A 72,089-nucleotide genomic window follows, 5' to 3' on the forward strand; every position below is an offset into this window, starting at 1 on the left:
CGCCTCAATCCGGGTGGTGGAGGACGAATCCCAGCTGCCTCCGCATCTGAGACCGCCAACCCACGCATCTTATCACGTAGCTTGTTGAGCATGGTGCCACGGAGACATAGCGTGTGTGGAGGCTTCACACCATCCACGCTCAACTCACCACGTGCCCCACTGAGAACGAACCATATTATAGTGACCACGAGAAGGTTACCCCATGTGACTCTACCCTCCCTAGCAACCGGGCCAATTTGGTTGCTTAGAAGACCTGGCTGGAGTCACTCAGCACACCCTGGGATTCGAACTAGAGAACTCCAGGGGTGGTAGCCAGCGTCTTAGGACAGTGATATTTTGACATTTACCTATTTTCCAGAACATTCCAGATATATTCAGTGCTGTGTAAACTTGGAGTAACTTCTAGAACTTTCTTGAACTTTCCAGTAATACAAATAGTAATATAAATACAGGGGCCTTAAGTCCACCAGTTCAGTTTAGTTCCAGCTGCCTAAGTGGATACATATCTGCATTTTTCTGAGATGGCATCAAGAGGCTGCAAGAATCTGGCAGATGCATTTTGCTATGTCTGCGGCCAATTTATCAAGACAAGAGTGAAAAAGTACTCCGTGGAAGCATCTGCTAAGATGTGTGAGGCCTACAAGGCATATTTCGGCATGCCTGTCGGGGATCAAGACAAACCCTGGGCACCTCATTTCACCTGTGAGCTGAGGAGAGAAACCCATACTACCCCAACCAAAAAGACCTCAACGACTTGATTAGAGATCTTGGTCTCACCAATTCCAATGTCGAGCTTATGATTTCTAGGCTCAAGCAGTGGAACTTGTTGGATGAAAGTGTGCAAGTCGCAGATCAGAGGATGCGTCACCAACCTTTTTCCAGCTTCTTCCCCCGTCAAGATGGACTCTGCTTCTGCCACAATGTGACCAGTCTGTTTGAGGCATTCGGAATCGCCTGTAACCAGAATGAGTGGCGCCTCCTCATTGACAGCTCATCCAGGAGCCTCAAAGCCGTGCTGCTCCATAATGGTAAAAAGTACCCGTCTCTTCCCCTGGCTCACTCGATGCACCTCAAAGAGGATTACAACAGCATCAAGACCTTGCTGGATGCCTTGAAGTATGATGAGTACATTTGGGGGCTGATTCGTGAAAGTGATTTACAGTATAATCGTAAATCTCGAAAAACTACTCACTTCTAAATCATCTGTAGTAATTTTTGTATTACTTTGGTATAAATACATGTTAATTTGGATTCATATGTTGTTTTTTTTCTGACTTTATGTAAACGAAAAGACACAAATTCGCCCGTTTTCTAATTGGAAATAGGTAAATTTCAAAATATCACAGTCCTGGTCACAAAAGCAAAGTCTGTGGGGAATAATAGCCATTTTCTATACTTTTGAAGCATAAGCAATTAGGAAATAACACTTACTACTCAGGAACAAAAATTGTGTTACATAGTGTTATTCTTTTTAGAAATAATAATTTTAATAAATGTTAGAATAATTGATCATCAAAAAATCAAGACATTGTTCATTGCTATAAGTCTTTCGTAAGCCACCTGCATGACCCATGTTTGTATATATTTATTTTTTCCATCACATTTGTTAAATACTGAAAATGTTTGATATTTATTAAAAATAGGTCAAGGTTGGTCAAGATTACATTAAAAAAACAAATTTAAATTCAGCAGTAATATCTGACAACAAAGTTATCATAAATTGTGCTTCTTTAGCTCAGATAACATAAAAAATAATAAATAAATAAAAACACATTTCTGACTGGTTCAGCTAAAGCGCATGCACGTACACAAGCTGACTGACAGGTGATGTCTGAATCTAAAATGTGATTGGATCTCTTACCTTTAAGGCAGGACTTTCTTTTGGTCTTTGTTTGTTTAAATTTAAACTGCTGTTGCACTGTGTATTCCCGCAGAATGTGAATCAAAACCACACAGGTATGTGTATCTGTGTGCCTCTTTTTTCTTCCATGAGTGCTGCGAGGTAAGCGATGTTTCTATGATAATGGTGCATTGCACTGTGATATCCTGGTGTCTTCTTGTAAGTTGTTATTTCTGTTGTTTAAGTAAATGAGGAACGAGACTACTTTCAGTGTTTCAACGCTATCACACAAGGCCTACCAAACAAATTAATTAGCTACTAATTTATTGCGGTGCCTAATATATAATGTAATCGATATGTAATCATAATGAAATAGTAATCGATTGTATTATTAAGATGTAGTCTGTTGTACCCAACACTGACCATAAGTAACTTTATCTCACATCTCCAGTGATGAAACCTGTTATAATTTACACTGCTTTATTGTTCAGTTGCTTGTCTTATTTTTAGCAGGTTCTGATAATGTAGCATGATTTAAAAATAAAAAGTGCAGAAATGTATATATGTTTTAGTATGCATCTGTGTAATACACCAGACATTATTGTGATTATAATGATGATTCATAAGGATCAGTGTCTTAAAGGAATAGTTCACCCAAAAATGAAAATGTGCTGATGATTTACTCACCCTCTTGAGTTTCTTTCTTCATCAAAACAGAATTTAAGATTTTTAGGATTTCATTTCAGGCCTCCTCCTTCAAACAATGCAAGTGAATGTACTCCATTCTTTGACGGTCCAAAATGCATATTTAGGGTGCATCAAAATAATCCACACGACTCCAGTCGCTTCATTGTTTACAAGAGAAGCTGTAGATTTGTATTTTATATAAGTGTATTGTTCAAAATGGTCGTTTGGCGTGTGTATCCTGGATGCTTCAACCTTCAGAAACCCCAAAGAAAATGCACGCCGGGAAAAATATTAACTTTTCATCGATTGCCTATACATGATCATGAGCGATTGAAGCTCTGGATTATCGCGCTGAACCTGGATATCAGTACACACCTACATTCTCTCAAATATTGGAGAGCGTACAGTGAACATTTTACCCCTGAGGATTTCAGACCATCGAAAGAAACAAAAGGTCGATATCTGAATTCGTCGGCTGTGCCAGTGCTGTTTTTCCAGCAAACTCAGGTATGAGTGAAAACTTTGTCATTGTCACGCCTCCCTCAACGCTCTGCTCCTCATCACCCGATTTCTAAGGGTACTTTTACATGACAACGATGTACTAAAAACAGAAAAAATTTTCCTCTGCGTTTTCGAAAAGTTTTGCGTACAGACGACAACGGTGTCAAAACGATCTCCGTTCACACGGATCCACAAAAACGACTAAAAGCTCTGTATTATGCATGCCGGGCCAGTAGTTGGCAATGTCACTTTGTAAAGAAACTAAGCACCTGCGCACATTAGCATTCTTCCACAGTGCGGTGAATACAAACAATGAAGATGACGAAACCAACGAGCAATTTTGTCTGGACGGACGATGAGTTTGCTTTATTACTACAATTACTTTGCTGGAGAAGCGTCAATAAACTCAAAATCTTGAGCAGCACAAACACAGTCCTGTAGTCTGCCATTGTAGTTTTTAATGTCTCGCTTGTTGTTTTGAAGTACTTGCGTGCGTGCATGCCTATAGACTGAACTCAAGATTATTCAATAAACTCTGCTAATTTTTACCATCACTTCATCTCCTGCCTTCTTCTGTATTCCCCCTGCTGACTCTTGGGCTGGTAGGAGAGTAAGTTAATATAAGCTGATGATGTTGACTGGTTTTGGATATCAGATAGAACTCTGATATATGGATATCTTCTGACGGAGAGAGAGGTCTTGTGTAAACTGGACCTAACATGTATTTTCACTGCCTCATGTTTTCATATTCTAAGCATATCATTGAATACTGTACATGGCATCACATCTCTGTCTATAGGCTATATACATAAGCGGTGGGTGAATGAACTGCAGGGTAAATGTACATCAAATAAAGTAAATAATAACATTTCAAATACAAATAAATTTTTCCCATCTGAATCCACACATTAATTTCAATATTTTCAAATTGCAGGTTCTGCCTACTGTACAATGTTCACACTCCATACAAACACTCAAATGAATAAATTGTTGATTATTGTTATTTGCACAGACACCAGTATTCATATTGATAATTATACATCTCAAATTAATGCCTATCAATCCATCATTCTTTATATAACACGTAATACGCGTGCGCATGACGTCATCGTTTTCATAAATTCGCGTCTTTGTATGTTTACACGGAGATGATAACGGCATCGTTTTCAAAAACGTGCACTTTGAAACCCATTTTCAAAAGTTTGCGTTTTCAGGCCCCAAAATGCCGTTGTCGTGTAAACGAACAGCCAAAACGCATAAAAAGTTTTCCATTTTTAGTTGAAAACGTTGTCGTGTAAACGGCCCCTAATTCACCGCACCTGCACTCAATTCACTCACTCATCACTGCCTGCGTAAATAAGTTTGTGAAGCTTCTCTTCTGTGTGATATCACCTGTACCACTGATCTCACTGTGTAAACCCTGTGAATCTCAGTAAACGCTCTCGCACTTGGTTTCACTAACTACAACTTGTGTGGCTTGAATTCCTGACAGTCATATAGCCTATATATCTACTTGTGCTTTTTCTTTAGCATAAATAACGCAATGGCATTGCTCCAAAATAAAGGATGGTTATTTACTGCAGTAATGTTTTTTTTATTTATTATTATTTGGAAATAATTTTTTATTTTATATTGTTTTGGACTGTTTTGGTTTGTGAACGGCACTTGGTCTGTGGTCTGTGCAAGTTTCTCTTGTAAACAATGATGCGCTTCCTGACTCCTCCTCCACGTGATGCGTGACCTTACCAACGAGCTTACGTCATCCCTCTCATGAGCGCGCCACACAGAGATGTATGGAAGCAAACATTTGTAGTTAAAAAATATATAAGTATTGTTTTGTTTATAAAATTAATCAATCGTTTGTGTTCAGAAGAAATTTATTTGTCGATAAAAGTGTCGTGTGGATTATTTTGATGCACCCTAAATATACATTTTGGGCCGTCAAAAAATGGAGGACATTCACTTGCGTTGTTTTGAGGAGGAGGCCTGAAATTAAATCCTAAAAATCTTAATTCTGTTTTGATGGAAAAAGAAACTCAAATACATCTTGGATGGCCTGAGGGTGAGTAAATTATCAGCAAATTTTTGGGTGAACTATTCCTTTAAAACAAAACAGTTTAGTGATTTGTAATGTGTATCTTTCATATTCCTTCCCTGCAGGGGCTGTTTTGGTGTGAATGAATATTGAAATTGAGACAAACTGACTTAGGTATGGAGAGTAATTGGACTTCTAATAACAGCAGCAACATGAGATTATGAATATATGTTTCCAAACAAAATAGATGTTGTCAAGGCAATAAAAAATGAGGAAGAACCTGGATAAGGATGGACCCCACACTGTGCTAGAATATTCACATCAGGTTAGTGCAGTCTTGTAGATTCTGTTTATGTTGAGCGAATCAAGCGATATCTCTGTATATTCATTAGTAAACATGTCATGTCCCACACATGTAGAATAAAGTCTTACCTTGACATATCATAAAGCCATACTGTATAATTTCACATGTCAGAGTTCTGTCAAACTGATTAATCTGAAATGTTGCCTGTGCAAAACAATGGACTGTATGGGGACAGACCTTTTTTGTAGATAATTACAATAAAGTAAGGTTAAATCTACCAGAAGATGTTGAACACAGACCCTGGGACTGAGAATTCTCCAATAGAACTCAAACGAAGAAGAATGTAAGTTATCTTTATTTTTTCTGTGTGAGAAAATGATATAACCAAAATTTAATAAAGTGCTTCATTAGACCAAAGAGCATCCTTTTTCCTGGGGAAGATGAAGTCGAAAAGTACTTCTCAAAAGCTTATCAAAGTAAAATGTAGGTTTCGGTAGCTTTTCTGGGTTACATTTTATGTGAACAATATAAAAACATGGATATTATATTTGCTTATCTCTCTCTCTCTGTATACAGATCACAAGAACTGCCTAGTGCACCAAACATCTTTTACTCATTTATTCCTCACTCCCAGGGGTATTTGTTCACCCTTGAAGTCTGTCCTGGCAAAAATGAAGCCAAAGAAAATGTAAGTTTCGGCTGTGTTTGACTTTTTTCCCCCCCTGTAAGTAATTTATGAAATGTCTATTATATTGCCTCTCACTCTTTCTGTACAGACCAGAAAACCTGTCTAATGCACAGAAGATCTTACACACATGGGTTCCTGACTTCCAAGGTGATTTCTTCGCTAAGAAGATACCAAAGCAGAGGAAAGCGTAAGTTCAGTTGCTATACGTTTGTTTTTCTATAATCAGTTTAGAAACTGTCAATTAGATCTCTCTCTCTCTCTCTCTCTCTCTCTCTCTCTCTCTCTCTCTCTCTCGTTTAGTGTGTGGACCAGAAGAACTGCCTAGTGGACAGCACATTTTTCACTCTTTTCTTCCTAACTCTCAGTGGGATGTCACCACTGTGAAGAACATCTTGGCAAGACCAAGGAAAAAAATAAGAATTTGTTCATTTGCAATTTAATTTATTCAACCTGTAAAATGTTCTGATATCCTTTGTTCTGTCTTTCTGCAAACCACTCCAGTCACATTTATTTATTAGAGTGAATTAACTTCAGATAATGTCGATTTGTCTGTCATTAACTTGGGACACGATTCTTTTGAATTTGTTCACCAAAAAGGTTGATTCACCGATTCGTTAAGTGACTGTTTTTTGTAAAAAGAGTCTTGAAAGGAATGGTTACCCAAAAATGGAAATTCTCTCATCATTTACTCACGCTCATGCCATCCCAGATGTGTATGTCTTTCTGTAGGTCCATACAATGCATGTGAATGGTGATGAGAACCTTGAAGGTCTAAAAAGGACATAGAGGCAGCATAAAAGTAATCCATATGACTCCAGTGGTTAAATCCATGTCTTCAGAAGTGATATGATAAGTGTGGGTGAGAAACAGATCAATTTTTACTGTACATCTACACTTTCACATTCTGGTGTGGAAATGACTTCCACACATTCAGCCACATACTGGTCGGGGCTGGTCAAAGGTGGAGATTGATTGTAAAAAAGGACTTAAATGTTGATCTTTCTCACCCACACCTATCATATTGCTTCTGAAGACATGAATTTAACCACTGGAGTCATATGGATTACTTTCATGCTACCTTTTTGTCCTTTTTGGATCTTCTGAGTTCTGGTCACCATTCACTTGCATTGTATGGATCTACAGAGATTACATATTGTTCCAAAAACCTTCATTTGTGTTCTGCAGAAGAAAGAAAGTCATACACATCTGGGATGGCATGAGGGTGAGTAAACGATGAGAGAATTTTTATTTTTCTATCCAACTTTCCATTTAAACCACTGACAACGTACTGAGTTGTTATGACTGAAACAAGTGTAATTATACTTTATTAATATTTGCGTGTCTACAAATCTTCCAAGAGAATTTAGCAGTTTAAGCATTATATGAGTTGTTCCCACAAATCAAAACAAAGGATATCTTTCATTTTGTGAACTGCTGTGGATGACTATACAAAAAAGACAACAATATGGCTAAAAAAATTATTCGAAGTTCAATTACGTCCTGATGTCATTGTAATGTCATAAATGACTTTTACTCATAACTTATCCAGCACCTTTCTCTTGTTAAACAAGATTGCTGAACTAAAAGAACAAGCCGTCTCCTCTCGTTCAGCAGATCCTGATCTTTGCTCGTCCTGCACTTGACACTGCTGAGGCACCCCTAAATAGTATCTAGCAACGCCTGTGTTTTAATGTTATGTATTTATTTATTAATTTTGTGTCAGCTGCTGTGAGGAAAACAAAATCACCTGACATGCAACATCACCGACCAGGAGACTGAAGTTAATGTAAAGTTTGCCCCTGAAAGAGATTGAGGAAGGGGGAAGCGGTTGAGGAGAAAAGAAGGGCAGGACACGTTTAACTCGCTTGTTTAGGACAATTCTGACTAGACTCTCTCACTCTCTCTCTCTCTCTCACACACACACACACACACACACACACAGAGAGAAACAAATGCAGCTATTAGGGTGGGCAATAAAATAACTACTGTGATTATACGAATGTATCGTTTTTTTATTTTTTATCTGTTGTTTGATCCCTTTAATTTGTTTAGAATGTGCATGTATATTGCATCAATGCAAAGCTTTCCTTTTGTCCTCTCTGCAAACTGTGATAATTGGAAAACATTGAATTAATTGCATTTTACCTGTTGCAGGTGTTTTATTTATTTTAGTTCAATGTAGTTGGTTTATTTTACTTTTATTTAAGATCATTGTGAATGTTTTGTGTATGTGCACTGAACAAAAAAAACACAAAATTAACAAAATTGTAATTTGTCTAAAGGACCTGATTTTTTTTTACATACAAAAAGAAAAACTTTTCATGCAATAGTTGTTTTGCGGTTTATTCTACATGCATATGATTTGGGGATATTATGGCTGAGAAGAGATTCTGTGCAGAAATTGGGTTAGATGAGGTTTGGGTGTGGCTCAGTTATGGGGTTTCTGGTTAAAGGCTGGTGTTGATATGGTATACATAAGGCTGAGATTCGATACTGATATTATACATGTTCTGGCCCAGTGCAGGGCTGGTTATGGGCTACTGATCGGATGAGATTTGGGCCAGTTATAACCCATACGTGGCCCCTTGTCTGAAAATCCGGATCTGGGCCACTGGAGGGCCGTAATTCATTGCTGTATGTGGCCCGAGGGAAAACAGATTATGTGGACCAGAGCTGGGCCTGACAAAAATTGCTATGTGGGAGGAATCTGCTGATGAACATTAATATGGTTATGTTCAGTATTGCCTCTGGTTCAAGCTTTGTAAAGGGGTTTATTTTATTGCACTGTAATATTCCATTGTACCATTATACTGTATATGCACTTAGCTTTTATAAGAAAGTGGTGTTGGTGGCCCTACTTGGTTTTCAAATAAAAAAAATTAAATGTTTAAGGTTAAAAAAGCATAATCTCGAGCATTGCCTCTGAGTCTGAATTTAAGAGGCAACCACCTGTGATTGTGTCCTATTTTCCATAATTGCAGATACAGGAATTCTAGAATGCAAACATCACTTGATTGCCTGCAGCTGAAGTGCAGACAGTTCAGAAATTCTGAATCAGCAAATGTTTACATTATAATTTTGATGTTAGGATAATTGTGTTATATTTTTTCAAAACTGGATGAAAATTAGCAAGGTTATATCAACTTACCTTTAATCAACTTGTGTGGTATCCATGGGACATCTGCCTACAAAATTAGCATTTTAGTGAAATAGTGAAAATATTAGCTAAATGAAATGTTGGTTTTCTGAATGTTCCGTCTCATTTGCATTCCAAAAGAGGAAACGTGTAGTTTCACCACTTTCAAGGAAAGTATGTAGAGCATGAAAAGAATATTAACTCCCAATTTTTTACAGAGCAGTTTCATTCATTAAAGGCAGATTTTCTGTTTTGTTTTCATCACCAAAATTCCAAGACTTGAAAGCAACTCATCTTGGCAGGGTTGGCTGGCTGTTTCCATTAGTTCTTCCCCAGTGTTGGGAGAGATTAGGTGGCTTGCAACCATACTGCTGAGAACATTTTCATGCTGGGCTAATTCTCAATAAATTCACATAGAAAATTAATCTCCAATGCCAGCACACCATAGAAATTGCCTCTCCAAGAGCTCTCTACTGAGCAGCACTAAAATCATATTCATAGCTAAATTTGCTGACTCTTTGTTAAATCTGGCGACACTGTCGCTGCAGTATTTTTGTAATCTTTAGATGAATATATGGGGTGTGCATACATGCACATATAAGTATTCTACCAGTAAATAAACATTGTTCCCATAATCTTGTAAATCGTCACTGCAGCACTGATGTCTAAACATCATATGATGCAACTACAAAAGACATGCAAAACTGTGTGTTGTTAATAATTATGCTTGGCTAACCATGGAATTGTTGTAGGTCAAGCCATCCATCTACGTGTTAAAAACAACAATTGTGACAGTAAGTATGCCTTGCATAAATAAATATGATGTATGATACAACACAATGTTTGAACTTACTGAATTGTATTCTGATTTTCCAGACTTTGGGTGCTTTCACACTGGCAGTTAAGTTCGAAACAGAGCACGGTTCGCATGAAAAATTGGTAATGTGAAAACTGTCATGCGGACCGCACAGCGGTATCAAAACCGAGACTACCTGTAGGAGGTGGTCTGAGTTCGGTTGCAATAGAACTTTAGCACGATTTGCGTGAATGTGAATGCAACTCGGACTCGGGTGCGCACTCGATCAGGAAGTAAAGTAACCTGCGCATGCGTTTTTCATTCCTGAAAGTCCCAAAAAAGTAATGACACCACAATGACATACAAGTACAATTAACACCTTAAATACTGTCTGTCTGTCTATCTATCTTATAAATACTATATAGAAATACTATTATAGGTTATAAATATAGGGTATTATAGGAGATGACAGTGGCGATAACTTCACCTTGGACATGAGCGTAAGTGTGCAGTGTAAACAAAGATGCAAATGAATTCCTTGCAATCAGCTGTCTCCTCAAAAAACGCCGTTTGCTAGCAGCAGCACGCCGCCTTCCCCTGGACATCTGATGATTTACGCCATGAAGCGCACATATACGCAGTTGTCGTTCACTCTGCTGTGCATAATGGCACCAAAAAAATATGACGAGTCGCGTTGTATTCTCCATGCGTGTTTGTGATGACGTAAGATGAACGCAAATGGACCGGGGTTCGATAGAATCAAGTGAGTGTGAAACCAGACCAACGCTGCGGGGGGCACCTGGAACAATCGCACTCGGAATCGATCGGACCACAGCAAACGTCTCCAGTGTGAAAGCCCCCTTAAGCAACAATCAGTTATTTTTATACAGTACTGTACAAAAGTCTTAGGCACATAAGATGTTTCACAAAAGCATTTGTCTTAAGATGGTTATTTATATCTTCAACTTTAGTGTGTCAATAGGAAATATAAATGTTAGACTCCCAAACATTACTTTTGCAAATAGAAAAGATTAGAATAGAAGAACAGGGAGCCCAGCAACAGATGTCATGGCCCCCACAAACCCCCCACTGAACATCGTGTCAGTCTGAGATTACATAAAGAGACAGAAGCAATTGAGACAACCAAAATAGATAGAAGAACTGTGGTGAATTCTCCAAGAAGCTTGGAACATCCTATCTGCCAACAACCAAGAAAAACTGTGTCCAGGTGTACGTAGGAGAATTGGGGCTGTTTTAAAGGCAAAGGTGATCACACCGAATGTTGATTTAGCTTTTTTATGTTTACTGGTCTTTGTATGACATTAATTGATAAATTAAAACTATTTATTTCATTATTTTTGAAGACATCCTCACTATGCAACATTTTTCACAAGTGCCTAAAACTTTTGCACAGTACTGTACATAGTCCATTTTCCTACATATCCATACACTATAGTGTTTACAAAATTCACACACCAAAATAAATTTGTGAATGTTGTATCCTTTTTTTGTCTTCTGGTAAGTAATATCTACATAGATTTATTCATTGATCATTATTAGGGGCCAAGCACCAAAGGTATTGTTGAGATATGAAAAATAGCTTTTTATTTTATTTTTTGCTTATAACTTCTGAATAGTTTGGCCTAAAATTATGTAGATGGTCTCTTTAGATTCCTTGGGCCATACAGAGTCAAATGATGCCTAGTTTTCCTATGTTGGCCAAATTGGGCATTGGCCATTTTGAAAATTGCATTAAATTGCTGTATTTTTCAAAGGCATTGGCATATGTCATTGGGGCCATGTCTTGTAGGTATTCAAAAAGTGGACAACCTAGTGGTCAAAAGATACAAAGAAATGCTTACAACTTTACTTGGGCTATTGTCATGAGACTTATCATTAGCTTCCTTAGGTCATGCAGAGTACGTTGATACCAAATTTGGTATACTTCCTGTCCAACATTTTGAATTTAATTGAAAACCTACTTTTTTAACTCCTCCTAGAAGGTACGGTGGCAAGAAAAAGTATTTGAACCCTTTGGATTTACCTACATTTATGCATAAATTTGTCTTTAAATCTTGTTTGATCTTCATCTAAGTTACAATAATGAACAAACACAATCTGTTTTAACTAACACACAAATGATTGTATTGTTCTTGTTCATATTGAATTCATCATTCAAACATTCACAGTGTAGTTTGGAAAAACTATGTGAACACCTAGGCTAATGATGTCTATAAAAGCTAATTAAAGTCAGAAGTTAGCAAACCTGGCATCCAACTAATGAAACGAGCTTGAAGATGTGGGTTAGATCTACTTTGACTTATAAAAAGTTCTCAAACATTTTGAGTTTACTATTCACAAGAAACATCTGCTGATGAGGACTGTGCCTTGCAAAAAAGAGATCTCAGAAGACCTACAATCAAGAATTGTTGCTTTGCATAAGTCTGGAAAGGGTTTCAAAAAAGTCTTAGAGCTTAGCTATTCATGTGTCCACAGTTAGACATATTGTCTATAAATGGAGATGATTTAGTACTGTGGCTACTCTCCCTAGAAGTAGCCGTCCAGCCAAGATGACTCAAAAGTCACACTGCAGAATGCTCAAAAAGGTAAAAAAGAACCCTAGAGTGACAGCCTTGAAAGACTTGAAGGAATAATTGAACTGGTTAACATTTCTGTTCATGAGTCTACTATACAGAAAACATTAAACAGGCAGGACACCATGATGGAAGCCGCTGCTTATACTGGGAAAATGTTTTGTGGACTGATGAAACTAAAATGTAATAGTTTGGGAAAAACACGCAGCACTACATATGATGTCAAAAGGACACTGCATACCAACATAAAAACATAATCCCAAAGGTGATGTACGGTACAGGGAACATCATGATTTGGGGCTGCTTTGCTGCTACAGTATATTCAATCTAAATGTTTTCCATAAATGTTTTACGGTGCTTGGCCCCGTAATTGCTGCTAGCAGCTATATTTTGTATTTGCTATTATTCTCTTATCCCCCTTTCCTATTATTTTCTTATCTTCCTTTTTCTTCCCTCTCTTCCTTATCTTTTGGAAATTATATCTATATATTTGCTATTCTTTATTTGTATTTACCATTTTGTATTTATGTATTTATAATTTCCTCTATATTTTCTGGTTGTTTGTAACTTTCTTGAGTGTAGTAGGGTTTCGTCTATGTCATTCTGTATGTATAAACACAATAATAATAATAATAATAATAATAATAATAAAAATAATAATAATAATAAAAATAGTTATTCCAGTCCTTTTGAGTACCCTTCATGGACAGTTGATTGGTTTGGACAAATGAACTGTTAGAATAATGGACTAACAATGGAGTATCTGATCCAGCAATCATTAATTATTGAATTATCACCAATGCTTTAAGTTTCAGGAAGCACATTATTAGATAGTCTGTGGCTGAAGTTATCATTAAATGGTTTGATGATTTGATTTGAAGTCTTGCACTTAAGCTGCTACTGAAATGCAAGACAGGTAATGTCTTCCCTGCTCTCCAAAGAGACTGGCAATGGACTGGAACAAAATCATTTAATCTCTAAACTCTCATATTACCAAAGCCAATTACTGTAATAAAGTCCCTGTTGTGTTGCATTTCAACTGACTTTTGATGAAAGATGATTGTTGAAAGCTGCAACCCAAAAGAAGGTTTTCTACTGCCTTTAAAAAAACACCACACTGATGAAACTACATTTTAAATGTAACTAAATTGTTATTACTGTCAATTGTTAAATTACTGTCTGGGTTGTGTTTGACACCTTTGGGTAATGATACAAGGTTAGGGTCTTTTATTTTGCAACCCACCTGAACAATGCAATAGAATGAAATGTTAATTTGAAGAATGAAACATTAAACCTCAGTGTGGAAAGAGAAACCTATCAGAATGTGCTTATTAAATTAATAATAAATTATACTTATACAATAACATTGCCAGGTTGCAAAATAAAGCAGTATAAAGTTGTATTTTTGTATCGCCAAAATGACTGGAGGTGCCTTATATCGGAAGAGGTCCACATTCAAGGTTGATGACGGCACCCTAGTTATGCTGAAAATTAGGTGGATAAGAGAGAAAATATATAAAACAGGGGTATCTGGGGTATGGTTTAAGGCATTATGTAACTGGTTTTAAAATGGCTTTGTAAAACTGTCAGTATGCATTGACATTTTTTGCAGCTATGTGGAATTTCGAAGTTGTTTTTCTGTGTAATGGACTTTTGTGCAAATAATAGAGAAGACAGCATTACAATGATAGAGGATAATTACATCATTACATTTTTTTTTTATTTTTTTTTTTTTCATGAAACCAAAGACCAAAGGGTTTATCACAGTGAATGTTTGGAATTACACCACTTCTGGTTGCCTGAAAAAATTAGCCTTCTCTCTCTGTAACTTAAGACCTTTTTGACAACTACAGTGCATAGACTATAATTACTACATATAAATACATGATTAATCCAGATGTTATTTACCTGCTTATCCTATTTTTATGTGGAGGATGCATCTTCTAACAAGCTTTTCCTCATTTCTGCATTTACAGGGATTCACCTGATCAGTGTTATCAAGTCTGCTTATTATAAGTGACTTAGGGCTTGTTTCTTTCACAAAATTTTCATAAAGTTTATAAATAATGTACTGGCATTTCAAGTGTACCTTCGTGTTTTGGACTAGCTGGTACATGGCTCCCAGAGCATACTATATACTATGTTATGATTTCTATGCTGATCAGTTCCACACACTGAACAAATTTGATCTTATTTCTGCTTATTTTGGTGAGGCAAGTTGCTTTTTTTGGTCTTGTTTTTCCAGACCAGGCTGCTTGTTTTCTTGGAAGATCTGGCAGCACTGCAACTGGTAAATCACCAAATCTTAGCATAGAGTAGTCTGTCATTTTAAAAACAATGTTATTAACCGTTCATTTATTTCGTTCTAACTGGTTACCATTTGGAAAGGAGACAGCGGCAGACGATAACCAGACCAGAGCAAGCACATTTTTTAGACAGGAGTTCTGCTATTTGCAGCGATTACATCTTCTAGCGCTTCTTTGTGACAGCAACAGCTCAACTGTGAGTGTTGCCACACTGTGGACCCACTAATTACTCTATATAATTCCAGGTGCATGTGTAAACTGTGCAGTTAGGCTGCACACATTCAGAGCTCAAGCACCCTGCTCATGATGAAATTTGCGTCACATGTACGCAGACGCCTAGCATTCGCGTCTGACCGAAGTATACTTTTGGCTTTAGACACATTTGGCTTAGGCACATGTTCCATTGAGTTTCTCCGTATTTTCTTGGTTTCCTTTATACCATGCAAAAGTTATCAGGATAGGTAACTTTACACAGATAAGGTTAGTACGGGATTTTATCACACTAGAGTCATGTTAACACTTATTATTTTTGAGTACTGCCACTGTAATTTTGAAACCGTGTGAAGTAAATAGTTTGTGTATTGGATCCATTTACTTACATTTTGTGCCTTACTGAACACAATTTTTTTTTCTTTAGAAAATTAGGGATGAGTCTATATGATGTTCAGTGGTAATCAACATAATGCCACAAACACTGTCAATAGAGTTTAACTTGTATTAAACCCGAAACATTCCTTGTCAGAATAAATGAAGTCTCTAAGCAGTCCTGGTTTTGGTGATATTCAAATCTTTGATTTGCAAACTGTTGTATTCTCGTCACTCTTCTCACTTTCATCATTTTGTCCCATGATTGATATACAACAAAGTGCCCCAAAACTCTTTTGTTTCCTCTCACATTTTGAAGTTCAGCCATCTCTATCGTGAGTGTATTGTTGTGCTTGACACCCTCCCTAGTTCAGTGGTCAAGGCACTGACCAGGGAGTCTGTCATTTCTAGGGCTGACTGTATTGCAAAATCGTTCCAGTGCAGTGAAACTTTTTCACCCTAAAATTTCCCAAAATGCATATGTTCTCTTACCGGAAATGTCATCATATCTTCTGAAGTCTGTCAAGTCATTAGAGGACTAGCGCAATTGTTGAATTATTTACACTCATTTACTCTTTAAAAGAGATTTTGTTTGTAATTATCTTTCATCCACAATGTGCATTAAAGGCAAACAATCTTTTAAATATTAGAGTTTGTAAGAAAAATATTAAAAAAATACACTCTTTTTTAAAATTTCTTCATTTATGTCATTAATCTTTCATAACACTGTACGTTTGAATATCTAGAGCAAAAATGCACAATAGTGTCTTTCATACAGTGATGTTAATACCAGCTGCTTTTTAATGCGTGACCTCGTAATTGTGTCGTAGGTGATTGAGCCATACTGTATGTGGCCCAATGTTCAGTGGATCAACACCCTTGCCAGTGCCCAAATTTGTGTTCACAATATACTGATTCCCAACATAGGGAGCGAGATGAATCACACTGTCCAATTTCATCAGCCTACAGAACTTTGGGATTATCTCAAACTCTTTGACAGCAAATCGTTAATCTTATAGCTTTGTTCACTCAGCATCAGTACAGAACATTTCTGCCAATGTTACAACTTCTTATAACACGTCTTATTGCTGAAATTTCGAAAATGTGTCCTATTCACACAAGACCTTTAAAAGGAAAATGCTGTTAAATTTACAGTAAAGGCAGTATGTGTGAAAGCGCATAATGTTGAAAAACTTCAGTTATACGAAGATGAATATTTTCAAAACTGCTGTGATTTGTAATCCTACAAACAACTAGTGGTCTAATGACTGACGACAGGAGAAGACCTTATTGCAGGAAAGCTTTTGAAGGGAACTGGAAAAGTGTGCTAAAGTGATGAGAGAGCAATTCCCCTAACATCTCTAAATCTGACATTTAGAGGATGAAATGAAGAATGTAGCTGACTACAAAAAGAGAAACTTTCCCTGGGGCTGCACTCATTAATTAAATAATATAATTACAAGGTGATAAACCTGGTTTTTGGTTCAACACAAAAGATGGCTCATATCCTTTTCTGCAAATGGAGTTTGCTCTGTCATATTCTTAGTGACAGTAAGCAATCTCAGGGAGCAGGAGAGCGACAAGAGCCGGTGGGGGGGGGGGGGGGGGTGGATAAATGATGGATAAAGATAACTAATGTCCTTGAGCCTAAGTTGGTCTTGGAGAACAAGTGGGATGTTGGAACTGTAGAAGTTACATTTGCACACTGATCAAAACTCAGTTTGGCAGTAACTCTTATAAGCAGAAACATGAGGAGTTTGCTTGAAGGAAGATGATCCTGTATCAGTGGAATAGAGCAAGTCTGAGGAACGAGCTGTCGCCATTGCAGAAAGCTGACTGTCTATTCTGTTGCCAGAAATGAAGGGTAATGAGTGGGCAGGAAACATCTGGGAGAAAGGCAGCAACTGGGTAAGCCATTGGCTAGGATAAATAAATCATTAGCAGCACAGTAGCATTGTTTTTCATTCTCCAAAACATTGCATTCCCTATCTGTCACTCACTCGACATTGTGTCGATGTAGTGACACTAGGGGTCACTCTTGGGAGCCTAAAACACCTCTGGTCTTTGAAAAAAGGACAATGAAAATTGACGAGTGGTATTTGCATACCACTCCCCCTAATATATGGTCCCGATCTTTCAGCTCTCCTGCCCTCACTACCCTCAATGGTGGGGTGGCCAATGGCTATTTGGCGATCCCCCCGGTGGATTAGGCACTGGCGGTGCACCTATGCCCACAGAGCACCACCACCTGGCACGAGCACCCAAAGCTCCCGTCCAAGGCCTGTAGGTTTACATCGTCCCTGACAGCCAAAGCCTACGGTGCCACTGGACAAGCCGCCTCCGCCCTACCATGCCAAGGCTCTCCTGCAGGTCCACCAAGCCAAGGCACTAAAGGAACTGCACGAGGGTAGTTCCGCCCCGGGATTGATACAGGAGCTGCGCACGGTGACCGACCTCGCCCTCCAGGTCACGGCGCAGTCTCTCGGGCGGGCGATGTCCACCTTGGTGGTCCAGGAGCGCCACCTTTGGCTCAACCTGGTCGAGATGGGAGAGGCCAACAAGGCACGTCTCCTTGGCGCCCCCATTTCCCAGGTTGGCCTGTTCGGCGACACCGTCGAGGACTTTGTCCAGCAGATCCCGCACCCTGTCTGCTCGTCGCCAAGGGCGTCCCCCTGTGGTGACTGCACCAGCTCCACCGCGGCCTGCCCTTGTGGCCCAGCCCCGGCGTGGAGCCCAACACCAGAAGCAGACGCCACCTGTCTCACGGCCGACCGCCAAGAACCTGCGAAAGGCTTCGAAGCGCCCCTGAGATGGGCGACCAAGGGATGATGAAACCCACTGCTCTGGAGCTGGTAAGCAGACCACTCCATCCCCCAATGGAGGGCCGGGAGGAGAATCTTTTGTTACCTTTTCATTTAATTTCGCCGCATGCCCAAGTGGCTGCGGTACCCAAGAGTTCAGCAAAAGAGCGGTTTCCTTGTTCCCTACGTCACATACCCGGTGCGCATGGCCATCATCACGACCACCATCCACCATTCCATTTTGGCAGGTTTGGCGCTCCAGCGGCGGTCTTCCCGCCCCTACGTGCCCAGCTGTGGCACAAATCCGCCCCCAGTGTGACGGTCTCCACGGGTCACGAGGACAGGCCTCTTCCTCCCCTGTCCCAGGCTGTTACGGGGGTAGCCACAAGGAGCCAGGTAAGTGCTTCGATGTCCCTGAACTCAGCACGGCCACGACACGGTGTGGCACCTCAGGCTCTGCCCCGCCGCAAGGCCCCACCCGCCGGTACGTCCAATGAGACTGTCCCCTTTGTCCCCCTCTCCCGGAGCTTGGATGCGTGGCTTGCGCTTTACAACCCGTCGCGATGGCTGGTCCGGACGTCCGACTCGGCTACGCGATTCAGTTCGCCAGGTGTCCGCCCAGGTTCAGCGGCATCCACTTAACCTCGGTGAAGGGTGAGAACGCCGCTACCTTGCGCACGGAAATTGCTACCCTCCTACGGAAGGGTGCGATAGAGCCTGTCCCTCCAGCCGAGATGAAGAAGGGGTTTTACAGCCCCTACTTAATTGTACCAAAGAAAGGCAGTGGGTTGCGGCAAATCTTGGACCAGCGAGTTCTGAACCGGGCTTTACACAGACTCGCGTTCAAGATGTTGACGCAAAAACGCATTCTAGCGAGCGTCCGGCATCAAGATTGGTTCTTGGCGGTAGACATGAAGGATACGTACTTCCACGTCTCGATTCTACCTTGACACAGACCCTTCCTGTGGTTTGCATTTGAGGGTCGGCGTATCAGTACAAGGTTCTCCCTTTCGGCCTGTCCTTGTCCCCTTGCGTCTTCATGAAGGTCGCAGAGGCAGCCCTTGCCCCGTTAAGGGAAGTGGGCATTCGCATCCTCAACTATTTCGACGATTGGGAAATCCTAGCTCACTCTCAGTATGTGTTGTGTGCACACAGGGACCTGGTGCTCTTGCACTTCAGCCGACTAGGGCTTTGGGTCAACTGGGGAAAGAGCAAGCTCCTCCCAGTTCAGAGCATCTCTTTTCTCAGCTTGGAGTTGGACTCAGTCTTGATGACGGATGTTCGCCTCATGAATGAGCACACACAGTCAGTGCTGACCTGTTTGAAGGCGTTCAGACAGAAGACAGCGGCTCCACTGAAACTGTTACAGAGGCTCCTGGGGCAATATGGCATCCTCAGTGGTGGCCACTCCGCTTAGGTTGATGCATATGAGACCGCATCAGCACTGGCTCCAGACTCGAGTCCCGAGATGGGCATGGCACCACGGGACACATCGCGTGGCCATCATGCCGGTCTGTCACCGCATCTTCAGCCCTTGGACCGACCTCACATTTCTACGGGCAGGCATTCCCCCAGAGCAGGTCTCCAGGCGCGTCGTGGTTATGACAGACGCCTCCAAAATGGGCTGGGGTGCTGTATGTAACAGGCACGCAGCCGCTGGCTCCTGGACGGGCCCGTGGCTGCGTTGGCACATCAACTGTCTCGAGTTGTTGGCAATTCTGCTCGCCCTGCAGAGGTTTCAGCCGTTGATCCAGGGCAAGCATGTGTTAGTTCGGACAGACAACACGGCAACAGTTGCATTAATCAACCGTCAAGGCGGTTTACGCTCCTGTTGTATCTCACAACTCACCTGCCATCTCCTCCTCTGGAGTCAGCAGCACCTCAAGTCACTGCGAGCCACTCACATCCCAGGCGACCTCAAGACTGCAGCGGATGCGCTGTCACGACATGTTACCCTCAGGGGAGAGTGGAGACTCCACCCTCAGGTGGTCCAGCTGATTTGGAGTCGATTCAGGCAGGCACAGGTAGACCTGTTCGCTTCCCAAGAATCCTCCCATTGCCCGCTCCGGTACGCCCTAACCGTGGCACCTCTCGGTATAGATGCGCTGGCACACAGCTGACCCCCTGGACTACGCAAATATGCATTTCCCCCAGTGAGCCTACTTGCACAGACCCAGGGAGGAGGTTAGGGAGGACGAGGAGCAGGTTGTCCTGGTAGCACCCTACTGGCCCACCCAGACGTGGTTCTCGGACCTCACGCTCCTCACGACAGCCCCCCCCCCCCGGCGAATTCCCCTGAGGAAGGACTTTCTTTCTCAGGGGCAGGGCACCATCTGGCACCCACGACCAGACCTCTGGAATCTCCATGTCTGGCCCCTGGACAGGACACAGAAGTCTTAAGTGGCCTACCACCCGCGGTGGTAGACACAATCACTCAGGCTAGGGCCCCCTCTACAAGACGCCTGTATGCCTTGAAGTGGCATTTGTTCGCTAAACTGTGTTCCCTGGATGACTTCCTCCGAGCCCTATGGCAGACGAGTTTGCGGAGAAACTCGTTGCCGGCTCAGTACATGTGCTAACTAAGCCCTGTACTGGGGTAGGTGCTCTGCATATGTTGGTTCCCCATAGGTAACCCCATGCAATGTATATCTTCTGCTAATTCGTTTCCCTGTTGGTAAACTCTTCCTTGGGCAGAGGCCCCTCTTCCCCAGTCACCATGTTTGTAGAAACTCTTCCTCGTAGGGTAGGACCTACCATGGAAATTCTCCACTTCCGACAAAGCTCGGCAAGACCCTGTGTCGTATTTCCACTCAAAATACCCCCCCCCCCCCCCCGTGGTCTCCGCGGTGTCCTCCCCTTGGGAGTGACACCCCCCCAACGTAGACTTGGTGGCCCCAGTCGGTTACACATTTCACTCTTTTTTTGGGAGAGAAAAAAAGTGAGGATAAGAGGCCACGACTGGGCTAGCCTGTCTCTATCTTTTGGGCAGTTGACTTGTCCCCAAAGGTCTGTTCGACACTCATAACAGCGTTCAGGGAGGTTACGTGTCAGCCTGGTGCGCTGGCTATGAGGCACACAGTGGTCTGCCCATCACACACCACCAGTTCATGTAACACAGTTCAGCCAGTTGTGGTGTTTCGTTTTTTGACCCCTAGTGTCACTACATCGACACAACATCGAGTGAGTGACAGATAGGGAATGTCCTGGTTACTTGCGTAACCTCCATTCCCTGATGGAGGGAACGAGACGTTGTGTCCCTCCTGCCACAATGCTGGACTACCCGTTGAAATGGCCGGGATCTTGTCTCGGCTCCTCAGCACAAAACCTGAATGAGTGGTTTCATTCCAGCTCCTTTTATACCCGTATGTTCGGGGAAGTGGTATGCAAATATCACTCTCCAATTTTCATTGCCCTTTTTTCAAAGACCAGAGGTGTTTCGGGCTCCCAAGGGTGACCCCTAGTGTCACTACATTGACACAAACGTGCACGCGCACTCTATTTATCAACATCTGGAATTCACTAACATACACAAGTTGTACTAACAAATCTGGGGAATACGAAGCATTCATGAATCCAGCTTTCGGGAATCTCCATTTTATGCGGAAATTACTCTATGAATGAGGCCCATAGTTTGCAGTTCATTACTCAGCTGTCCCATTCATTACCCATCTAAATCCTGACTTTAATTACGGCAAAACTGCATGAAAGTGCGATGAAATTAATATGCTTCACCTTGGCTTTGAAAAGTATCCCATCCAGCAAAAACTCATTGAAAAGACAAATTTGCCTTACAGCAACGTTAATATTTCATTGAAAAGTGAAAGGTGAAAAGCCGTCTTTGTTAGATTGATTTTGTACTGAACTAAGAATAAAGTCTTCCATTCAAACGGACCAACTTCACACTACAAACCCAGCTGCTTCTATATATATATATATATATACTTACCAAGTTCAATGTGTGTCTGTCGGTTTCATAACGTACATTAGAGAGTGAGAGTCTTGTCTGCCTTTTTCACTACCCCCGCCCTTCTCCTCCACACCCACCTGCAACTATTTTGAATTTTTAGTGACCAATCAGTCAAAACAAGCCACTCTGGCGTTCTGTACTGCTATCACCCGAAATTCATATCCTGTGTGTGTGTGTGTGTGTGTGTGCGTGTGCGTGTGTGCGTGCGCGTCACATTTTATATTTCATAACAATGCTCCACATTTCATAATACAAATCAAATCACTTTTTTATTGTCACACAACCATATGCACAAGTGCAACAGTGGGTGAAAGTCTTGGGTGCAGTTCCGAGCATCATGACAGTGATGAGACATATACCAATTTACAATAAACATCAGATTTACACAACACAATTTACATATCTAATATACACATAATTACACAATACAATAATAATATACAATGTACAGTATACAATACACACAATATAGAATACACATAATATAGAATACACATACAATAAAAATAGTATTTAAAGTATATATAAAATATACAGTAGGTTGTATTGTACTGTATTGACATTCAGGCTGTCGGTTGATAGTCAGTTGCCAGTGCATTGTTAAGAGAGAAAATAATTTATGACAGTCTGGTGTGAGATAATAAGATAATAAAGTGCAGTGCTGATGTATATTGATCATGAGAGATCAAGAGTTCAAAAGTCTGATTGCTTGGGGGAAGAAGCTGTCATGGAGTCGGCTGGTGCGGGTCCTGATGCTGCGATACCGCCTGCCTGATGGTAGCAATACATTTTATATTAAAGAGCAGTAACGTCAAGTTAGTTGAATGGAATGTTTTAAACATATTTATATTTATATAAATATATTTACGTTTTTGAACGGCAGTAATTATGTTCAAAAATGTTCAGAAAGACTAATTTGGGTACACAACACAACACACGTTTTCATCGAGGTATAATTCCCAACTTGCTGCAATGTGATCTTATTTTGCTATCTGTATTACGGCTATATGTGGTCCGAAACAGATGTCCATTTTGGGATACATTTGGACCAAATCAGACGGACTAAACAAAGCCCAATGTTCAACGACTATTTTTGGGCTTACTTAAGGCCATGACGGGCTGATCAGATTTAGCCCAAAAAACTAAAATATGACATCTGGTGCTTTGTAGGATAAACTTTTCTATGTTTTTATGCAGTAGTCTCTGTATTACAAGGAATAGGCTACTTCAGCCTGAGGATACACTACATTATGCAGACTTATAAAAAATACCTGTAAGCTTAAAGAGAACAGTACTTCAATATCTGTATAAGCCTAAATACATTTACCTTTATAAACTGCAGACTGCCATAAGTCAGAATCCAGTGCAGCTGCTTTTCATATTCTGATGATTTGATAACACAGAATAGCATGGATGGAATGTTTTTCTGTGCCAGGCAGATGGGGGACATTGTAAAGTACTGCATATGCAGAGGCATTTTTTACGATAATGGCATACATCTACGAGCAGAAGGAGCCAAAATCCATTGCGTCAAGGACCCTTTAGAATGGACGGAGAAGGGAGGCTGAGCCCAGGCCCTGGGCCAGATGATGGAGAGTTTCATGATTAAATAGCTGGGCTTCCTGGTACTACTGCCTATGACCTTGGCAATGTTATTCCAGTCATTTGTGCTCTTTCATACACAAGAGCTCTGCCTGTCTTCTGAACCCTTATTTGCTTTGCAGCTGGGGTCCATTTCCTCATAATTGTTCTCTCAACTGAACTCTTGATCCATCTGCGTGTGTTTTCTTGTGATTATTAACGCACTGTTGATCGTATATATTTTCAAGGTTTCAGATTTGCAGTGGTCAAGATGGATGACCAAATGTTGGCTGTTAGATGGAGTAATTCTCCTATGCCAGGACATTAGGCTCGTTTGAGATGCCAAACACCTCGCCTTGAATGTAGATGAAAGTAAGTGGCTACAGTTAGGGGAAGAAAAAAAAAAAAAAAAAAAAGGCTGTTAAGTCAGATAATTATCACTTCTCATAGTTAAATAGTGATATGGATGTTCTTTGTTAACTATAAAGTGGATGCATGACATGTCATATGTACTGAAAGTAATCCAACGTACCTATACTAATAAATTCCAAAGTCAATAATTCAGAAAACCAAATAAAATGAATTTTGTTAGTTGAAATAATCAAAACTAATATAACTGGAAAAAACTTAAACTATATACACATATATTTATTTCTATATTGGCACAAATAGAACGGATTACGTTTTATGAGGGAGTTTTCAAAATGTCAGCTGTGGTTCAAAATCAGCGTTGGGGAAGTTACTTTGAAACTGCAGTTTGACAAGCTACTCATAATTTAAAGTAGTTAAGTTACAGTCAAGCTACCCTTTTGAAAAAGTGGATAGCTATACTACAAGTTACTATCAAAAAGTAGCTTGCTAGTGTAACACTGACTCAGGCGGAGTGGGATCCTTGTGCGGTTTATTAACAAGTTCAGAGTACAACAGGCAAAGGATCGGGGCAGGAAGCAAAATATCAATAGAGATGGTCCAGGCAAACACAGTAATAGGCAGGCAGCAGAGAACTGTACAATGTAAATCCAAAGCAGAGTCAAACACAGGTAGATCAACAGAGTAAGCAATAACGCTCAGAAATGTAGCCGGGGCAAACAAGACTTCAATGAATGAACACACACCGGGATTAAATAGTCTGAGTGATATGAGGCAGGTATAGGGTAATCAGTCCAGGCATGTGGGCACTTGGGAAATGTAGTTCAATGTTAACATTCAGGTGAGTGAGACCTCCGGTGGTCGATTGAGGAATCTTCACCGGCGTTCATGACAGAGCCCCCTCACTGCCGTGAACGGCTCCTGACGCAAGAGCACATCCGACGTCAGGGTCTTCCTTGAGGTCGAAGGACCGGCTTCTCTGGGTGAGTCCTATGAAATTCTGTGATGAGATTGGGTCGAGGATATCATCCGCCTTGACCCAGGACCTCTCCTCCGGCTTGTACCCCTCCCAATCTACCAGATATTGGATCTGGCTTTCCCCGACATCTGGAATCTAGCACGATCATGGGTGAGGGGCCTGCGTCACGCCTTCCTCCTCCACCCTCGGACCACCGGCAGATTTCAGCAGAGAGACATGAAAAGTGGGAGAAATACAATAATTAGCATGTAATTGGAGGCAATATGACACAGGATTGATTTGTCTTAGGATTTTGAACGGACCCACATACCTGGGACTGAGCTTCTTGCAAGGTAGACTGAGACAAAGGTCCTGGGTTGAAAGCCACACCCACTGTCCTGGAACGTAGTTGGGACTGGGACAACGATGGCGGTCCGCTTGCTCCTTTCCCTTGTTGATGGCACGCTGTAGATGGACATGAGCTTGATCTCAAACAGCCTCACTATGCTGAAACCAGTCGTTAACAGCAGGTACATCAGACGGTTCACCAGACCATGGAAATAGAGGGGGTTGGAACCCCAGAACACACTGAAAGGACATTCATTTTGTGGAGGGTTTGAGGATCGAGTTCTGCACATATTCTGCCCAGGGAATAAAGCGGCTCCAGTCGGCTTGATTCTGTTGACATTACATGCGAAGGAATTTGGCGAGTTCTTGATTTAGACGTTCCGTCTGGCCATTAGATTGGGGGTGATAACCAGAAGTGAGACTTATACTGACATTAAGTAGTCAAAAAAAAGCTGTCCAAACCCTTGAAGTAAACTAGAGGGTCCCGGTCAGAGACGATGTCTTCAGGAAGACCATAGTAGCGGAACACATAATTGAAAAGATGTTCTGCAGTTTCAAAGACTGATGGAAGCTTAGACAGGGGTATTAGTCGACATGCCTTAGAAAAACGATCAATGTCAGTTAATATGGTGGTGTTACCTTGGGAGATGGGCAGATCAGTGACAAAATCAATGGTGATGTGGGACCAAGGTCGTTGTGGAATGGGTAGAGTTTGTAGCAACCCTGCTGGTAGTTGTCTGGGGATTTTTGCTGTGGCGCAGGTGTGACAAGCGTTCACGAATGTAATGGTGTCTGCCTGTAATGTCTCCCACCAGAACCGATTTCTTAACAATCATACTGTGGTAGTAATGCCTGGATGGCCAGAGACTGTGGAGGAGTACACCCAGCGGATTACCTTTTCTCATAGAGTAGGTGGCACAAACGTTCAGTTGGGCGGACATTCTGGAGGGGCCGGGTTCTGTGCATGTGCCTGGGAGATTTCAGACATGATGTCCCACTGGACTGGAGCTAGGATCAGAGAGGATGAGATGATGGGTTCTGGAGAGGGATTCTGAGGAGTGGAGTCAAATTGACTGGATAGTGAGTCGGCTTTGATGTTCTTTGATCCTGGATGATAAGCGATTGAAAAGTTAAAACGAGTGAAAAATAGTGCTCGTCTGGCTTGTCTGGGGTTTAGTCTTTTGGCTGAGTGCAAGAATTCAAGGTTGCGATGATTGGTTAATACCAGAAATGGATGTCTGGCCCCCTCCAGCCAGTGTCGCCATTCTTCGAATGCTGCTTTCATGGCTAACAGTTCACGATTGCCCACATCATAATTCTGTTCAGCAGAGGAACATTTACGTGAGTAGTACGCACAAGAGAAAAGCTTTGGAGTATTACCTTAGCTTTGAGAGAGGATAGCGCCAATACCAGTGTTTGATGCGTCTACGTCAACCACGAAAGGTACGTTGTGATCAGGATGATGCAGAATATGAGCAGAAGTGAAAAGACTTTAATTCATTAGAGGCTTGGATGGCGTCAGAAGACCAGCGAAGCTTGGTATTACCTCCATTTGTCATGGCGGTAAGTGGAGCAGTGACAGTGCTAAAGTTTCGAATTAATCTTCTGTAAAAATGTGCAAATCCTAAGAATCATTGTAGTTCTTTTACAGTAGTGGGTTGAGGCAGGTTTAGAACTGCTCGTTCCTTGCCCTCATCTATAGACACCCCTTCTAGACTGATGATATAACAGAGGAAGGAAATTGAAGTTTGTGGAATTCACATTTCTCTGTTTGGCATAAAATTGGTGTTTCATGAGACACTTCAGAACTGCCCGGACCTGCTTGATGTGTTCCTCCAGGGTGTCTGAATAAATCAGGATGTCATCTATATACACACACAATTAAGCCCTGGTTAAGCATGTCTCTGAATACGTCATTTATGAAAGACTGGAACACAGATGGACTATTGGACAGTCTGAAAGGCATAACAAGATATTCATAGTGCCCAATGCTGGTAGAAAAGGCAGTTTTCCACTCATCCCCCTATCGAATGTGAATGAGGTTGCACGTGCAGCGTAGATCAAGCTTAGTGTAAAACTTAGCAGTTCTTAGTTGTTCCAAAGCTGCAGGGAGCAGGGGTAAGGGATATCTGAATTTAACCATTATATCATTTAGACCACGATAATCAGTACAAGGACAAAAGCCCCCATCCTTTCCCACGAAGAAGAATCCTGCTGCTGCCGGTGAAGTGGATGGACGAATGAAACCCTTGGCCAGTTCTTCAATGTACGATTTCATGGTTTTAGCCTCAGGTTCTGACAGGGAAAAGATTCTGCCTCTAGGAGGTGAGGTACCAGGTAACAGATCAATAGTGCAGTCACTAGAACGATGCGATGGTAGTTGCGAGGCTTTGGTTTTACTGAAGGCTTCAAACAAATCAGCATATTCAGAAGGTAAATGTGGTGCTATGTTGGACTCATTAGTCACCACAGTGGTACTCACAGACATAGGGATGATTGGTTTGAGACACTTGGATGAGCAGCTGGGATCCCATCGCATGATCTGTTTCACACGCCATGAAATTTGCGGGTTATGGTCCTGCAGCCAGGGTAATCCGAGGATAACGGAGTGCTGTGGAGAGTGGATGAAGAGGCATGTTGTTTCAGTGTGTAAAATTCCAACTTGCAGAATGAGGTCAGTAGTGGTGTACAGAACCTGGCCAGTCCCCAGGGGACACCCATCTAGCACTGCCACTGCCAAAGGAGAGTCACAGGGAATTAGTGGTATCTTATGCTGTTGGGCTAAATTTTCATCAATAAAGTTGCCCGCTGCCCCCGAATCTAACAAGGCTTTAGTGATGATGGTATCTGTAAATTTTATTGGCACTTCAATACAAGCAGTGGTTTGGATAGAGGGAATCAACACACTTACCCTGCGATTGTGTGTTTGAGGGGGTCGTGTCGGACAGTCAGCTCTTAAATTACCCGTTTGGCCGCAATATAAACGGAGATGGTTCCTGATGTGGTGTTCACGCTCCTCTGTGGTGAGATGAGTTTGACCAACCTGCATGGGTTCAGTGACATCACTGGGTTGATGTTTGAGTGAGAGGACTGGTAAATCGATTTGATCTCCTGGAGCGAATGAGATTGTCAATACGAATAGCGAGGTCGATGAATTGGTCCAGGGTTCTGCCTTCATCACGGCAGGCCAGCTCAGAATGTAAGTCAATGTTTAATCCTTGACGAAACAGTAGTTTTAGTGTGTCCTCCACCCACACAGTCTGCACAGCGAGAGTGCAAAAAGACAGAGCGAATTCAGCTGCAGTATTTCTACCCTGACAAAGCGCAAGTAGTTGCTCACCAGCACTCCTTCCTCCCTCAGATTGGTCAAACACCTCTCTCAGACGTTGAACAAATTCACTGAAAGTGGTGTGGTTTAATCTTTGATTGGCCCAGACAGCTGTTGCCCATTCCAACACCTTATCCGTGAGCAGAGAACACACAAGAGATATTTTATCAGATTGGTATAATGAGGGCTGTTGAGCCAGGAACATAGAGCATTGCATAAGGAAGCCTTTACACTTGACTGGGATGCCATCAAATTTTCTTGGAAAGGCTAAACATGGATTAGCAGTCACTGTACTATGAGGCATTGAGACTGGTACCTGACTCGCTTGAGGCGTTAAGGAAGCGGATTCAGGTGCGGGCTGATGGAGACTCCGCACGGATTTCACTAACTCTTCCGTTAGTGTGGTGAGTCGGCAAAGTTGTTGTTGGTGAGATGCTAGTAGGTTAGCTTGGGCAGAGAGTTCGCTGGACAGATGCATGAGGACTGCTGGATCGGAGGTTGGTGAAGTCTTCTGTAACACTGACTCAGGCTGAGTGGGATCCTTGTGCGGTTTATTAACACAACAATTTCAGAGTACAAACAGGCGTGGGTAAAATAACCAGGGCAACCAACAATATCAGAGACAGGGTAGTAACGTAGTCAAACAGGCAAAGGATCGTGGCAGGCAGCAAAACAGCAATAGAGATTACACAGAGATTACTGCAAACACAGTAATAGGCAGGCAGCAGAGAATCGTACAAGGTAAAGCCAAAGCAGAGTCAAACACAGGTAAATCAACAGAGTAAGTAATAACGGTCAGAAATGTAGCCGGGGCAAACAAGACTTCACAATGAATGAACACACACATTGGACTTAAATAGTCTGAGTGATATGAGGCAGATGTAAGGTAATCAGTCCAGGCATGTGGGCACTTGGGAAATGTAGTTCATTGTTAATATTTAGGTGAGTGAGACCTCCAGTGGTCGATTGAGGAATCTTCACCGGCGTTCGTGACAGCTAGACTGAAGCTCCTTAATGAGGCATTTTAATAATAATAAAAAAAAATTAAAAAAAAACATTTTTATAATGCTACTATCAAACCAATAATAATAATAACAACAATAATCATCATTGTTATAATTAAAACAGAAATAGACATTTGATATAGTGTGCAATATATCAGGCTAGTTAATCAATTTATCAAATGAGACTAGCATTACTCGCATGTATGAGTATCCTTAAATTTTGCTTGAAGTCTTCAATGCAGACAATGTTTTAATCTTTGGTTTGCATAGATTACATACAGAGGTGTAACCTTAACAGTTCAATTCTTTAAGAGACATAAACAAATACGGCCATTGGTAATTGGTTTCTCCATCTTCCGATTCTGCCACCATCTCATGGATAATAAGGATTGGTGTGTCGAACTTGAAACATTGATACTTCCAATCATGATTTTTCTTTGAGGATAGTTGCATAATAATACATTCCATAATAAATATTTTCTTGTAACAGTAATTTTATTTAACATGAAAAATTTTAGCTATTTAAATATTAATAAAACTTATTAAAGGTGCACTCAGTAATTTTTTCCTCATTAAAAAAAGTTTAACTCATAAAGACATGAATTGTAATTTTCCATTTTATTTAGGAAATCCTGACCACTCACATTAAAATGAAGACTCCAGTCACATCAGTAACCTTATTAAATCTGTTTTATTCTACATGGAGAGGGTCTGCACATAGGGGCTTCCATGTTAGAATCAGTGCTTGAAGTGGGGCAGTACGCAATACCTGCACTTCTATAATTTACTCTACCGGCAGTACCGGCAGATTTTCTTGCGTACCACCACTTCTCAAGTGTTCCAAATATTTTTGATAAAATCACGGTAAACATCCGAACACTCTCTGAGCAAAACTCAGTGGTGAGTTTAACAACACTCAACACGTGCAACAGCATCGGTGCTCGTCAAGCTATCCATAGTCCAGTTCCGGAGGAGTGCGTATTTAAGCTTGTCTGGACATAGTTCAGTTTCACTCTTCTCCAAAACGTGAACCAGCTAATTTTGGGTGAGCGCATTTTATCATGTCTTATTCACTCAAATGTATTTATGCAAATTGCTTAGATGCTCGGTGCAGTTAAAACTACAGACTTTAAAAAAAGCTGTTACAGAAGTGATGTCAGCTCATAAGCACAACCTTTTTTCACAAGAGGCAAAACGATGATGAAAACCTTCAAAGAAAATACATAGGCAAATATGCTTTCATTCTCCATTCTTTTCCTTAGTGCTCATAAAAAGAATATGTGAATTGTCATTGAACTTGCCTATGCATATTTCCTGACAGTGTTTGGTTCTACATCATTCTCTGTCCTGAACATCATCAAATCAGTTTGTTCACCATTTCTAATGATTATTAACTGCACAGTATCTGGCTCCTGTGTGCGAATTAATATGTGCAGGATAAGGAAGGCAAATTTTGCCCTCATTGAATGGGAGGATAATAAAACATTTTAAAAGGAAAAACAGACTGTGGGGATGAGGGTGTGGTCTGTGTCTGTTTGTGGGAGAGAGGGAGTGGTGTGGCTCATCAAGCTGGTTGGTGTAATTTCTAACAGCTGTTTCTTGTTACAGTGATAGCAGAGAGAGACCTAAAAAAAGCAGCCAAGAGACACCAGAGAGGAGAGAGAGAGCGACACAAGAGTGTGGCATGACATATGTTATGTTATTAAGAGCTTGTTTGAGAATTTATGTTTGGAGAGTGTTTTTCGTTTGAGTGAAGAGTCCAAGAGACCAAGAGTGTGCAGTGTGAAAAGGAGACCGAAAATAAAGTCTTACTTGAACTGTTTCATTGTTTCCCGATTTCTCGTGTCCAAAGGTACAAACATATCACAAAGACATAATGTTTTTATTTATTCATTTATTTATTCAGTTTTAGGCTACATTTATTTTGTGTAAAAAGACAGTTCTACATTAGATTGCCATTGTTCTCTTATGTGTGTTGATATTGACAAAGATACAGACTTTAGCAGATCTAAATATTCTTTCTTAGTTTTCATAAACAATAACCCTACTTTGTATGTTTTTTTTTGTTTTGTTTTTTTTTTTTTGTCTTCAGTAAAGCTAATCAAAACCTATTTGTTAGTTGAGGATGTAAGGTCATATTTGTTCTTAAGCCAGATCTTAAAAAGGAATTTACGGCCAGACCTTGAAAATGTTATTTAAATACCACTTTTAAAGGTGCTATATGTAATATTTTTACTGTACTAAATCATAAAATGACCATAGTATGTCATTAGAGAATTAGGAAACATGCTAAGTTGAAATACTGGCTTCTCCGATAACAGTGCTACAGCCAGTATATTCTACTTTGAAGTTTCCATTCCGGCAGGAATTTCTGTTTGTTTTGGCCTGTGTGATCCTGTCCACTGCCCACTCACCAATAGTGTTTAGACACCGCCAGGTCGCCAGATTTGAACAGGTTTGCAGGAAAACAACACTGCATGCTGCAGCCATGGAAGCCAGCAAGCGAACTGGATCAGAGATAACAGATTCCACCCGAACTAAAAAGCCTCACCATCCGTCTAAAAACCACCATGACCAGAGGCGTAGTAAAACAAGGATAAATATTGGAGATGCCTTTGGAAGATGGAGACAGCTTAAAGCCCAGAAATCCTTTAAAACGGGTGCTGAGTTGTCTAATTTGTGTGTCAACATTCTGGCAACCCGCATGAGCTTCGAGTCTGGGGTGGGGCAGACAACTCTCCAATATTTTGAATTTGGACTGCAGTACCCATTTCAAACGCTTGTTGTCAATCTTACATATAGCACCTTTAAAGTAATGAAATTCTATTTTTATGTAAATAAGCACATTATTAACTGTTTTTTTTTATTTATTTTTTTTTACATGTTAACATGTAAGTTACAATAAAAGTGTTAGGTAAGATAAATACAGATAAAAAAGTTTAACTCCAGTTCAGTTTATAAATCCCCAAAATTAGGAGAGTCCTTGCATATTTTTTCTTCCACTTCAAGCACTGGTTAGAATCGCATGACCAGCCGAATACTACTCACTTAATTTTAGTTATTTGACACTTTCACTCATTAAAGTCATCATGGCTGACTGTGAATGCTAAATTTCTACAATGGCATCAAAAACGGAAAACTATTGATTTTAAATTATGCTGCATCCAAGCCGCTAGGTGTCAGTGTAAGTCCAAGATGACACAAAGACAAAAGTTACTGAGTGCTTCTTTAAATTATTTTATTTAATAAAGTAAAGATAATGCTGTTTTGCTGTCTGTTAACAACAAAGTGTCTGAAACATCATTTATTTCATAGAATAGAGTGGTGTTCTTTTATCATTTTCAGATTTACCCGCCCCTGTACTTCTTGTATACTGTGGTCGGATGCTTTACCTAACCATCAAACAGTCTCTTATCATCAAAGTGAGCCATATTAAGCTGCCTGATTTAACAGTAGATGGTGGTAATACACTATTTTATTTTGTGACCTGCCATTACAAAAAAAAAAAAAGAAGAAAGTTGCTGCCTGATTCTGAGCAGCAGCCAGAATACGCTGCAAGTTTGTCAGAAGTTTTGCCCATAGAAGTTTGGCTTCTATGCAATAAAGAGGGCTATTATAATCTGACCAAAACATGATTTTTAGCATTTGGTCGCGCTACACCGCTACTTGCTGGAAAAAGTAGTTTGCTACTGGAAAAGATACACTGTTTTAAAAGCAGCTGGGCAACTGTCAAGATACTGAAAAAAATTAAGTTGTAATGTTGCTACTCCCCAACACTGTTCAAAAAATGAGAAAGAGAACCATAAAAATTATCATAAAAGTAATCAATTCAAAGTCTTCCGAAGAAATATGATAGCTTTGTGTGAGGAACAGGTTTTAAATTTAAGGCTTTATTCAATGATATCACTGTGTAACAAATATATATATATATATATATATATATATATATATATATATATATATATATATATATATATATATATATATATATATGTGTGTGTTTTTTTTTTTTCTTTTTCTTTTTTTTCTGGGTAGTAAGTGTTATTTCCTAATTGCTTATGCCTCAAAAGTATAGAAAATGGCTATTATTCCCCACAAACTTTGCTTTTGTGACCAGGACAGTGATATTTTGAAATTTACCTATTTCCAATGAGAAAACGGGTGAATTTGTGTCTTTTCGCTCACATAAAGTCAGAAAAAACAACATATGAATCCAAATTAACATGTATTTATACTAAAATAATATTCAAAGCCATGCTAGTCCATAATGGTAACAAGTACCCATCTCTTCCCCTGGCTCACTCGGTGCACCTCAAAGAGGATTACAACAGCATCAACACCTTGCTGGACACCTTGAAGTATGATGACTATGGCTGGGAGGTCATAGGAGACTTCAAAATGGTGGCATTCCTGATGGGTCTCCAAGGCGGTTTTACCAAGTTTCCCCGCTATCTTTGCCTTTGGGACAGCAGGGACACCAAGGCGCACTACCACAGGCGGGACTGGCCACAGCAGACCAATTTCTCTGTGGGGAGGAACAACGTCAAGTGGGACCCACTGGTGGACCCCCGGAAGGTGCTGATGCCACCACTGCACATCAAATTGGGCCTTATGAAACAATTTGTCAGAGCTCTAGATAAGGAGTCGGCAGCCTTCAAGTACCTTCATGACTTCTTCCCTAAGCTGTCTGAGGCAAAGGTCAAAGCCGGTGTCTTCGTCGGACCACAGATAAAGAAGGATTTTGGATTCATATGTTGTTTTTTTTTCTGACTTTAAGTGAATGACAAATTTGCCCATTTTCTCATTGAAAATAGGTACATTTCAAAATATCACTGTCCTGGTCACAAAAGCAAAGTTTGTGGGGACTAATAGCCATTTTCTATGCTTTTGAGGCATAAGCAATTAGGAAATAACACTTACTACCCAGGAACAAAAATTGTGTTACATAGTGTATTCATCCCTATCCGCCATAACACTCAAATCGCACACTTTTTTATGCTCAAGAAGCGTTGCACTCAATGACAGTGATGTCACATGCTAATGGCCCTCGCGTGTCTTGTGATCAATTGCAGCATGCTAAAGTTTTTTTTTTCTTTTCTTTTTTTCATGAAATGTTACTGCGTTCACAAAGAAGATTTTCAGCGATTGAAACCTTCAGTTTCACTTTGTTCCTCACATGGAGTAATCACATGGCTTTAGAAATTAAGAATGCAGCACATGAATAATTTAGAATACTTTTATTGTGCTTTTTTGGGATAGATTGCATGCCTGTTCTTTTATCTGCCTATTGCGTGTTTAATATAGTTAAGAATTGGTTAGGTTTATGCGTGGTGTGGGGTTAAGTGCTTAAAAATATCTGTATAATAGAGTAATATAGCTAAAATTATTGTGACTGTAAATTGATCTGCCTGCTACGTGTTTTAAAATTGTTGAGAGGTTAGGGTTAGGTTTAGGGTTCAAAGTGGAGTTAGGGGTTGCAAAATATCTAAATAATAGTACAATGTAATTATACAAATATATATATATATATATATATATATATATATATATATATATATATATATATATATATATATATATATATGTAAGTATAAAAAAACACAGTAGGCAAAAATAAGTTATGCAGCATGGGGGGGGGGGGGCAGTATTTACAATTGTAAATAACAAAATACAGTCAACAGGAATGCGTATTTTATCAACCTTATTGTATAACTCAAACCCCAATACTAAACCTAAGTGTCAGTGGAGTAAAAATTACATTTTAGACCACAAATGCAACCTCTGCAAGCATGATTACTTCCTGGTTTCCACGGGACCAGAATCCATGTCTCAAAGTCAATACGAATTCTTCCCGTGTCACTAAGGTTGCTCATGCAAAGAGCTATAATTAGTGCCACAGGGAAGGTGAACATGTTTGAACTGATGCAAAAATATCTGATGAGGGATGGCACCTGTCAGTAATTCGGCATTATGCGGTTTATTTAAAGGTACATGAACGTTCATGTTGATTTCCCGTGTTATCATGTTGACAGAATAAAAATAGCTAGAATGATGTTTCCTTATGAGAGTGTGTTGCCTTTATGCTCAAACTGACCAGCCACACATACACAAAATGTACAAAACCACACAAGCCATACTGAATTAAGCACTGATTGGATGTCCACAACTGAAGTGTCAATGTCAAGTTATTCTCCAATAAGCTCTTATTCCTTTAAAAAAGTGAGTATCCATTAAACAAGCTGCTTCAGAGTCTCCCTTCTCCACTGTGCTCTTGACTCTATAAGCAGGCTCTGTTTCCCAGAATGCAAAGACATGCTGTAACAGCCACATGGATGAACCTTACAATGAGCTTCATCCATCCTGACAAACATTGTTAAATAAAATAGTAGCCTATTCTGTATTTCTGCATTCAATGTTGTCTATAATAACAAGACAGATTGATCTCACGGGAAAGTCAGCAACAGGAGGTCCAATTGTTGTTTGCTAAAATCAGCCTACTCTACGAATTTCTGAACTTGGTTTTTCATTAATTCAACGGTCCTTTGTCAATTATTTCTGACATATATTATTTTATGATAGTGCGAAGAGTGTATGTTAGTATTTACACTGCGGTGCAAATAGCATCTACCTATATTGGTCTGAATGTGTGCATAAAATAAGGAAATTTTGACCTGCAATCTGAATTTGAGACTTGGACTCCTGCCAAACTTGAGTCACAATATTAAAACTAGGGCTGTCAATTGATGAACATTTTTTATCAAATTAATTGCAATTAATCACATATATAAATGAGAAAGCCCCTCAATAACAATAATTCAAAATATAATGTATAAATAATTATAAATAGATATTGTAACATCCGAGGTTGTTACCACTCCTACCAACCACCAGAGGGAGCCCTCTCCCGAATACTAACTCTGAACCGTTTCTTCTTTGTTGACTTCCTTTTTTGAACTATATAAATACCATGCTGTTCCATTGTTCATTGTGGATCCTAACACTGTCTCCATGGCCAGTTCGTTATAGAATACTTCGCCTAACATGGATCCAGTGGAAGTTTCACAGCTCCAGGCCGCATTCACGCACCAGTGCGAGGTATTAAGGGGTTACCAAGACCAGCTGAACAACCTACGAGCTGCCAACTAATGTTTGACAATACATTCACTCACTGCCAGCTCCCCATGCTAAACCGGTAAGCTTTGCTCTGCATGATAAGTTTGATGGTTCTGCTGAAAAATGCCGGGGTTTTTTACGACAATGCAAAGTATATTTGTCAAATCAACCTGAATCATTTGATCAAGACGCCAGAAAATGTGCTTTTATGATGTCACTGCTTACCGGCAAAGCTCTCGATTGGGCCGCCGCTATTTGGGATAAAGATCCTAAAAACCAGGTTTCATTTGATTATTTCGTGCAACAAATCCACAAAGTCTTCGAATATCCAGTGGGAGGCCAAGATATCTCTGTTCAGCTGCTGCTTCATCTACGCCAGTGTCATCGATCAGCAGCGGATTGTGCAGTTCTGTTCAGGACACTCAGAGTGGATGGAATGATGTCGCTCTGAAGTCTGTTTTCCGTGAGGGGCTTAACCTAAAACTCAGGATGGAGCTACTCTTTCTGAATATATAACCATGACCATCAAGATGGATAACCTGCTTCAAAATGCTTCACGCCTCCGTTTCACTTCACTTCAAATTCTACAGTCTCAGTACAGGCCCAGGCATCCACTGTATCACCCGAACCCATGCAAGTTGCTTACGTTTGTGTTACCATGGAGGAACGCCGACGTCGACGCAACGAAAATCTTTGCTATTATTGTGGCTCACCAGGTCATCTCAACGCTGCATGCCCATACAAGAAATCAAGTTCTCCTGAGTCAAGGCAGAATATGAGTACAATGAACACTGTATCACATGTTTCACATAATTTTCTGTTACCTGTAGAGGTCTCCATTGGTGATCATGTAAAGTGTTTTACAGCTATAGTGGATTTTGGTGCTGCTGTAAATCTCATTAATCAGGAGATTGTACAAGAACTCAGCATACCCACCATTCAATGCTCCCCAAAGATTAACATCACCACTGTTGACAACACTCCTATTGGTACTGGCATAACCCAACAGACTGTTCCGAAAACCATCAAGGTTGGACTTTCATGTAGAAAAAATTCTCACTATATGTCATCAACTCACCCTAGCATGCTCTTATCCTGGGCCATCACAGAAGGAGCCCACGATCCCCAAGGAGTATGCAGAGATCAGTGAGGTGTTTAGCAAAATCAAAGCTACACAACTTCCTCCTCATCGTCCATGGGACTGCACCATTGAACTTCTGTCCAATACAGCCCCACCGAGAAGTAAGGCATATGCATTGTCACGCCCCGAGACCCTCGCCATGGAGAATTACATTGAGGAAGCCCTTGCCTCTGGTTACATCCGTCCCTCTACCTCCCCAACTGCTGCAGGGTTCTTTTTCGTAGAGAAGGATGGAGGTCTACGTCCCTGTATCGACTATTGAGGCCTGAACTCTGTCACCATAAAGTACCGTTACCCATTGCCACTTATCCCCTCAGCCCTTGAACAACTCCGTGAGGCAAAGATCTATACCAAACTTGATCTGAGAAGTGCTTATACCATTGTCAGAATTCGAGAAGGGGATGAGTGGAAAACTGCTTTCATCACCACCAGGGGGCACTATGAATATTTGGTCATGCCATATGGACTTGCTAACACACCCTCGGTTTTTTCAGTCTTTTATCAACGAGATATTCAGAGACTTACTGAATCATTGTGTGGTGGCTTACATTGATGACATCCTCATCTACTCGCAAAACATGGAACAACATATCCAGCAGGTCAAGACAGTTCTATCATGTCTCCAGGAACATCAACTATTTGTCAAGGCAGAAAAATCTGAGTTCCATACCCCTTTCCTAGGCTACAATATCAGTCACCAAAGTGTAGAAATGGATGTCTCTAAGGTAACCGCAATCACCGAATGGCCTCGACCATCAAAAATCAAAGAACTACAGTGGTTTCTGGGCTTCGCCAACTTCTATTGCCGTTTCATGAGGAATTACAGCATCATTGCAGCCCCACTCATGTCGTTGCTCAAGGGAAAGCCCAACAAATTGCCTTGGAATGATGCCGCATACCAGGCCTTCATCTCCCTCAAGTCAAGCTTCACGACTGCTCCGATACTGAAACATTCCCTTCGTCGTTGAGGTAGACGCTTCAGATTGCAGGATTGGAGCGGTCCTGTCACAACGTCACGGAACACCAGGCAAGCTTTACACTTGTGCCTTTTTCTCCAGAAAATTGAACTCTGCAGAATGTAACTATGATGTGGGAAATAAGGAATTACTTTCCATGAAAGCAGCCCTCGAAGAATGGTGTCACTGGTTAGAGGGGGCAGTCCACCCTTTCCAGGTTATCACTGATCACAAAAACCTTGAATATATCAAGGCAGCCAAGAGATTGAACCCACATCAAGCCCGATGGTCATTGTTTTTCACCAGACTCAATTTTACAGTCACTTACCGCCCTGGCAGCAAGAACAGCAAGGCAGATGCAGTTTCACGCAGATATGATCCACCCTACCTCCAACCACACCCTGGGTCCATTCTGCCACCATCTGTCATCATAGCACCGATTAGTTGGGACATCATGGAGGAGATACAATGAGCACAACAGCATGAACTGTCACCTCCTAACTGCCCCCAACCAAACACTACATACCCCAAGCTCCTCGTCAGAGGACTATCCAATGGGTCCACACTTCCTTGAACACTGGACATCCTGGAATCCAAAGAACTGTTACCCTGGTGCATAATTCCTTCTGGTGGCCAACTTTGATTCATGATGTAACTAATTATGTAAAGTCTTGTCAGGTGTGTGAACAATCCAAGACCCCCAGAGAACTGCCCACGGGGTTGCTTCAACCACTGCCAATGGTGCAAAGACCATGGTCCCACTTGTCCATCGACTTCGTCACAGACCTGCCAAACTCCCATGGTAACACTACCATTCTGGTAATAATAGATCGATTTTCTAAATCATGTAGACTTGTCCCTCTCAAGGGTCTACCCACTGCCATGGAAACCTCTAATGCTTTGTTACACCAAGTCTTTACGGTCTATGGAATACCAGAGGACATCGTGTCTGACAGAGGTCCACAGTTCACGTCCCAAGTTTGGCAGGCTTTCTGCAAACAACTGGATATCAATGTGAGTCTCACCTCTGGTTACCACCCTCAGGCCAATGAACAGGTGGAATGTCTAAACCAAGAGAAAGGCAGATATCTTCGGAGTTATTGTAGCCGTGAACAGGAGAAGTGGAGCGATTTCCTGCCCTGGGCCGAATATGCACCGAATTCCCTCACATTAATACCTCTATGGGTCTAACCCCCTTCCAATGCATGCTGTGCTACAAACCCCCAATGTTTCCTTGGTCAGGAGAACCTTCTACGGTGCCAGCGGTGGACGATTGGATAAAGCGAAGCGAGAGGGTGTGGGACAGCGCACATTTCCGGCTAAAGCGAGCAGTCAGAGCACAACGCTTCCAGGCTGACCAACGGTGGCACTTCCATCCCAACTATCAGCCAGGACAGAGGGTCTGGTTGTCCACAAGGGATCTCAAGTTGCAGCTACCCTGCAGGAAGCTCAGTCCAAGGTATGTGGGTTCTTTCAGAATTATCCGTCAAATAAACCCAGTTACCTACCGTTTAGAGCTTCCTGCTAATTACCACATCTCTCCTTCCTTCCATGTGTCCTTGCTGAAACCCGTCCACCCGGCATCTGGCTCTGGAACCACGGCTTCTGAGCCTCCACCTCCATTGGAGGTAGATTGAGCCCCAGCATATATGGTCCAAGAGATCATGGACTCAAGACCACCAACCACCAGTGGGAGCCCTCTCTCGAATACTAACTCTGTACCATTTCTTCTTTGGTGACTTCCTGTTTTGAACTATATAAATACCATGCTGTTCCATTGTTCATTGCGAAGTATTGCCAGTTTACCCTGCCTTACCAAGCATTTTTCCATTGCCATTGCTGATTGTTCTCTTGTTATGACCATTGCCTGTTTTCCTGGACTTACTGCCTTTTGGATACCCTTTTGTTTTGTTTGCCTTGTTGGACTGTCTTTTTTGTTTATTTGATTATACCGCCTGCTTAACAACTACCTCTATTTGCCTGCTGATTTGGATTGTTAGCTTGTGCACTTTAATAAACTTCCTGCACATGGATTCTAATACCGTCTCCATGGCCAGTTCGTTACAGGTATATTTTAAGAAATATAATATTTATTATTAAAATGCATCACATTATTGTGGCAAATGAGTAAAGTGTTGATAAGACAATACAAAAAGTAGCTTAAGACAATATATTGTTTATTTTCATATTATTGAACAAAAGTCTATCATTGGCCTACAGTTTGCAATTGAATTTGTCAATCTGTCTAAGACAGAGTTATTATAAGGGCTTCTCTAAGGACGTGTCAATGTACATCTGTGTCAGGCGGATGCTTTTGGAGCATCTCACTTTGGATGCATCGCGTCATAAACGCAGCATTCTTAGGTCGCTGTGTTAAGTTACATGTACTTTAAAATGTAAAAAAAAAATACGGCTCGAGATCCCTGCATTTGGAATTTGGGTTTGAACACAAGAACACATTCTCATCTTGTGCTGTCAATAGTGTCAAGCATGCCTGAATTTGGTTTGCTCTCTTTAGAGCTGTGCACTGCCTATACAGCTGGAGTTTCACTAACTGTCCCCTGCTGAAAACAGTTGGTACTTCAAAGCTTGAATTGCTCCGCTGGTAGTAACACTACAGTCTGAGGACATAATTAATTGCGTTTTATATATATATATATATATCTTTTTTATGCTTAATTGTTTAGAAAATAATCACACTGAAATAATGATTGAAATCAACATCCCTAATTAATACTTGTGATTTTGTCAATATTAGAATATGAGACCTTGCATTGTCAGGTGGCTCTTTTGATGGTGCAGTGTACAGTAATGTTCTAGAAAAGCATCAAATGCCCACTGTCAATGAAGTCATTGAAAATAGTGACAGTTGATCTAGCAGTTCCATTATCTAGCAGTTCTCCAAAAGTGACTGTCAACAAATCAAGTGGCTAGCCTGTAAATCTATTACACTTGTGTTGTTGCTGTGCTGTAAAATCTCTCTGGGTTGCTTGAGTCTTTTGCTTGCTAATTAAGCATTCACTGTCAACACATGCTATGACCCGCTGCACTTACCGTTTCCTGTATCTAGGTTATGGGCAAAAATGTATTGAATACATAAGGGTAAACTTGAAATCATCTATTTAAGATGGCACAAGCCTAACAAACCTAAACATGATTCAAAAATTAAACATGAATTAAACCGTTAATTCTCCCAAAAATGAAGATTCTAGTGTCATTTACCCATATGACTTTCTTCTGTGAAAAACAAAAGATGATGTTTGGCATAATAACAGCTTCAGTCACAGTCACATTTCATTGCGTGTGTGTGTGTGTGTGTATATATATATATATATATATATATATATATATATATATATATATATATATATATATACACAGTTGTGCTCAAAAGTTTGCATACCCTGGCAGAAATTGTGAAATTTTGGCATTGATTTTGAAAATATAACTGATCATGCAAAAAAACTGTCTTTTTATTTAAGGATAGTGATCATATGAAGCCATTTATTATCACATAGTTGTCTGGCTCCTTTTTAAATCATAATGATAACAGAAATCACCCAAATGGCCCTGATCAAAAGTTTACATACCCTAGAATGTTTGGCCTTGTCACAGACACACAAGGTGACACACACAGGTTTAAATGGCAATTAAAGGTTAATTTCCCACATCTGTGGTTTTTTAAATTGCAATTAGTGTCTGTGTATAAATAGTCAATGAGTTTGTTAGCTCTCATGTGGATGCACTGAGCAGGCTAGATACTGAGCCATGGGGAGCAGAAAAGAACTGTCAAAAGACCTGCGTAACAAGGTAATGGAACTTTATAAAGATGGAAAAGCATATAAAAAGATATCCAAAGCCTTGAAAATGCCAGTCAGTACTGTTCAGTCACTTATTAAGAAGTGGAAAATTCAGGGATCTCTTGATACCATGCCAAAGTCAGGTAGACCAAGAAAGATTTCAGCCACAACTGCCAGAAGAATTGTTCGGGATACAAAGAAAAACCCACAGGTAACCTCAGGAGAAATACAGGCTGCTCTGGAAAAAGACGGTGTGGTTGTTTCAAGGAGCACAATACGACGATACTTGAACAAAAATTAGCTGCATGGTCAAGTTGCCAGAAAGAAGCCTTTACTGTGCCAATGCCACAAAAAATCCTAGATACAATATGCCCGACAACACCTTGGCACGCCTCACAGCTTCTGGCACACTGTAATTTGGAGTGACGAGACCAAAATAGAGCTTTATGGTCACAACCATAAGCGCTATGTTTGGAGAGGGGTCAACAAGGCCTATAGTGAAAAGAATACCATCCCCACTGTGAAGCATGGTGGTGGCTCTCTGATGTTTTGGGGGTGTGTGAGCTCTAAAGGCACAGGGAATCTTGTGAAAACTGATGGCAAGATGAATGCAGCATGTTATCAGAAAATGCTGGCAGACAATTTGCATTCTTCTGCACGAAAGCTGCGCATTGGACACACTTGGACTTTCCAGCATGACAATAACCCTAAGCACAAGGCCAAGTTGACCCTCCAGTGGTTACAGCAGAAAAAGGTGAAGATTCTGGAGTGGCCATCACAGTCTCCTGACCTTAATATCATCGAGCCACTCTGGGGAGATCTCAAATGTGCAGTTCATGCAAGACGACCAAAGACTTTGCATGACCTGGAGGCATTTTGCCAAGATGAATGGGCAGCTATATCACCTGCAAGAATTTGAGGCCTCATAGACAACTATTACAAAAGACTGCACGCTCTCATTGATGCTAAAAGGGCCAACACACAGTATTAAGAACTAAGGGTATGCAGAATTTTGAACAGGGGTTATTTCATTTTTTCTTTGTTGCCATGTTTTGTTTTATGATTGTGCCATTCTGTTATAACCTACAGTTGAATATGAATCCCATAAGAAATAAAAGAAATGTGTTTTGCCTGCTCACTCATGTTTTCTTTAAAAATGGTACATATATTACCAATTCTTCAAGGGTATGCAAACGTTTGAGCACAACTGTGTATAATATATATATACACTGGCGGCCAAAAGTTTGGAATAATGTACAGATTTTGCTCTTATGGAAAGTAATTTGTACTTTTATTCACCAAAGTGCCATTCAACTGATCACAATGTATAGTCAGGACATTAATAATGTGAAAAAATTACTATTACAACTACTTCAAAGAGTTCTTATAAAACAAATCCTCCACGTGCAGCAATGACAGCTTTGCAGATCCTTGGCATTCTAGCTGTCAGTTTGTCCAGATACTCAGGTGACATTTCACCCCACGCTTCCTGTAGCACTTGCCATAGATGTGGCTGTCTTGTCAGGCACTTCTCACACACCTTACAGTCAAGCTGATCCCACAAAAGCTCAATGGGGTTAAGATCCATAACACACTTTTCCAATTATTTGTTGTCCAATGTCTGTTCCTTTGCCCACTCTAACCTTTTCTTTTTGTTTTTCTGTTTCAAAAGTGGCTTTTTCTTTGCAATTCTTCCCATAAGGCCTGCACCCCTGAGTGTTCTCTTTACTGTTGTACATGAAACTGGTGTTGAGCGGGTAGAATTCAATGAAGCTGTCAGCTGAGGACATGTGAGGCATCTATTTCTCAAACTAGAGACTCTGATGTACTTATCCTCTTTAGTTGTACATCTGGCCTTCCACATCTCTTTCTGTCCAGGTTAGAGCCAGTTGTCCTTTGTCTTTGAAGATTGTAGTGTACACCTTTGTATGAAATCTTCCGTTTTTTGGCAATTTCAAGCATTGTATAGCCTTCATTCCTAAAAACAATGATTGACTGACGATTTTCTAGAGAAAGCTGTTTCTTTTTGCCATTTTTACCTAATATTAGGTGACTTAAGACATGCCAGTTTATTGCATACTGTGGCAACTCAAAAACAAACACAAAGACAATGTTAATCTTCATTTAATAAACCAAATAGCTTTCAACTGTGTTTGATATAATGGCAAGTGATTTTCTAGTACCAAATTAGCAATTTAGCATGATTACTCAAGGATAAGGTGTTGGAGTGATGGCTTCTGGAAATGGGGCCTGTCTTAATTTGATCAAAAATGACTTTTTTCAAATAGTGATGGTGCTGTTTTTTACATCAGTAATGTCCTGACTATACTTTGTGATCAGTTGAATGCTACTTTGGTGAATTACAGTACAAATTTCCTTTCCAAAACAGCAAAATCTGTACATTATTCCAAACCTTTGGCCGCCAGTGTAATATATATATATATATATATATATATATATATATATATATATATATATATATATATATACACCACGGCTGTGGGCACCGGCAGTGACAGGGGAACTCGTTGACCATGGCAGGTGTGGGCACTGGCTAGTTGACTGCGGCAGGCGTGGGCGCTGGCAGCGGCATGGGATTACTGCCATACCCCACTGTGTAAGGGGAGAATGCAAGCCTCAATGCATAGTCAATGAATTAAACTAACGACAGATCACGTCTGCCTCACGACTCTACTACTTTAGAGTTTTACAGACTTTTTCAAGATGTAGCCAATAATGTTGCCATTACATTTTGTGACTTACCATTCAGATATTCTCTTATAACGTTTTATAATTTCAGGCTATAACCATTTAGTAAGTGCCTAATGAATAGGCACTATCAATACCCTGTATCGTTCTTAATTGTAGATATGCAAGCCAACACTATAAAATGACACAAATGTAATCAATTATACTGCCAAATAAAAAAATCATTATTTCCTGTTTGTTCCTTATCCTTAGCAAAAATGTAATTGCAAGATACACAGGCTCTTCTAGTATTCTAGTGAAAAGTAAAGGCATCCTTAGTAACATTTGGCAAAGTAAATTTGGCATAGAATCCACCTTTTTCACAGGCAGCGAAATTACCCATTATGCATAGCGTGTTCTTCCAATGCGGATGCTACAGACTTCCGCTTCGCAGTTTATTCCCATTACCAAGCACTAAAATATCACTAACAACAGTCAAAAATGAGTGAACAGTCTGTGTTTATTTAATGTAAATCCCTTTCTAACTAAAAGCCGCATGTGGACATTCGGTTTCGACGGCAATCCCTGTATAGATAAGTACACAATCACACACATTTACATGGTAAAGTTACTGGGCTCTAGTGCTCTCTGCATGCACCCTGTATATGTGTATGTGAAAGAGAGAGAGAGAGAGAGAAAGACATACAGCATGCAGAGAGAGAGAGAGAATTCATATATATGATGTGCTAGATTTAATAATGTTTTTTGTTGAGCAGTTTAATATGAAAACAGCCAAATCGCAGACATTAGGGAATCTAGAAATCCCGACTGGTCACTTTTTAAGGTTCAAAAAGAGAGGACACATCCATGAAAAGAGGACCTATGGTCATAATACGTTCCATTTAAAACTCTTTAGATTTGAGGCACGTAACTTTGCATTATTTCTGCATTAACAAGTGCCGCCTTCTCACGCACTCTGCCGAGAACAGCTTGGTCTCTCCCTCATTCACATTCATAGCGTGACATGAGATATGAACCTTGTAAAGATGATTAATAAAACAAAGGCTTGGTTTAAATGTTTTTCATCTTTGTTATCTTCCAAAATGACGGACAGTATTTGGAATTATCAGTCAATGTTTTTTTAAAAAGATGGCAAGTAATGGAGAATTAGTTTAATGCAACCTCTGATTATTACATCTGGTTCAACTCGGAATGTTTCAGCATTGGCAGCTTTTGGCAGCTTATCGTTGTGACATTCATTTTCCAGTAGTTTTTAAGCTACCTGTAGTTGTTATAACACCCTATAACAGCGCATAATTATCCAGATCCTGAGCTGCTCGCCATCACCAGTAACATTAGTCTAGCTGATAACAACAACTAAGCCGAAGTGTAGAGCATCCGAGAGGAAGTCTCTCGCAGCAATGGCGCTGCCCATGGAGAAGTCAGGAAAAAGGTGGATATAATGAAGACATTTGCAGCCTGCAAAAACAGTTACTTAAAAAATTACAGTTACACATAACAATATGACAGTTTGTCTATTGAATGTTTTATAAAGTTTTTTGTTAAAATAAACTTAAATAATGCACCAGTGCATGGGATGTCTAACTTAAGTAGCTATTTATCTAAATCTTTCAAATATCAGTCTGTTAAAGGAATAGTTCACTCAAAAATGAACATTATCTCATCATTTACTCACCCTTATGCCATTTTAGATGTGTATGACTTTCTTCAGCAGAACACAATTGAAGATTTTTAGAAGAATTTCTCAGCTCTTTAGGTCCATATAATGCAAGTGAATGGGTGTCAACATTTTGAAGCTCAAAAAAACACATAAGTCAGCATAAAAGTAATCAACAGGACTCCAGTGGTTAAATCAATGTTTCCAGAAGCGATTTGATAGGTGTGGGTGAGAAACAGATCAATATTTTAATTAATTTTTACATTAAATTATCCTCCCTGCTCAGTCAATCTCTAATCTCTTTTACTTTCTTCTTCTTGTGTATTTGGTGATTCAGATTCTTCATGTATACGCCCCATACTGGGCAGGGAGAAGAATTTCTAGCCAAAAATTGACTTAAATATTGATCTGTTTCTCACCCACACCTTTCATATCACATCTGAACATATGGATTTAACCACTGGAATCATATGGATTACTTTTATGCTGCCTTTACGTGCTTTTTGGAGCGTCAGCATTTTGGCACCCATTCACTTGCATTATATGGACCTACAGAGCTGAAATATTCTTCTAAAAATCTTCATTTGTGTTCTGCAGAAGAAAGAAAGTCATACACATCTGGAATGGCATGAGGGTGAGTAAATGATGAGAGAATTTTAATTTTTGGGTTAACTATTCCTTTAACTGAGAACTGGTCAAGGGACTGCAAGGAAAACCTATAGCAGTCTGGCCATGTTAGATCTCTGAATGCAAACTGAGGTGGAAGAGAATGCATTTAGACCCTAAAAGAGGTTTGAAGTGATGCGGAATGGTAAATTGCATTTGCTGAAGTGACTCTTGATGCCTCATCTTGGTTTTAATACATTTGTGGCAGGAAGATTTTGAAGGATTTCTTGCATTTATCTGAACTTGTCATTCTGCCAACTGTATTTGAAACATTCACAATAACAAATTATGTATTCATCTTTGAAGAGATAACACTGAGCAAAAGTGTAGTTCAAATGTAGAGAAGAATGTAGAATTCTAAGATATTTCACTTAAATTATATGCTTCACGTAAATCCCATATGCTGTAACCTATTATGAGTATATCCAAAAATGTAATTTGTTGGATTAACACTCATTGTGTCATGGTTGTTAGAAGTAGTTGTTATACTATACATTCATTTCAGTCATATCATTTAAAAACATCAACAGTGGAACATCAGTAAGAAAACTATAATACCAGTGCTTGCAAACAGGAAAAGTGTTAAGTGTTTTAGTAAAGATTAAGATTTAGGCTGAGCACCATAGGCACTGTCATGACACTCAGTGTGCATCTTGTTTTCTGTCAGCTGTTTATGAAAATCAACACACAATGCTAGGTGGCTATATAGTTAAATTTGTGCATTAAAGAGAAGACCCATTACAATTTAGACTGATTTCACTGGGAATTCAGCAAAGTTTTGCTGCTGAAATCGGTCTGTGCTTACTAAAATTCTAAACACTGGCCCCCAGTGTCCAAAGCGGGAATTGTTGTTCAACATATGGGCATGTTTGAGCTCCAGTTCCTGGGTGAACTGGCCACAGAGTGGTGGCAAAAAATGTCTGATGGCAGATGGTGCTTGTCAGTAACTCAGCAGAATGGGGTCGATGTCAGGGTACTGAAACATTCTGTAGCAGCAGGTCGATTTCCTGTGTGATCATGTTGTACATTAATTTATTGGGTTTTAATGGGGTTATTATTGGGGTTTTAAACAAACGATAATTGTTTGAGGAATATCAGTGTACAGTGCTGCCTTGTAAGCTCTGTAATTATTACAGTGTCTCATTAAAAAGATCTAGCATATTCCTTTTTAAATATACCACAAATTTCTGTCAACTATGCTCAAACCCACAAACTCTCCTTTCTTGTGTGCAGAATGAGGCAGCAATGTCAGTAGCTAGCCATGCATGACTCGCGGGTTATGAGGGGAGTGAGAGAGGAGAAGAGTGGAGATGAGAGGTTAAAATCCATGTAATCTCAATTCTGCCATCAAGAGCGCACTGACAGGCATGTGTGAGATGAAAGCTTTGAGTCGTACAGAAGGTGTAACAGTTTTCCCCTCGGCAGTAGATGCATAGCATGGCTGGATACGAGGGAGTCTTTCCTCTCTGAAGCTGTCATATTCTACTGCGCTGCATGTGTGAGCTTCTCCGAGAGACTCATACTCAGCAGAGATGCTTCGGGAGACACCAGATGCATCACGGAAATAAGACAGCCGAGTGCTAAATTTTTGCAAATGCTAGCCATTTTTATAGAGGAATTGTTGAACACTCATAATATTAGTTTATTATGCTGCTTTTCTGTTTCTCAAAATCAACCGCCTATTTACTTAGAAAGGTGAGGTATACATGCACCAAAAAATATTTGGACAATGAAGCCACATTTAAAATGTGAATCTCATTGTATTATATAAGAAATATAAAACCAAGTAACATGTGCAAACAATTGACGGTAGATATTTTTTTCAGTTGTGGCGTTGCGGTGCGGAGGATGTAAAAGGAAAATCGACTATGCGACCCTGGGATACTGCCCAAACGAAAGGACACAAAAAGCACACAGGTAATGTTCTTACAACAGAAAGCCGTGGGTACAAGTACAAATATATACATTTTTATTGATTCCACTTGGTAACAGATAAAATGTAATCAGACAAATATCACAATGTCCACATTGGCAAATTGCCTGAATAGAAAAAAAGGACAAAGAAAACAAAAGAAAAGAATCAAGAAAAATACAGTTTACACGGCTGGGGCTTACCAGTAGTGGGGCAAACTAGGCAAGTGCTTGATGGGTCCCTGAAAGAAAATACACTCAGCCACACGTGCACATGTTCACTCACACACAGATGAAATCAGGTGCAGCACTGAGTGAAAAGCACACCACCACCGGTCTATTGCACAGCTTAGCACTCTCTACCCTGGGCCTCCAGCACCTGCAACAAAACAAAATCCAAGCAAATAAATACAATATTGTTGGGGGACTAGTTATCACAAGCAAAACCCCAACAAGCAAACAGTTACACAAACCATAACCCAACATGGCACAAATCAAAATAAAACACAAATAGTCATAACCAAAATGAAAACATAATTCAAACCAGTAAAAAAATAATTGTACACAAACCCATATGATATTCTCACAAAGCCAACAATACTAACACATGGAATCGTTTTAACCCATGGAATCAGTGTAAATTTAGAAACAGTTACCTTCCCCAAATATAACCTGGCAGCGACAGTCCTAGGGAATCTCACAGGGTAAAGAAGAAAAAAAAAAAAAACAGAAACAGGAAAACAAACAGATTACTTAAACTCCAAAGAAACATAAAACAAACAAAGGAAGAGACACCAAAGGCAATGGTGTAGTATTGTTAAAATACAAAACAAAAAAACAGACTAAGCACACATAGCTAAAAAAGTGCTAAAGCCAAACAGCACCGTGCAAGCGAGACAGAGTGCAAGAAGGATAGCATTTGGAACACAACAGTGTGCGAAGCAAAACAGAAAATTGCAAAGCAAAATAGCAGCGTCAGGTTTAAGACAGCTCTCAGTCACACGAAAGCCCAACATGGAGACAGTCCTCTTTAATCCTCCAGTCCAGAGCTAGAGAATTTACCTGAAACAAAAAATTACAATAATAAAAGCAATAATTTTTAACACAACATTTAACTAGGTCGATTACAGGTAAATTGTACATACCAGGGGAGCGTAATGCCCGTAAAGCTGCAGTCATTTTAGTCGGTTAGCAGGTACATGGATAATAGCAGCACAACAAGCTGGGATACATATGAATATATAAGAAATTAGGAATGCCCAAACTCTTATTAAACATCTGATCTATATGGCTATATAAACACATAGGAAACAAAACATACCTGAAGAGAACAGCAGCCAGGCAGTGCAATACACAACCAACTGGAAGAAATCAGTGCAGTCAGATGATGCCCACTGACATGAAATGCGCATGAAAAAACCCTATGGCGACCAGGTAAACTAAAATCAGTCCCACATATACACGAGGGCAACAAGTTAACCAAACAGCTAAGGGTACCTACTGGATCAAACACTGCAATACCGGAAAGAGGCAGCCGTCTAGAAGTGACATTCATGCAGGTGACACCTAGCATCCCTTTTATACACACAGATTTACATCAGTAACTAATTTCACTATCAGGGAACTGCCTATCCTGCTACAATCCACCACGGCTCCAAACCAAAACACAAACAAAGACTAGATTTTATTTCCAGGGTTGAAAAATAGGAGTTATAACACTAGACACAACATCAGCGGGTTACTAACATTACTATTGCCACTCCCCTCACTGCCCGGGGAAGATGGTGGACATTAGGATGCTGCCCTGTGGTAGTTCACCCTGTCATCCGTAGCAGAACTCCACTAGGATCAGACTGCCCTATGGACGGAAAAGCGGCTGACAAAGGTAAATCCACCTCTACAAGACCAGGACCCTCTGGACTCGCTGGTACTATTGAAGCTGGACCCAATGCTGACAATGACTGAGGACTGAAACATCCAGGAAGAGTGATATCCCTAGAGGCGGGCCCGGCCACAGCATGATGGGCTCCAGGCACCACAACCAGAAAAAATCAATGTCCTCATCTCCCTGAGACAGTTCTGGACTCGCCAAGGGACTACTTGGGATGACTGTAACAGGGGAATCTTTCTGAATGCGACTCTTCAACATGGAACAGTGAACATGCTTAACTTGACTCAAGTCATCTACTGGTGTGATAGTATACACACTGCCCCCTTCCGGGGTACCTTCGCCAACTGATAGACCATCAGGCTCCACAGGTCCTGAATTTTACAGCATTCCTGCATACCATAGTCACAAAGGTAGACCAATTGACCCTCCACCAATGGTCTATCCTGGACATGTTGGTCGTACTGCACATTACCCTGATCCTCAGCCACCTGTAGCCACTCACGTGCCACTTCAAATGTCATCCGCAATCTAGATTGGTGCTCTAGGACCCACTCATGCACACTGCCTGCAACGTAGGTAGACATGGTTCCTGCCCAAACATCAGGAAATGTGGTGACTCACCAGTAGCTTGATGCGGAGTGGTATTATAAAAGAAGACAACCTGGGAGAGACAAGACGCCCATTTCCTTTTCCTGGAGGCCGACAGTGTGCGCAAAAGATTGTGCAAGGTCCTACTGAAACGTTTGCTCTGGCCATTATTGGCTGGATGGTAAGGGATAGTGCATGACTTCTCCACATTTTAAATCCCACAGAGCTGTTGGATCAGGTAAGACTCAAAGTTTCGGCCTTGGTCCAAGTGAAGGCGACACAGGACCCCAAACTTGTGGAGCCATTCCACCATCAGGACATGGGCCACAGTTTCAGCCCATTGGTCCCAAGTTTGGATGGCAAGCGTGTATTTACTAAAGACATCAGTCATCACTAGAACATTTTCAACCCCTGAACTGGATGGCTCAAGCAGTGTAAAATCAATGGTCAGGATCTCATTCGGCCTAGAGGCCAACAAATGACCCCTAAAGCTCTGAAAAGCGGGCTGAGAATCTTTCGCAAACTGACACCTTTCGCACTCCTGGCACCAGTGTCTGATGCTGGCTGATAAAGCCGGCCAGTAAAGCCTAAAGTGAGCGTTCGCATACAGGATGTGTGGTGTAAATCTCGTCATCAGCAGAGTGCTTGAGAACTGAATGCGTGCAGCCACTTTTTCTAACCGCGCATCCTTGAACGTGCAGACTGTGCATGCGCCTGGAAATATCTGCACTAATTGGTGGATCAACAAGGTGGCAATACTCACATTTGAGCCATTATGATCATGAAGAAACACTAGAAGAAGACATAATCACCGGTAAATAACAGGAGACGAAGGTAAAAACAACAACAGCAGATATGCACGTCAAGAGCGTGTGTGTGAGGAGGTCAAGAGATACCTGCATTTGTACAACTCTAGTATGAAGGAATATAAAGACATCTTTATGGGTCTAAACTCCTGAAGAGAAATTGTCTGGCATCTCATAGCAGTTGTAGCATGCATGTGCCAAATGCCTGTGTATGCGCAAACGTCAAATGGAGTATACTTTGACAGGCTCGCGATCGACTGTACGCAGACGCTGAGCGTTTGCATCAAAATCGAAGTATAACACCTCTGCCAGACCAATTCGGTGGTACGCTCCACACCTCGATGCCCATGTAACTGCTCCCAAACTTCTAGCTTCAGAACAGAAGGCAAAACCAACTGGAGGGTTTCTTCTCCCCCATTGGGGCAGAAGACCCTTCAATATAACATTCCCTCTCACTCAACTGGTCCTACTTCTGAAGCAACATCAAGCCTGATTTAGACAGTTGACGCTGTTGCTTTGGCCCAGGATGTAACATCCGCCTCCAGAACACCAAAACTTCCTTTATAACTGGCTTAGATCTCTGCAATGAACGAATATCAGAAACCGAATGACTGGGCAATGTGGAAACCACAGACTGAGTTGCATAAATGGTGGGCTGCACCCAACCGCTTGCCTCCATGTTTCAGGAACCATAGATCCTGGGACCAAAGTCTCTACCACATCCCGGTCAGGTAAATTCTTCAGGAAAGGGCATCAGCATTCCTATTGGATGGTTCAGAATGGTATATTACCTCAATGATTGTAAATTGTGAATAAAAATAAATAATTAAATAATAATTGTATTTAGAAACCCAGACATGGGAGAAACCAGGCTCACTGTGGGGCCAGTTCCCCTTTGGCTAAACAGCATGAATATAATGCCAATATTAGCTATTTATGTGCAGGGCAAGTCATGGTTTAAAATTAGTAAACTAAGTAAGTGTTAAGGGCCAGTGTTTAAACAAAGATTTTGTATGAACTGTAAGGTTAATGACTAATGTCTTTGAAGTTCATCCTGGATTAACAGAAGAAGTTTGCATAGATGCATTTTTCTTTGTTAGTTGGCTGATGAAGGCTTTTGTTGGCAATTAATTAATAGTCTATGTATTCCATTTTAAGAATGTAATCCATCATTAGGCCAAGGTGATGCAGGCAGAGATCAGTGAGGTGCATCGCATTTCAACCGGCAGGTTATTTTGGTGAGGTCTATCTAAAGTCCAAGGTTCAGGCAGTGGCATATAAACTATCACATGTCTTATGATTGGAGTTGGCATCAGTTCATTCTCTGAAGTCCATCGTAATAGACTGGAGTGATGTCTGGTTGGCTTCGGCTGCATTTAGTTGTCATCACTCAGAGACAAGAAGCAGTGGAGTCTGACACCAAGCAGGAACGAAGATGGATCTGACTGGATCTGGTTACCTTGGGATATGAATCCAAAGATTGAGAAAGAGAAACAAATAGAACATTATTAGCGTGGATGCCATTACATTTTTTGCAGATTTATAGATCATGCTAAATGTTTCTGGTTCTGGCAGACCTAACTAAAGCAGCCTTATTGTGAGTTGATGGATAAATTAGGTGTATGCCAGGCTAAATAGAGGAGTCTTTAGTCTAAACTTAAACTCAGTGAGTGTGTCTGCTTCCCAAACATTATAGGGAGACTATTCCTTAGTTTAGGAGCCAGATAGGAAAAGGATCTACCCCCTTTTGTGGATTTTGATTTTCTAGGAACTATTAACAGGCCAGAATGTTTTGCCACATCAGTGGTCCCAACCTTTACCACTGGAATGTATGCTGTTCCCGGGGTTACCCAAACCAATGCAGGGGAAGCCAACAAACCTATGGGCAGACCTGACTCAAGGGGCTCAAACACTACGGGGCCACTAGAATAACAGTCTGAACAGTTGCGGCTACTAGCTTAATTGTGCCAGCTGTGATCCGTGCACCTTATCCCTTCCCACGGGTGCATCAGGAGATTGAACACTTGCTTGTTGATAGTGTTGTAATGCTTGCAACATGGAATTAGGGGCTTGCAACACAGACGTCAAAACAAAAGTGTGGGGCCATGTTGTCCAAAGAGCTCCTGATAACATCGACCAAGCACAATCATACCAAGAACACCAGGTACCCTAGCTTTTGAAACATCAGGAGGATCTTTGACCACCAGCACCCCACATTTTGGCACCAAATTCCCACAGAGCTAGACATCCAACTCCATATACCCAATGTAAGGAAGTATATGGAGTCTTGGTTTCAGCCTTAAGCTGCAACCAATGACATGGCCTAAGACGATCTTGACCCCACGGCTCAAAATGCTCCAAGAAGCAACTCTTGGTACCTACCTGATCAAACACTGTGATACTGGAAAGGGGCGGCTGTCCAGAAGTGACTTTCACCCAGGTGACACCTAGCAGCCCTTTTATAAGCACAGATTTACATCAGTAACTAACGTCACTATCAGGGGACCGCCTATCCTGCTACACAATTATCAAGGTAATTTTAGTGGCTGTATGAAGTCAGATCCCTTCAGGTTCACACAGGTGTCCTAACAGAGTAGTCACAGGTGTAGTTCATCACTTTATCTATGGACATGTTCTAATGCTGCATTCCTTTCAATTCAGAAACTCAGATTTTCCAACTTCCTACTAGGAAAAATGCAGTGTTAAGTCAGAACTCAAGATGGCGCCGAGTATGGCTGCTGCGTTGCGAGCTCCGACACAATATAGTAATGTTTTGTTTGTTTTGTTAACAGTTCTTATGTTTTTTGTATTGGATGTTGTCTGCCTTATTGTCTACGACAGACGAACACTTTTGGACATTGGTTCAGCAATTTCACACCGTAAACCGGACTTCAAATTCCTCAATGCCGACCCGCTGTTTACAAACACGCAAGCAGAGCCCTTTGTCTGGGCAGCACGGCCGCGGAAACGCAGGAGGAAAAGGGGAAACAGAGCCGTCGTTCTCATCAGAGTAAGACGCCACGCAAATCGACCCCCGCTACCCACTATTCTATTGGCAAATGTTCAGTCTCTGGATAACAAGCTGTGTGAGCTGAAAGTGCGGATCTCTTTCCAACGAGAGACGAGGGACTGCTGCATTATCTGCCTTACGGAAACTTGGATGTCTGCTGAGATTCCAGATTCAGCCATTGAACCCACGGGGTTCTCCGTGCACCGAGCGGACAGAGCGAAAGACCTCTCAGGTAAAAGTAGAGGTGGTGGTGTATGTTTTATGATCAACAAATCCTGGTGTGATCAGAGGAACGTACATTCTATCAAGTCTTTCTGCTCTCCAAGGCTACAACACTGTTTTGATCATACGGACTGGGAGATGTTCCGGTCCGCCTCTGATGACGACATCGAGCTTTACGCTGATAGCATAATGTGTTTCATCAGAAAGTGCGTAGAGGATGTTGTTCCGACCAGAACAATACGGATCTATCCAAATCAGAAACCATGGATAAATAACGATGTCCGCGCGGCACTTAATGTGCGGACCTCCGCTTTTAATTCCGGGAACGCGGAGGAGCATAAACAAGCCAGTTATGCCCTCCAAAAAACTATCAGAACCGCAAAACGCCAGTACTGGAGCAAGATTGAAGGACAGTTTAACACCACCAACTCTAGAAGCATGTGGCAGGGAATTAACATCATCACGGACTTTAAAGGGAATAAAAACTCCGCCATGAACACCGCTGCCTCTCTCCCGGATGAGCTAAATACATTTTATGCTCGTTTTAAGGGAAATAACACCGCCCTCGTGGAGAGAGCTCTGGCGGCTGAAGCTACAGAGGTTAGTTCACTCTCCGTCTCTGTAGTGGATGTAACCCGATCCTTCCGACGGGTGAATATCCGCAAAGACGCGGGCCCAGACGGCATTCCGGGCTGCGTCATCAGAGCGTACGCGAACCAGCTGGCTGGTGTTTTTATGGACATTTTCAACCTTTCCCTCTCTTTGTCTGTAGTCCCCACATGCTTTAAAACATCCACCATTGTGCCTGTTCCAAAGCAATCAAAAATAATTTGCTCAAATGACTGGCGTCCTGTTGCTCTGACCCCCATCATCAGCAAATGCTTTGAGAGACTAATCAGAGATTACATCTGCTCTATGCTGCCTCTCTCTCTTGACCTGTTGCAGTTTGCTTACCGCAACAACCGCTCCACTGATGATGCCATTGCATCTACAATACACACTGCTCTCTCCCACCTGGAAAAAAAGAACACTTATGTGAGAATGCTGTTTGTAGACTACAGCTCAGCATTCAACACCATAGTGCCCTCCAAGCTAGATGAGAAACTCCGGGCTCTGGGCTTAAACAGCTCGCTGTGCAGCTGGATCCTGGACTTCCTGTCAAGCAGACGCCAGGTGGTTAGAATAGGCAGCAACATCTCCTCATCACTAACCCTCAACACTGGAGCCCCACAGGGCTGTGTTCTCAGCCCACTACTGTATTCCTTGTACACACATGACTGTGTGGCAACACATAGCTCCAATGCCAACATTAAGTTTGCTGATGACACGACGGTGGTAGGTCTGATCACTGACAATAATGAAACAGCCTACAGAGAGGAGGTGCACACTCTGACACACTGGTGTCAGGAGCACAACCTCTCCCTCAACGTCAGTAAGACAAAGGAGCTTGTGGTGGACTTCAGAAGAAAAGACAGAGAACACAGTCCCATCACCATCAATGGAGCACCAGTGGAGAGAGTCAGCAGCTTCAAGTTCCTGGGTGTCCACATCACTGAGGAACTCACATGGTCCATCCACACTGAAGTCGTTGTGAAGAAGGCTCATCAGCGCCTCTTCTTCCTGAGATGGCTGAGGAAGTTTGGAATGAACCGCCACATCCTCACACGGTTCTACACCTGCACTGTAGAGAGCATCCTGACTGGCTGCATCTCCGCCTGGTACGGCAATAGCACTGCACACAACCGCAAAGCACTGCAAAGGGTGGTGCGAACTGCCACACACATCATCAGAGGTGAGCTTCCCTCCCTCCAGGAAATATATACAAGGTGGTGTGTGAAAAAAGCTCAGAGGATCATCAGAGACTCCAGCCACCTGAGCCATGGGCTGCTCTCACTGCTACCATCAGGCAGGCGGTATTGCAGCATTAGGACCCGCACCAGCCGACTCCATGACAGCTTCTTCCCCCAAGCAATCAGACTTCTGAACTCTTGATCTTCCACGATCAAAATACATCAGCACTGCACTTTATTACACTTACTCTTATATCTCACACCGGACTGTCATAAATTATATTATCATTATATTATATTCTCTCTTAACAACTGACTATCAACCGACAGCCTGAATGTCAATACAGTACAATACTGTACATTCTATATTTACTACTGTATATACTTTTTATATATTTTTATTTTTTATTTGATTGAATAATGTGTATCTATATAGTGCGTATTGTATACTGTACAGTGTATGTTATTATTTGTATATTGTTGAGTGTAATTATGTGTATATCAGATGTTTAAATTGTGCTGTGCTAATTTGATGTTATTGTAAATTGGTACTGTCTCATCACTGTCACGACTGCTATGTTGATTGGAACTGCACCCAAGAATTTCACACACCATTGCACTTGTGTATATGGCTGTGTGACTGCCTCCGTCAACCCTTCCTTGGCTCCGCCCTCTGTGTCTCATACTGCTCCGCCCTACCTGGATCTCCCTCTCCTAAGGCTCAGCCCATTCTACCACACTCTCCACTACCTGTGTCTCAAAACCCCAATCCTCCTGTGGCTCTGCCAGCTCCTCCTCCGGTTCCTCCCCTTGAGACCCAAATCCTCCATCCTCCTGTGGCTCCGTCTCTGGACCCATCTCCAGCTCCACCATCGAGACCTCAAGTCCCTACTCTGTGGCTGCCTCCTAGGCCTCCTGACCCAGTCCCTGCTCTGTGGCCACCTCCCAGGCCTCCTGACCCAGTCCCTGCTCTGTGGCTGCCTCCCAGGCCTCCTGACCCAGTCCCTGCTCTGTGGTCACCTCCCAGGCCTCCTGACCCAGTCCATGCTCTGTGGCTGCCTCCCAAGCCTCCTGATCTATTCCCATCCCTCTCAATCTCATGGAACTTTCTCCTGTGGAAAGAAGATTGTTTGAAACACGTCACTTCTGACCAGCTCTTTAGTGCATGTTCATGTAAAAAAGCTCATTTGTGAGAATTTATGTATTTTTCCCTGATGTGAACTCACAGAGCTTAACACCATTTACTTTACCAAAAAATAACACATTTATTAATTATCAGACATATGAGAGAAAGAAAATGTCAATTTAAAGTGTGATGTCATACAATGGTTTCCGATCTTCCTCATCTCTCTTGGTCTTTCTCTGAAGAAAATAAATTTGCAGGGTGTATTTAAGCATACCATAGCAGTTTTAAAATAACTTTCCCTCCCCTTATAATGTAAAACACACTTTAACACATGCAACTCCAACTCATACAAGGCAACTCATATACAACCTATATAAAGCTTACACATGGCTGTAAGAGCTCACACATACAACTTATATAAGGCTTGCACATACAACCTATATAAAGCTTACACATGGCTGTAAGAATGCATAAAAGACACATGATGTAAAAGCATAAGTGGAATAATGTAATGCAAATGATCAATAAAGCTATTAAATTATTACAAATACTGATTATAATCAATAATACTGATAAACATGACAATTTTAGTCTTCAACCCTCCTGTTCGATGAATATGTGCTTTTCTGTTAGCACGAGAACCTCCGGTTGTATCATGCACATGTCAGTTCTCGTGTGAACATGCAACATGCAAAATGGAGCTCCTCGTCTTTCCAGCCAACCTTGCTATTGAGCACAACATCTCCATCCAGCTGGGCTCATCTAAAATAATGCCATTTAAAATGGTCAGAAATCTTGGGGTAACCATCGACAACCAACTCAATTTCACAGACCACATATCAAAGACAGCACAATCATGTAGATTTAACTCTACAACATCAGGAAAATAAGACCCTTCCTCTTTGAACAGTCACACAACTGCTTGTTCAGTCACTTGTCATAACTAGACTGGGCTACTGTAATGCTCTCATTACAGGCCTTCCAGTATGCGCAATTAGGCCTCTGCAAATGATCCAGAATGTAACAGCATGTATGGTCTCTCTACACTGGCTGCCGGTTGCAGCATGTATCAAATTCAAGGCTCTGATGCTGGCATACAGAACGGTCACTGGATCTGCTCCAGCTTACCTAAAATAATTTCTGCAGAGCTATGTTCCCACCAGAAGCCTGCAGTCAGCTATTGAAAGCCCCTTGTTGTACCAACACAAAGAGGCACCAAATCACTTTTCCGGACTTTCGGCTTCACTGTACCTTGTTGGTGGAATGACCATTATTGAAATTTTGAATAATGTACAGATTTTGCTGTTTCGGAAGGAAATTGGTACTTTATTTCACCAAAGTGGCATTCAACTGATCACAAAGTATAGTCAGGACATTACTGATGTAAAAAACAGCACCATCACTATTTGAAAAAAATCATAATTTTTGATCAAATCTAGAGAGGCCCCAATTCCAGCAGCCATCACTCCAACACCTTATCCTTGAGTAATCGTGCTAAATTGCTAATTTGGTACTATAAAATCACTTGACATTATATCAAACACTGTTGAAAGCTATTTGGTTTATTAAATGAAGCTTAACATTGTCTTTGTGTTTGTTTTTGAGTTGCCACAGTATGCAATAAACTGGCATGTCTTAAGGTCAATATTAGGTCAAAAATGGCAAAAAAGAAACAGCGTTCTCTAGAAACTTGTCAGTCAATCATTGTTTTGAGGAATGAGGGCTATACAATGCTTGAAATTGCCAAGACAAATGACAACTGGCTCTAACAAGGACAGAAAGAGATGTGGAAGGCCAGATGTACAACTAAACAAGAGGATAGTACATCAGAGTCTCTAGTTTGGAAATAGACACCTCACATGTCCTCAGCTGACAGCTTCATTGAATTCTACCTGCTCAACACCAGTTTCATGCACAACAGCAAAGAGAAGACTCAGGGGTGCAGGTCTTATGGGAAGAATTGCAAAGAAAAAGCTACTTTTGAAACAGAAAAACAAAAAGAAAAGGTTAGAGTGGGCAAAGAAAGACAGACATTTGACAGCAGATAATTGGAAAAGAATGTTATGGATCTTAACCCCATTGAGCTTTTGTGGGATCAGCTAAACTGTAAGATGCGTGAGAAGTGCCCGACAAGACAGCCACATCTATGGCAAGTGCTACAGGAAGCGTGGGGTGAAATGTCACCTGAGTATCTGGACAAACTGACAGCTAGTATGCCAAGGATCTGCAAAGCTGTCATTGCTGCATGGGGAGGATTTTTTTTTTGATGAGAACTCTTTGAAATAGTTTAAGAAGTCCTGAACATTTTTTTTTAAATAGTAATAGTAATTTTTCATGTAATTAATGTCCTGACTATACATTGTGATCAGTTGAATGCCACTTTGGGGAATAAAAGTACCAGTTTCTTTCAATAAGAGCAAAATCTGTATATTATTCCAAACTTTTGTCCACCAGTATATATATATATATATATATATATATATATATATATATATATATATATATATATATATATATATATATATATATATATATATATATTTCCCTATCTGTCACTCACTCGAAGTTGTGTCGATGTAGTGACACTAGGGGTCACTCTTGGGAGCCCGAGACACCTCTGGTCTTTGATAAAAGGCCAATGAAAATTGGCGAGTGGTATTTGCATGCCACTCCCCCGGACATACGGTATAAAAGGAGCTGGCGTGCAACCACTCATTCAGATTTTCTCTTCAGAGCCGAACGGTCAATGTTTACTGAGCTGACTGTTCATTCACCTCTGCTGGATCTGACGGTGCATTTCAGCAGCTTCTCCCTCCGCTGCACTGGTGCACTGCAGAGAACGCCCCTGGGCGCTTCGTCAGAAAAAAGAAAGTATATTTTTCTAAAAGAGTATATTTCTCTAAAAGAGTGGCACACACGGAACGTCTTTTTAAAGACGCATCTTTTTAAAGGTCTCCAGGCACGTCGTGGTCATGACAGACGCCTCCAAGATGGGCCGGGGCACCATTTGCAATGGGCACGTATTGTGGACGGGCCCGCGACTGCTTTGGCACATCAACTGCCTCGAGTTGCTGGCAATTCTGCTTGCCCTGCAGAGGTTCCGGCTGTTGATCGAGGGCAAGCACGCGTTAGTTCAGACAGACAACATGGCAACGGTAGCATATGTCAACCGTCAAGGCGGTCTGCGCTCCCGTTGAATGTCACAACTCACCCGCTGTCTCCTCCTCTGGAGTCAGCAGCACCTCAAGTCGCTGCGAGCCACTCACATCCTGGGCGACCTCAATACTGCAGCGGACGCACTGTCACAGCAGGTTACGCTCAGGGGAGAGTGGAGACTCCACCCTCAGGTGGTCCAGCTGATCTGCAGTCGATTCGGACAGGCACAGGTAGACCTGTTCACCCCCCAAGAATCCTCCCACTGCCCGCTCTGGTACGCCCTGACCGAGGCACCTCTCTGTATAGACGCGCTGGCACACAGCTGGCCCCCTGGACTGCGCAAATATGCGTTTCCCCCAGTGATCCTACTTGCACAGACCCTGTGCAAGGTCAGGGAAGACAAGGAGCAGGTCATCCTGGTAGCAAACTACTGGCCCACCCAGACATGGTTCTTGGACCTCACGCTCCTCGCGACAGCCCCCCCTGGTGAATTTCCCTGAGGAAGGACCTTCTTTCTCAGGGACGGGGCACCATCTGGCACCCGCGACTAGACCTCTGGAATCTCAATGTCTGGCCCCTGGATGGTACGCGGAAGACCTAAGCGGTCTATCACCCACGGTGGTAGACACGATCACTCAGGCTAGGGCCCCCACTACGAGGCGCCTGTATGCCTTTAAGTGGCATCTGTTCGCTAAGTGGTGTTTGTCCCGACGGGAAGACCCTCAGAGATGCGCAGTCGGATCGGTGCTTTCCTTTCTGCAGGTTGGAAGGGCGGCTGTCCCCTTCCACCTTGAAGGTGTACATTGCCTCTATAGCAGCACACCATGACAGAGTGGACGGTAAGTCCTTAGGGAAGCATGACCTGGTCATTAGATTCCTGAGAGGCGCCAGGAGGCTGAACCCCTCCAGACCGTGCCTCGTTCCCTCATGGGACCTCTCTGCAGTTCTTCAGGATCTACAGAGAGCCCCGTTTGAGCCTTTGCAGTCAGCTGAGCTAAAGGCACTCTCTTTGAAGACTGCCCTTCTGACTGTGCTCACTTCTATCAAGAGGGTAGGGGACCTGCAAGCATTCTCTGTCAATGAAACATGCCTGGAGTTCGGTCCAGGCTACTCTCACGTGATCCTGAGACCCCGACCGGGCTATGTGCCCAAGGTTCCCATGACCCCTTTTAGGGACCAGGTGGTGAACCTGCGAGCGCTGCCTCAGGAGGAGGCAGACCCAGCCCTGATGTTGCTGTGTCTGGTGCGCGCTTTACACATCTATTTGGATCGCACATAGAGCTTTAGAGTCTCTGAGCAGCTCTTTGTCTGCTTTGGCAGACAGCGGAAAGGAAGTGCTGTCTCCAAGCAGAGGATCGCCCACTGGCTCATTGATGCCATTACTATGGCATATCACACCCAGGACGTGCCACCCCGGTAGGGCTACGAGCCCATTCTACCAGGGGTGTAGCGGCCTCCTGGGCCCCGGCCAGGGGCGCCTCTCTAACAGACATTTGCAGAGCAGCGGGCTGGGCAACACCCAACACCTTTGCGAGGTTCTACAATCTCCGGGTGGAACCAGTTTCGTCCCGTGTAGTGGCACGCAATACAAGCAGGTAAGTCCGGGACAGCCGGCCGGGTGTATCGCTTGCACATAGCGCCTTTCACCTCCCCTGAGCTGAAGACGTGCACCATTAACTCCCAGTAGTGTTCACAAACTGTGTTCCCTGGTTGACTTCCTCCGAGCCCTGTGGCAGTTTTCGAGTTTTCAGAGAGACTCGCTGCCGGCCCAGTACACGTGCTAACTAAAGCCCTGTACTGGGGTAGGTGCTCTGCATGTGGCAGTTCCCCGTAGGTAACCCCATGCGATGTATATCTTCCACTAATTTGTTTCACTGTTGGCAAACTGCGTCTTCCTTGGGCAGAGGCCTCTCTGCCCCAGTCTCCATGTTTGTAGTAACTCCTCCCCCGTTGGGTAGGACCTACCATGAGACTTCTCCACATGACATACTTCCGACATAGCTCGGCAAGATCATGTGACGTATTTCCACTTAAATTCCCCCCCTCTCTCTGGGCGAGGCGTGGTCTCCGCGGTGTCCTCTCCTTGGGAGGGACACCCCCCGACTAGACCTGGTTGGCCCAGTCAGATAATCCCCCTTTTTTTAGGGAGTGGGCTAGCCTGTCTCTATGTTTTGGGTAGTCGACTTGTCCCAAAGGGCCGTTCGACACTCATAACAGTGTTAGGGGAGGTTATGTGTCGGCCTGGTGCGCTGGCTACGAGGCACACAGTGGTCTGCCCGTCACACACCGCCAGTTCACGTAACACAGTTCAGCCAGTTGCGGCATTTTGTATAGGGACCCCTAGTGTCACTACATCGACACAACGTCGAGTGAATGACAGATAGGGAACATCCTGGTTACTTGCGTAACCTCCATTCCCTGATGGAGGGAATGAGATTTTCTGTCCCTCCTGCCACAACGCTGAACTACCCACTGAAATGGCCAGACCTTGTTTTGGCTCCTCAGCATAAAACCTGAATGAGTGGTTGCACGCCAGCTCCTTTTATACCCGTATGTCCGGGAGAGTGGCATGCAAATACAACTCGCCAATTTTCATTGGCCTTTTATCAAAGACCAGAGGTGTCTCGGGCTCCCAAGAGTGACCCCTAGTGTCACTATATCGACACAACATCTCGTTCCCTCCATCAGGGAACGGAAGTTACGCAAGTAACCAGGACGATATATATATATATATATATATATATATATATATATATATATATACATATTCTTGTTGCACTCTAATCTGTCTTGGATACTATTATTCTGATGCAATTCAAATTTTGTAATGCAGCATTTTTCGTACTAAACTACTCAAGTCACATGGATTACTTTTATGCTGCTTATATGTCCTTTTTGGAGCTTGAAAGTTTTGTACCCCATTGACCTACATTGTATGGACAAAAACATATCATAGTGTACATCGTTTAAAATATCTTCATTTGTGTTTAGTAGAAGAAAGAAAGTTATACAAGTTTGAGACAGCATGCGGTTGAGTAAATGGAAAAAGAATTATCATTTTTGGTAGAACTCCAAATCTAAATTAATTACTGTAGGTTGTGAAAAAGCAAGTCTTACCTTATGCAGTTCTTTAAGCACATTTGAAGTTCAGTGCAAATATAACCCTGGGGCAAGTTGGATAAAGAAATTCCAAAAATGGCTTAGAAAAATTATGTTAGTTCTGTAGTAAATAAGTGCAATATTAGTGCGTTCCGGCTAATTTTAATGAAAGAAATCTTGAGTAGAAATTATTAATAGTTTGAGTTCTACATAAAAAAAAAAAAAAAAAGTCCTGACACCCTCCCTCCCAAAGCTCATTTCTGCAGGTGCAACAGTTGTAGCTCTAGTCTAGCCGTTTAATTTGAAATGTTTAATTTGCATAGTTGAAGATTTCATAATGGTTACTGAATAGTTATTTCTCAGAACGGATTTGCAAACACTGCCATACCAATTATGATGATGCTAATTACCTTGCCGTTTAAGCTGTCAGTCAAGAATAAATGTGTTACATAAGGAATACTTAGTAAGTTTTCAACACATGACAAATTGATATGGTTTGTTCTGGACACTGACTTTTATGCATTTTGCGGAATCTTTTATCCGGTCATTTAAGGAACATAATTTATTGGTGTTCCCCGAAAAAATTTACCCATCCCCCTGGCTTTGCTAGCTCCATGCTCTACCAGATGAGCTGCAGAACACCAATCCAGTGTAGTCTCATGACCAATACATCACCGCAGCAACTTTTTGCCTGCATCATCAAAACATAATTGTAAAGTGGTTCTCCCCTCAGTTCAGACAATTCACAGGCTTGGCAGTCTTTGGATTAATCATGCATAATCCACAATCTAAACAGTTATTACACTTAGAAATTTGAGTTTAGTTACATTATACTATCATATCTATGTTTTAGAATCCCTGGCCTAACCCCATTCCTAAACATGACCACAAAATATGATATAAACATGTAAAAGGTAGGTAAATGTACCTGCACCTAAACCTAACCAATAATAACAATAATACAGCCAACCAACAATATAAAAGAAGTAACAAGGAGTAAAGAAGCAGAGTCACAATTTACATTTATGCATTTGGCAGATGCTTTTATTCAAAGCAACTTACAGTGCATTCAATCTATACAATTTATCAGTTTGTGTGCTCCCTGAAAATCAAACCCATGATCATGGCATTGCTAGCGCCATGCTCTACTACAGGAACATGAGCTTAATTTTTTTTTATTTACTCAAAAAATGACAAAAGTAACTTTAAAACAATTCCAAATGACTCATGCTGCATTTAAAGTCTTGTGAAACCATACGACAGCTGCAGAGTGAAACTGAAGTTTATATTGTTGGTTGGTGACCTATTGCTAATGTCACCTGACATCACTGACATCAAAGCTGTCTTAATGTTTGTTGAGTTGGCAATTTTAAATGTCTAAATGTGAGCTGGTTGGGATCTGACTGTAACGGCGGATGTGAAAGCTGATTTTTGTAAAAAAACGTAGTTGGATCCGTTCCTCATACAAAGCAATCACACAGCATCGGAAGATCCGGAGTACAGGGCACAAAAGCATGGATTACTTTTATGAGTATTTGTATGGTGCTCATTTTTAGAGCTGCAACTCAGACATTGTGAAACTCTATTTGTGTCCCACGGCAAACAAAACAATGAGCAAATTAACAATAAATAAAGCAATGAGTAAATGATGGAAGAATTTACAAATATTTGAATAATAAAATTTAGCCTTATGTAAAGCAGTGGAATGCTCTGAAAAGATTTGAATACGGCATTGGACTGACATTTAATAGATGGACCAAGCGTGACGTTTTATTTGTGCAGGCAAAAAGTCCCCCAAATCAAGGGTTTGATGCTTGCCCTGCTCTTATTTATTATGCACAGATATTTTCTGCTGCGCATGTGAAACACCAAAAGCCAAATGCTCCAAAAGTAATGCCATGTCTTGAACACTGGGGGGGACCAAACCATTTTGAAGGTGGGGGGGCCGTCGCGGGTGTCGAGGTCACAAATATAATTGTCCTCTTTGGTCCTTTAAAATAGTAAAGGCTCTGAATGCAATCCTTTTCTGAATAAAGGTTTAAATGCGATAAAGGCGCAAAATTTTTGGTTTTAAAAGATAATTATTTTTTTTTTTTCACACAGAAGTTCACACAGTACAAGACTACCACTGTGTCTACATGGCTAGCAGTTTGCCTGTTTTAGTCATCTTTTTTTTTTTCTTTTTTTTTTTTTTGTGCTGTATCAAAGAAAAGACTAATGTAATTTTAATTTCTTTTCATCACTGATGTATCTGTAAAATGATATGACTGTGTCAGCTGGCTAGCAAAAAGAATTTTTTTTTTTTTTTTTTTTACTGCCATCAAGCTGTCCCTCATTGTGTATTTTCTCCCCAGTAGAATCTTAACACATCTTTTCTTTGAGAACCCAAATGCTGCCCATTTATACAAAAACAGTTCATATTGAGCACTACTGTTGAGGTCCAAAGAAAAAATATCATTATTAATATACCGTAAAAGTAGTCCATACAACACAAAGCTGTTGTGTGGCCCCAGAAAGCTTGGAATATTACGCACGAGTCATATGGACTACTGTTATGATGTCTTTATACTGAACCTTTAATTAAGCTTTATAGTATTTGTCCTTTTTGAAGCTCAACAGCTCCTGCTCACTATAAACTGTTATTCTATGGAATAGAGCTGCTTAAAATATATATTTGTATGTTCCAATAAAAAGTAATAGCATGTGGGTTTTGAACAACATAAAGGTGAGTAAATGAGTGAGTAAAAGTAAATTTTCAATATTTAGGTGAACTACTCCTTTTACTGGTGGCTCGTTTTTTGAGCACAGACCTGACAAGACATACTCAAAATAAAAGTGTCTCTTTTAAAAGAAGACTCTAAGGAAATGCTGTACACAATTCAGAATTAATTAAAGATATAAAGAAATTATTTAGTAAATCTTAAATTGATTTTAAATTATTACCTAATAAAATTTGATTTACAAATATATGACACTGTCCTTGCCACAACCTAAAAACTCAATTGAAGCCACAACTCACAGGTTTTACGATGTTCTAGTTCTAATTTGAGGGTGAAAATGCTCTACTTTGTGTTATAGATCATTTTCTAAGACAATATCAAGTGAATTTTCTAAAAATGTACTTCAGAAACTTACCAGAAAACCACATTTATTCAATTCCTTTACAACATACACACATTCACTCTTTGTTTTAAGCCTGATATGTTGAAAACGGTTCTGTTATTGGTTTCAATGAATCACGTACTGTATGTGACATTTTTAATTCAAAATGGCACTTTTCGTCAGATGGTGAATAGTTTGCACCATTGGAAATGACTGTTGGTCTGTACAACATTTCAGTCATAAAATAGTGAGCAAATATTGCATGTTTAGTTATATACTGACATCTTACATGACACTAACACTTTAACCTAAACTGCTGACACTGACGCGTGCATTCTGCACAGCGCTGGAATAATCCACGAGGTTCCCGCTCAGTTTCTTAAATTTGAGTCCCACCTTCATTGATTTGATTGGCTATCTCATATGACATTGACGAGTGGTGTTAGACTACTGTGGATGCTAAAAAGTAAACTTTTTTAAATCATTATGATATTCTTGCAACAATTTAATGACAATTAAACAGCGGTGCATAATGAACTTCAGCAGAAAAGCAACAAGGATATCAATTATTGGGGGGGGACAATATGGCCATATTAAACATCCACGACATTCTAAACAGGAGTGACGAGATACAGTAAATTGGAAAACATTGTGCCATGCACAACAGTATTTACAGGCTTTTCAATCACCACCCTTAAAGAACTTTACCATGCAGTTAGTAACACTAAATGTAGAAAATGTAGTGTTTTGGCTGAAATGTTGTATATACTATATTTACAATAAATTTTACTATTTTTATAAATATATTAAATATTGTATATTTGGGGAACATAAGTTACTTTTATGGAGGTTGTTTTTATAGTTTGTACATATGTTAAGGATACTATTTTCCATCACAAATTCCATCGTTTTTCTTTTTGTTTTTTTTTTTTTAAATAAAAAATTACATCTAACCATGGTAATGAGAAGCATAGTTTACCTGTGATTAATACCACAGTTAAACTCTGGATACTATGCAAGAACTATGGTAAATTTTCATAAGAGCAAGTACAAAGGAAAATTTAACAAAGAACTTTAAAGCCTGGACACCAATGAATTAAGGGCGAAGCTATGAGTTTATCTCCTCTGTAAATAATGTTGAGTTCCAATGAATTTAAACAAATGACAAAGTTAATTCAATAATTAAGATCTTATAAAAGATCAATATCAGTAAAGAGATCCTACTGTTCTACCGTCAGAATGTTTGAACAAAGCCCTACCCAAGATTAGGGGCCCTATTACATTAAATGTAGGGCAATGTTTCAAGTCATAAGCACAGAGTCATTGGGCATGGCCGTGAAGTTTTGGTATTTTTGTGCAAGCATATGCTGAGTCAAGGCGCAAGTGGGTTTGGCAAAATCGCCCGTGCAATGCACAAAAAGGCTGGACCAAGTGCAATTTAATTCTGAGGTTTTTCTCCCATTATTCCAGCGTCTGCATCCTATTTTATAGTTCATTCCCCCAAGCACCAACAATTTAAACAAAGACAGCACATTAATAAGAAGTTGGTAGTGTAAACGAACTGTATGCATTGAATTAGAAAAATTGAAAATTATGTACTTTTGTGTATTAACTGTGTCCTTGATGAATGTCAGGCATATTTCTATGACAGCGACACGCTCCTTTTATGAGCATGGAAAATGTGATTCTCATCAGAATTTGGATGTATGCTCCATTAAATTAAGTAATTATTATTTTTCATTTTTATAATTTTCATCTACTGACACACAGATCACGACTAGTATTAACAGTGATTGTATCAGCGCCCACTTCACTTCTACCAGTCAAATTTTATTAATTTATTGAAACATGAAAAAAATAAACCAAACAAATTTTAAATTCAAATTACACTTCAAACTAAACAAAAATATAATAAAAATAACAAAGTGGTCCAAAATAAATCATACTAAATCCAAACATTTTACTCTGTCCAAATTCTTCCACCGGCCCCTTTTGCAGTGACTTCAAAATCACTCTACGACTGTCAAGTCACGACATCCTTATGTTTTCCCCAAGGACTCTTATTTTGAAAATTTGAACTCTATTGCCCTAATTGTATCCCAGGTGTTCCTCTTCTCCTTGTTAGCCCAAGTGTATATATCTTCTTTGTTTGTCCTTTTTTTGTTCCTATGTCGGTTGCAGGTACATCTCTTTTGGTCACGCTCGTGCTGTCCGGATGAGTGGGCGCTGACACACCAGACGATCTTCACTCATTTTTTGAGATGGCTGCGCACACAGGACCCATTAAGTAAAGTTATGACATCTCTTATACATATAGATCAGGTGTGGTTTATTCGGGAATACTTTTATTGGGTGGATTAAGTTACTTTATAGACACCCGGTAGCGGCAGTTCAAATGAATGGATTAATTTCAGGTTATTTTGTTCTGGATAGGGGTACCCAGCAGGGTTGCCCTCTCTCCCCATTATTGTTCTGTCTTGCCCTGGAACCATTAGCAGCCACGACAAGAAAGGAGGATGATTTTCCAGGGGTGGTAGCAGGAGGTGTGGCACGTAAGCTTTTGCTTCATGCAGATGATATTTTATTATTTGTCTCCGACCCTACTAGATCTATGCCTTGCCTCCACAGAATTATTGATTCTTTTTCTAAATTCTCAGGATACAGAGTGAATTGGCCTAAATCCGAAGCTTTGGCTCTGACAGCCTACTGCCGGGTAACGACTTTTCAGCCGGGCACCTTCCAGTGGCCCAAACAGGGCATTAAGTATTTGGGTATTTTATTCCCAGCAAATCTGTGTGGTTTAGTTAGAGTTAATTTTGACCCTTTAATAAAAAGATTTTCAAGTGATGTTGGCGTATGAGCTTCATTACATGTATCTATGAGTGGAAGGTTAATATTATTAAAATGAATTGTATTCCAAAATTGAATTACCTGCTACAATCTCTACCTATAGATGTCCCCCTCACTTATTTCAAGCAATTTGATAGCATAGCGAAATCTTAAATTTGGAATGGTAATTAAGATTACACTTCAGTAAGTTACATAGGCCAATTGACAAAGGTGGGCTGGGCCTATCCAAGATATAGTTTTATTATTATGCATTTGGTCTCAGACATTTGGCTCGTTGGTTGCTTCCACTGAGAGAGCCCCTCCCAGGTTTTGTATTGAACAGGAAGTTCTTGCCCCTATTTCGCCATTGCAAAGCCTTTCTATCAAACTAACCGAAGAAGTTAAGTTACACCCCATTATCTCACATTTGTATGTCTGGGAGCCTTGTGCCGCCCCACCGCAAGATGCCGCTGCTCCCCCCAAAGATGCCACCCTGGGCAACGGCACATGTCGCCCATGCCTAAATCCGCTACTGCCTATATGAGAGTGAAGTGTTGACATCCTTTGAAAATATGGTTCAACATTTTGGGATTCACAAGTCTCAATTCTTCAGGTATTTACAGCTGCGCCACCTGCTCTGTACTATTTTTGGGAGTAGCATACACCCCCCTTGAGCAGCAGATACTCTG

General features: G+C 41.1%; 1 long non-coding RNA gene across 1 annotated transcript; it reads right to left on the bottom strand.

The window, feature by feature from the left end:
• Positions 1-22,490: 22,490 nt before the first annotated feature.
• LOC127418329 (uncharacterized) lies at positions 22,491-32,281 on the bottom strand. The gene is made up of 3 exons (XR_007893408.1): positions 32,243-32,281; positions 23,568-24,201; positions 22,491-23,011 (listed from the first exon to the last, which is right to left on the bottom strand). It is a non-coding gene; the product is annotated as an uncharacterized LOC127418329 (long non-coding RNA).
• Positions 32,282-72,089: the final 39,808 nt, after the last annotated feature.

The sequence above is a fragment of the Myxocyprinus asiaticus genome, chromosome 3 (assembly GCF_019703515.2).
Source record: "Myxocyprinus asiaticus isolate MX2 ecotype Aquarium Trade chromosome 3, UBuf_Myxa_2, whole genome shotgun sequence".
NCBI classification, from domain to species: Eukaryota; Metazoa; Chordata; class Actinopteri; order Cypriniformes; family Catostomidae; genus Myxocyprinus; species Myxocyprinus asiaticus.